Source organism: Medicago sativa, chromosome 7, assembly GCF_051527215.1.
Source record: "Medicago sativa cultivar Bolivia chromosome 7, Bolivia_mono, whole genome shotgun sequence".
Taxonomy (NCBI): domain Eukaryota; kingdom Viridiplantae; phylum Streptophyta; class Magnoliopsida; order Fabales; family Fabaceae; genus Medicago; species Medicago sativa.
Genome location: NC_140755.1, coordinates 91,889,658 through 91,948,457, shown reverse-complemented (window position 1 = coordinate 91,948,457; position 58,800 = coordinate 91,889,658). Strand labels below are relative to the sequence as shown.

At 35.8% G+C, this 58,800-nt stretch overlaps 4 protein-coding genes, 1 long non-coding RNA gene and 1 pseudogene across 8 annotated transcripts; 5 read left to right on the top strand and 1 right to left on the bottom strand.

Moving 5' to 3' along the window:
- The first annotated feature begins 920 nt into the window (after positions 1–920).
- LOC146910257 (protein NRT1/ PTR FAMILY 5.2-like) lies at positions 921–5,031 on the top strand. 3 transcript variants are annotated; one of them, XR_015017567.1, is made up of 5 exons: positions 921–1,307; positions 1,638–1,855; positions 2,563–3,131; positions 3,282–4,591; positions 4,700–5,031. XR_015017567.1 is itself a non-coding variant. In XM_085722831.1 (4 exons), exons 1-4 carry the CDS (start codon positions 1,175–1,177, stop codon positions 4,177–4,179), a joined length of 1,818 nt encoding a protein of 605 aa, XP_085578957.1. In that variant the 5' UTR covers positions 921–1,174; the 3' UTR covers positions 4,180–5,031. The 3 variants fall into 3 exon arrangements, 2 of the variants coding, with proteins under 2 accessions (XP_085578957.1, XP_085578958.1); XM_085722831.1 differs by having other exon boundaries at positions 3,282–5,031; XM_085722832.1 differs by having other exon boundaries at positions 1,191–1,307; positions 1,718–1,855; positions 3,282–5,031.
- Positions 5,032–10,206: 5,175 nt separating this feature from the next.
- On the top strand, positions 10,207–13,420 carry LOC146910256 (protein NRT1/ PTR FAMILY 5.3-like). The gene is made up of 4 exons (XM_085722833.1): positions 10,207–10,673; positions 10,955–11,172; positions 11,596–12,164; positions 12,275–13,420. The coding sequence occupies exons 1-4, from the start codon at positions 10,487–10,489 to the stop codon at positions 13,170–13,172; spliced, it is 1,872 nt and encodes a 623-aa protein (XP_085578959.1). The 5' UTR covers positions 10,207–10,486; the 3' UTR covers positions 13,173–13,420.
- Positions 13,421–15,977: 2,557 nt separating this feature from the next.
- Positions 15,978–18,996, top strand: LOC146910255 (protein NRT1/ PTR FAMILY 5.3-like). Its single transcript, XM_085722834.1, has 3 exons — positions 15,978–16,249; positions 16,527–16,744; positions 17,986–18,996. Exons 1-3 carry the CDS (start codon positions 16,117–16,119, stop codon positions 18,406–18,408), a joined length of 774 nt encoding a protein of 257 aa, XP_085578960.1. The 5' UTR covers positions 15,978–16,116; the 3' UTR covers positions 18,409–18,996.
- A 12,196-nt stretch (positions 18,997–31,192) lies between these two features.
- LOC146910254 (protein NRT1/ PTR FAMILY 5.3 pseudogene) lies at positions 31,193–32,775 on the top strand (annotated as a pseudogene). The gene is made up of 2 exons (XR_015017568.1): positions 31,193–31,340; positions 31,451–32,775. The product of XR_015017568.1 is annotated as a protein NRT1/ PTR FAMILY 5.3 pseudogene (transcript).
- A 1,680-nt stretch (positions 32,776–34,455) lies between these two features.
- Positions 34,456–39,294, bottom strand: LOC146910253 (subtilisin-like protease SBT5.4). Its single transcript, XM_085722830.1, has 11 exons — positions 39,204–39,294; positions 38,985–39,094; positions 38,786–38,883; positions 38,521–38,685; positions 37,314–37,419; positions 36,660–37,203; positions 36,451–36,545; positions 36,006–36,251; positions 35,765–35,879; positions 35,366–35,579; positions 34,456–35,146 (listed from the first exon to the last, which is right to left on the bottom strand). Exons 1-11 carry the CDS (start codon positions 39,282–39,284, stop codon positions 34,614–34,616), a joined length of 2,307 nt encoding a protein of 768 aa, XP_085578956.1. The 5' UTR covers positions 39,285–39,294; the 3' UTR covers positions 34,456–34,613.
- Positions 39,295–41,505: 2,211 nt separating this feature from the next.
- Positions 41,506–56,308, top strand: LOC146910252 (uncharacterized). Its single transcript, XR_015017566.1, has 3 exons — positions 41,506–41,892; positions 42,260–42,362; positions 56,239–56,308. It is a non-coding gene; the product is annotated as an uncharacterized LOC146910252 (long non-coding RNA).
- Positions 56,309–58,800: the final 2,492 nt, after the last annotated feature.

Genomic DNA, 58,800 nt, shown 5'->3' with positions numbered 1-58,800 from the left:
GCTTTCAACGTTAAAATCAAATTAAAAAGTTAAAACATAACATATTTTCAGTAATGTTTTAAATTTCATCCAACATTACACCATCCAACAATGTTCCCAACTACGTACACAAAAAGTAATCATATTTTGTAAGAAATACAAAAGACTAAAATTTTAATCATTCTCTAAGAGTTGAAATAGAACATAAATACCTTTTTAAAAGAAAAAGCAAAGAAGAAACTTAACAAGAGAGAAAAATACGTCATTTTATTAAAATTTCCATTGAATTTCTATGAGTATTGGTTTAGATGATATATATTTATTTAGTGTTCTTCTTATAAAGCGGTTTGGTTTGGTTTGGTTGGTAAAATCGAAACCGCAAACCGAACCAAACCATGCGGTTGAGTAAAAAAATGATTTGAATACATCTGAATCAAATGCGATTTTTTGCGGTTTCAATTTAGATTGGTTCGATTTACGATTTTTTTTTTGGATTGGTTCGGTTTAGAACACCCTAGTGTGTGTGTGTGTGTGTGTGTGTGTATATATATGATGGGTGATATGAAAGGATAGACTCTCAAATCATATTACAATTCTTGATAAAATTTATAATCGAGGGAAAAATATATAAAAGTGAAATGAAAATAATATGATTATGTGAAAATTGTTACACTAAGACTTATATAATCAACTAGATCACCCTTAAAAAAAAAAAGACAATTGGACCAACTAAATCATAATTAATCAAACAACTGGGGAAACTAACTTTTGCATATTTAATACAAGAAATATTTCTTTGTTTGAGGCCATTTGTACTGAATTTAAGAATGAACATAGGACAGAGACATGAACTTTGGGTCCTATAGTAGTGTCATGTCAAAATCAATATCATGTCATCTTCAAGATAAGTTAAATGTAAACACCAAGCGAAATCACAAAGAAAGAAGAGTAAAAAAAAAGTGAAAACACAAGAAGTGGAAAACAAAAATATGGCAGATTCCTTATTTGTTTTCTATTAGTTAGGTCATGCAAAATGGACAATACATAACTTTAGGTGGGTAGTAATAGACAAACTTCTAAAATCAAATTGCCCGTCCTTAAATAGACCAAAAAGCTCATAAGGAAAAGCTACCAACCTTGCATGATTCCAACATAAAAGCTTAACAACACAAGTATAGTTCTTCTTTCCAGCATCATGGAAATGGTTGAAGAAAAAGGCCATGCAAGTGGGAAAGAAGATTACACTCAAGATGGTACAGTAGACCTAAAAGGTAGACCTGTTTTAAGATCAAAGACTGGACGATGGAAAGCCTGCTCCTTCATAGTAGGTAAAGTGAAGCGTTTTTTGGCTTCGTGCATATTTGTATACACTATACACTATGAGATTGGTGGAATCACATTGCGCCTCTACAATTTTGGCGAATGAGATATACTTTAGAATTTTGACAAAAATTATAGTGCACTGTGGTTTGTATTAGAGATACATAGTTTAGTTACAAGGAGCACTAGTCAATTAGTATATATAGGTGTAACCCTAATATTTTCATTTTTTTTAGACACCCTAATATTTTTCTCTTTTTTCCATTTTATTGTTTTCATACATAGCAACATGAATGAATTATTATTATTATTATCATGCATTTTTGTGTAATTTATAGGGTATGAAGTGTTTGAGAGAATGGCTTACTACGGGATAGCATCAAACTTAGTGATTTATCTAACAAATAAGCTTCATCAGGGTACCGTGGAAGCTTCAAACAACGTTAGCAACTGGGCAGGTTCGGTGTGGATGATGCCACTTGTAGGAGCTTACATAGCCGATGCTTATTTTGGCCGCTATTGGACCTTTGTTATTGCATCATGCATTTATCTCTTGGTATGTAATGATATTTATTCTCATTATTCGAGTATATGCTACTTAGTAGCAGGTAAAATTATTGGATGAACATTATGATTGGGATGGGATGGGGAAGTCCATAAACAAGACCATATGTAATATTAAGACAAGCAACTAACATAAATTCACAGTAGTAAATTTTACACATATCATACCCAAAACTTGACAATGAGTATATCCTAGCTGAATCCAAACCATATAGGCTCACTTACATTTAGATTTTCTAACATGCTCTCACACAAGGAAAGGAATACAGTTCATGATCATGCAATCACTTGGGACTGTATGACTTGACTTGAATTAGGACTTTTCTAACCTAGTTTAAGCCTATTTGCTAAATAAGCTAGGCCTTTTGTTTCAAATAGAAGCTGCAATTACAGATGTGACTGTGGTTGCAGCCACTGCCACTGCAATTGCGAACATTGTGATTGTTGTGATGTGTATTGTGGAAATGTGGCATGAACTTATGCTGTTTATACATTGCGTATCTCACTGATTCACCTTCAAATAACCACACTATTGCTCACCCCTCCCACATCCCACAAATTCTTTATCTCCAACTCACTATTATCTTAAAATATCACCGCCCTTCGCATAAGAACTTCTGAATCTTAAAATATCTCCAACTCATTTAGTGTGTTATTTATATGATTAAAAACAGACTTACCATTCTTTTGTTTGGCCAGGGAATGTGTTTGTTGACTCTAGCTGTTTCAGTAACATCTTTGAGGCCATCAGAATGTGCACAAGGAGTTGCAGACCAAAATTGCCCGAGAGCGTCACCATTGCAAAGGGGCATTTTCTTCCTTGCCCTGTACATCATTGCTGTAGGAACAGGAGGAACTAAGCCTAACATTTCTACAATGGGAGCAGAACAATTTGACGAGTTCGAGCCCAAAGAGAGGACCTATAAACTATCCTTCTTCAATTGGTGGTTTTTCAGTATTTTTCTGGGTACCCTATTCTCCAACACTTTTGTAATCTACATACAAGACAGAGTGGGTTGGGCCGTAGGATATGGCCTTCCTACCGCTGGACTTGCGGTTTCAGTATTGGTGTTTCTGGTAGGAACTCCATTGTATAGGCATAAGTTGTCCTCAGGCAGCCCGATAACTAGAATGCTACAAGTCTTTGTGGCAGCTATGAGAAAGTGGATGACACGGGTCCCAGAAGATCCGAAAGAGCTACATGAGTTAAGCATAGAAGAGTATGGATGCAACGGGAGAAATAGAATTGATCGCAGCTCTTCCTTGAGGTTAGGTCTAATTGAGTTATATCCTTTCAAATTTCACCATCTTTTTTCCATGTAGCCGACCCCACTTAGTGGGATAACGCTTGGTTGTTGTTGTAAAGATTGGGTATTATATCATTTAATTTGCATGCATGACTTCTTATATGCTTGTAGTTTCCTTGACAAAGCGGCTACAAAGACAGGCCAAACTTCACCATGGATGCTTTGTACAGTGACACAAGTTGAGGAAACCAAACAAATGACAAAAATGATTCCGATTTTGATTACAACACTTATCCCTAGCACATTGATAGTTCAATCAACCACACTCTTCATTAAACAAGGAACCACGCTAGACAGAAGAATGGGACCGCATTTTGATTTCCCTCCAGCCTGCCTCACATCATTTAAAACTATCTTCATGCTCATAAGCATTGTAGTCTATGACCTTGCTTTTGTGCCAATAATCCGGCGATACACAAAGAACCCCAGAGGAATCACACTGTTGCAGAGATTAGGAATTGGCCTAGTGTTGCACATCGCTATAATGGTCACTGCATGCTTGGCTGAAAGGAAGAGACTCAGTGTTGCAAGAGAAAACAACCTCTTTGGCCGGCATGATACGATTCCCCTCACTATTTTTATTCTCCTTCCTCAGTTTGCCTTGGGAGGGATTGCTAATACCTTTGTGGAAATTGCCAAGTTAGAGTTCTTCTATGATCAAGCACCAGAAGGCATGAAAAGTCTCGGAACATCATATTTTACCACCAGCCTGGGTTTAGGAAGTTTTCTAAGTACTTTCCTTCTTTCAGTTGTTGCTAATATTACCCAGAGACATGGTCACAAAGGTTGGGTTTTGGATAACCTAAACATCTCCCGGTTAGATAATTATTATATGTTCATGGCAGTATTAAGCTTACTCAACTTCCTTGGCTTTCTAGTTGTTGCGAAGTTATTTGTATATAACGTTGATGTCAGACAAGACAAATCAAGTTTGGAGATGAACCCAACTTCATCTCAGAATAGTCCCAGAATAAGCAAAAGCACTCCACAACAAGATGCCAACTCGTGAAAAATACGACCATGACTCCTTCCTTCTATTCGCCTTTCAGAAAATAAATAGCTGCAGATTTGTCTTGCCGTGGTTCATCTCTAGCAATTCCCATTTTCACGATTAAATTTGAATGCAGCGGTCTTTCCTTGTTTAGAAACATTAACATGGTCATAGAGAGTTTCACATCAATGATAAAGAACCTCTACGGAGAAAAACTATGTATGTAATTCCTAGAAAACCTTCAGCCATTATATGCTAAAGAAACCACCATATGCTAGAATATCTTCCATGTATGATGTACGTAATTCGATAATTACAGCTAAAGAGGCAAAATATTTATTAAAAAAAAACAAATGCAGAATCAATTCTGATAACTCTTGAAGTTAGGCAGGGGAGAAAATAATAATTAAAGTTTATCAGATGCACTTGGGTAAGAGACTTCTTATGATCTAATCTCAGAATGTTTATGATCTAGTTAATTCAAAACATTAACAACCTAGATAACAACTGACAAGTATATTCCATGCCATGTCACTAGTACATGATGAAGTGGAAGCATACATGATGAAGCGACGAGTGAAAGTGCATGACTCAGGGGACGGCGTCTTGGCGTCTGACTAACCAGAAAATTCTGCTTTTTTGAAGTTTGTTTCGTCAAAAAATCTCGCCGTAAAATTTCCTAATTATGGTGGCAAACAATGTGGAGGCTAGAGATGAAAGACTGAAAACCAATAGTTGCAGCTGCCGGAAACTGAACTGTAGTGTAGAATATAGTTTACTTTAATTTTTTATTTTATTAAAACAATTACTAGTGACTTAGTTATTTTATTCTCACTTTTCTATATCAGATGTTAAAAAAGTTTCACTTTCCTTTTTTATCTAATTTTTCTATTAAATTCTTCCACGTTTAAAATTATGAAACAGTTGCAAGCAATCAAGCATATTCTGTAAATGTGTGCTTGCCGGCTGCACAGTGCATATGATATAATCTACATGATGTTGTTCCAATTAATAGTAACATCTGCATATGGATACTAGTACCTATCTATTTAGCATAAAAAATGCTTTCGGCAATTACAACTTTCATATTTTGGTTTCAAAGTCAAGTTGAAAATAAAGAGGTACTGGTGCTGAAAGTGAGAATGAACATGAAACAAAGATAGAGACATGAGAGAAGAGCCATAGAATTTGAGATGACCAGTGACTAGATAGGGATTGAAGCATATATACAAATATTTAAATATACTCAGTGAAAGGTCTGAAAGCAAATTTAACTGACAGTATAGTTTTTTCGTTCGTAAACACAAGACTTTTTCTGCCATGCTAATCTCAAGTCAGCTTCATAAAATCTAATAATAACTTGGTGAGTAAGTTAAATGTAAAACACCAAGCGAATCAGCAAAGAAAGGAAGCGGTTAAAAATGTGAATTCATAAGAACTACAAAACAAAAAATCCGGCCGATTCCTTTTTGTTTTTGACATTTTTTTCGTTTGTTAGCTTATGTAAAATGGACAATTTGAAAACTTAGGTAGTGAATGTCAACAGAATTAATGGCATATCAAACAGTATCAGATTGCACATTTATAGTCAAATAGTCATTCTCTTAATTAGCATAATTAGTTGTAAATGTACATATGACAGTTTAGCTAATTTAGTGGGTTGAAAGTTAACTTGACACCTTGTAATTACATTGTATTTAGGGAAAATTACATTGACCTCCCCTAAGGTTTCTTTAAACAACACAAATACCCCCTCTAGTTTTATAGTAGACACCATCCTCCCCTAAATTTGTTTAAAATAGATAAATACCTCCCTTTGAAGCTAACACCGTTTCCCATCAGTTAAAAGTTAAAACAAAAACCTTTTTTTTTTTTTTTTTTTGTATAAAGAAAAACATCTTTGTCTCCATTGATGATGACTATATCATTTGTTGATGGAATCTGGCTTCAAAGCTTCAAGATTAAAATATCAAGCCAATTTGTTTCCAATAATTTTTGTGCGATCTCCATCCCTCTCAGTTTCACGCCTAAATGTTGACGGTATGCAGTAGCTTCCACTCATAACGTTCTTCACCCATTTCATATTTGACCACTCAATCAGAGCATAGTTCACAACAAAAAACACAAAAACAAGTCACTTTTTCTCTTCTTTTTCTAAAGGTACAAACAATCTACCATAAATATCATCTAACGTTTGACGGTGCAATACAGATAATTATTCTTAATATTCTAGCACTTCCAATGTTAAGGTAAACCAATTTGTAAACATTGGAAGGTTCCTCCAATGTTTCATATTCAAATCCCAAAACATATCTTTCAAAAGTAAAAGCACTTCCAATGTTAAGGTAAACCAATTTGTAAACATTGGAAAGTTCCTCCAATGTTTCATATTCAAATCCCAAAACAACTAGGTTTTTATCCTTATGAGGCTAACAGCCCATCTGCCATAAGCATGTGAGTCTACCATAGATGAATTATTAGCTGGTGAATAATTTCTTAGCGGCAATGTGTGATGGAACGGAACAGAACCTTTTTTCTTTTTCTTTTTTTATTCTTTATTTAACAGAAATTTGACACTGTTAAAAAGGAGGGAAGGTAAGTGAGTTTTGAAAACTAGAGGGGATGTTTGTGTTATTTAAGTAAACCTGAAGGGAGGTCTCTATAATTTACCCTTGTATTTATATGAAAAATCATAATGGAGAGGAACACAATTTTGACCTTCATTTCTCTAAGCTTCTCCGAGTTTAACATGGTATCAGCCTAGGTTACAATCCAAGAACCTAGTCTGTTTTATTTTCTTTCTTTTCACGATCTTGTTTCACTTCTATACAAGTTCTCGTTTTCTCTCTTCGGTGTCCTGGTTATTTGTTTCCTAGTCCAATTAACCTCTCATTCTTGTTCAATACTAATTTCCATAGTCACATGTCTACCGAAAAGCATGAAATCTTGGTGGTTCGTCTTAATGGCAAAAACTACTCAACTTGGGCATTCCATTTCGAGATATTTGTCACAAGAAAAGATTTGTGGGGTCATGTTGATGGCAGCACTCCAGTTCCTGACAAAGAGAAAGATAAGGTTGCACATGCCAAATGGGTAGTCAAAGATGCTCAAGTCATGTACTGGGTCATAGGTTCTGTTGATCCAAACATTGTCCTGAATCTTCGACCTACAAAACAGCAGCCACAATATGGAATTAGTTGAAGAAAGTCTACAATCATAACAACGCCGCTCGAAGATTCCAGCTTGAACACGACATAGCTTTATTTAAACAGGATAGTCTCTCCATCTCTGAATTTTACTCTCAATTCATGAATCTTTGGGTTGAATATATTGAGATAGTTTATGGAGACTTGGCTTCTGAAGGTCTAAGTTTTGTACAATCTGTTCATGAAACTACTAAGCGAGATCAATTTCTTATGAAATTGAGATCTGAATTTGAAGGTATTCGGTCCAATCTCATGCATAGAAACCATGTACCATCATTGGATGGATGTTTCAATGATCTGTTACGTGAAGAACAACGTCTGCTGACATAGTTCATCATTAAAGATAAAAAATTGTCTACTGGTCCAGTGGCTTATGTGGCACGAGGAAAGTCAAGAAGTCGTGACATAAGTGCTGTTCAATGTTTCTGTTGCAAAAAATTGGGACATTATGTTTCAAACTGTCCAAACAAAGTCTACAACTACTGCAAAAATGACGGACATATTCTTAAGGAATGTCAATAAGGCCACCAAAGAGAAATGTCATAGCTTTTACAACCTCGGTTGATTCATCTATTCCTAGCAACTCAGTCAATCCAGCACCGGTTCAGCAAAATGCTACTACCACTTCAACAGTGACCCCTGAAATGGTTCAACAAATGATCATTTCTACCTTCTCTTCTCTAGGAATCTCTGGTAAAACCTCTTCCTCTTGGTACTTTGATTCGAGGGCTTCCAACCACATGACCAACAATGCCCAATTTCTTACTAATATAAAAAATTATTTTGGAAATCTCAAGATACATACTGGTGATGGAAATCACTTACCTATCACAACCACCGATGATATTTCTTCATCTCTAACAGATGTTTTTGTCTCTCCTGTCTCACTATTAATCTCATTTCGGTTGGTCAATTAGTTGAGAATGATTGTCAAGTACAATTCTCACAATCTGGTTGTCTTGTACATGATCAACAATCAGGGAAGATAATTGTGAAGGGGCCTAAAGTTGGACGTCTTTTCCCAATCCAGTTCTCATTGCCTCACAGTCTTTCCTTGCCTTTACTTTATTGTCATTCTGCTATTGTTGATTACCAAGTGTGGCATAAGTGTCTTGGACATCCAAACGCAAATGTACTTCTTGAGTTGCTAAAATATAATTTTCTTGGAAATAAACACACTCCATTACTTAATTCGGTTCATTTTGATTGTATTCCTTGTAAGCTTGGTAAAAGTAAAATTTTGCTATTTCCAACACATCAGTCTAATGTAACACAACCTTTTGATATAATCCATAGTGATGTTTGGGGCGTGGCACCAGTTATATTTCATGCTCATTACAAATATTTTGTAACTTTTATTAATGATTATAGTCGTTTCACATGGGTCTATTTTCTGCAATCAAAAGATGAAGTCTTTTCCACTTTCACATCTTTTCATGCTTATGTTCATACCCAATTTTCATCAAAAATAAAAATATTTTGCAGGAGGGAATACATGTCACACTCATTTCAGGAATTTTTGCAAACTAATGACATTATATCTCAAAGGTCATGCCGCTCAACTCCACTTTAGTTCAACAAGTGTGATTTAAAAAAAAAAAATATTTTCTCAATTTTTTCTATCATATTTTCTTATTTTTCACATCTCAACCCTTAAAATCACTTTTCTCCCCCTTTTTTTTTCCTTCAAATTTCAATGTTTATTTTTTCCTTTATATTTCAATGGTCTAGATTTCTACATTATTTCCTCAAGTATTTTTTTCTACATTATAATCCGTGACATTTCTACATTATTTCCTCAAGTATTTTTTTCTACATTATAATCCGTGACATAACCACAAGGCCTTTTTAGAGAAATCACATGGATATTATTATTTGTATATATATTTTTTTTAGAGGATTATATATGTATATATGTTTTTTTAGAGGATTATATGAGTGTGTGTGTGTATATAGAAAATGTATATATGGTGTACCTGCCCGTCTTGCCGGCTGCATACGATGTTGTCCTTCTATTTAATTAAGTCACAGGAAAGAAATTAAATTACCAATAAAAATGCAAATAAGCTTTCATATTTTTTTTAAGAGCTTTCATAAATTTTAATCAAGCTCTATCTTTTTTTAATCAATGTGGGATTTTGTTTTTTCAATACACTTTCTTATGTCCAACACTATTGGTCTCGTGCATGTATATATATGATGGGTGACCGAAAAGAATATACTCTGATATCATATTACAATTCTTGATAGAATTTATAACAGAGAAAAAAAAATATATAAAAGTGAAATGAAAATAATATGATCATGTGAAAATTGTTACACTAAGACTTATATAATCAAATTGTTCAAAAAAAAAAAGACTTATTTTTTTTTGACAAAAAAAAAGACTTCTATAATCAACTAGATCACGCTTAAAAAAAAATCAATTGGACCAACTAAATCATAATTAATCTAACAACTGGGGTAACTAACTTTTGCATTTTAATACAAGAAATATTTTGAGGCCATTTGTACACATGGAAACGGCAGATACTGAATTCAAAGTAAAGTTAGAATAAGAAGGGCCAATGTACTTAATTTAAGAATAAACATAGGACAGAGACATGAACGTTGGGTCCTATAGTAGTATTACATATGTCAATGAAAAAGGGAACATAGCGCACAACATTGTGTGCCAAGTCAAAATCATGTCATCTTCAAGATAAGTTAAACGGAAACACCAAGCGTCCCGCTTAACTCATTTGATAAGAGATAATGCATATTTTATGTAGGAGTCGGGTTCGAATCCCAAACACCCCACTTATTCACTTACAAAGTGAATTTCTCTAGCCGTTAAATTACTTAAAAAAAAAAGTAAACACCAAGCGAAATCACAAAGAAAGATGAAAAAAAAATGTGAAAGCACAAGAAGTGCAAAACAAAAATATGAAGGATTCCTTATTAGTTTTCGGCCTTAAGATTTACTCATCTATTAGTTAGGTCATGCTCATCTATTAGTTAGGTCATGCAAAATGGACAATACATAACTTTAGGTAGGTAGTAAAAGACAAACTTCTAAAATCTGCCCGTCCTTAAATATAACAAAAAGCTCATAAGAATATATAAGCTAACAGCCTTGCATGAGATTCCAACATAAAAGCTTAACAAAACAAGTAGCTCTTTTTTCCAGCATCATGGAAGTGGTTGAAGAAAAATGCCCTGCAAGTGGGAAAGAAGATTACACTCAAGATGGAACAGTAGACCTAAAAGGTAGACCTGTTTTAAGATCAAAGACTGGACGATGGAAAGCTTGCTCCTTCATAGTAGGTAAAGTGAAGCGTTTTTTGGCTTCGTGCATATTTGTATACACTCACTATGGGATCGATGGAATCAACATTGTACCTCTACAATTTTGGTGAATGACACATACTTTAGAATTTTGACAAAATTATAATGTCACTATGGTTTTGATAAACTCACCGTCAATCTAAACATACATAGTTTCATCTTTTTTTAGATATGCTAATATTGTTCTCTTTTTTCCATTTTATTGTTTTCATATATAGCAACGAATGAATTATTATTATGCATTTTTGTGTAATTTATAGGGTATGAGGTGTTTGAGAGGATGGCTTACTATGGGATAGCTTCAAACTTAGTGATATATCTAACAAACAAGCTTCATCAGGGTACTGTGGAAGCTTCAAACAACGTTAGCAACTGGGCAGGTTCAGTGTGGATGATGCCACTTGTAGGAGCTTACATAGCCGATGCTTATTTTGGCCGCTATTGGACCTTTGTAATTGCATCATGCATTTATCTCTTGGTATGTAATGATATTTATTTTCATCATTTGAGTATATGTTACTTAGTAGCAGGTAAAATTATGGGATGCATATTATGATTGGGATGTGGGAGTCCATAAACAAGACCATATGCAATATTAAGACAAGCAACTAACAGAAATTCACAGTAGTAAATTTGACACATATCATAACCCAAACCTTGACAATGAGTATATCTTAACTGAATCCAAACCATTTAAGCCTATTTGCTAAATCTTTCAAGTTTGTGTGACGATTGACAAACCACAACAACATACTTGACAATATATCCTGACCCAAAATCTTTCAAGTATCTATTCTTCTAGTATTTATTTTCCTATGCTATCCTCATTTAGTTCATTTCTGATACTGTCAAATTTTATTGTTCACACTTGGATTTCACATGAATTATTGTTTTGCCACAGGGAATGTGTTTGTTGACTCTAGCTGTCTCAGTAACATCTTTGAGGCCACCAGAATGTGCACGAGGAGTTGCAGACCAAAATTGCCCCAGGGCATCACCATTGCAAAGGGGTGTATTCTTCCTTGCCCTATACATCATTGCTGTAGGAACAGGAGGAACGAAGCCCAACATTTCAACAATGGGAGCAGACCAGTTTGACGAGTTTGAGCCCAAAGAGAAGACCTATAAACTTTCCTTCTTCAATTGGTGGTTTTTCAGTATTTTTCTGGGTACCCTATTCTCCAACACTTTTGTAATCTACATACAAGACAGAGTGGGTTGGGCCGTAGGATATGGCCTTCCTACCGCTGGACTTGCGTTTTCAGTATTGGTGTTTCTAGTAGGAACTCCATTGTATAGGCATAAATTGCCATCAGGCAGCCCTATAACTAGAATGCTCCAAGTCTTTGTGGCAGCTATGAGAAAGTGGATGACACGGGTCCCAGAAGATCCGAAAGAGCTACATGAGTTAAGCATAGAAGAGTATGCATCCAACGGGAGAAATAGAATTGATCGCAGCTCTTCCTTGAGGTTAAGTCTAATAGCGTTTTATCCTTTCAAATTTCAACATATTTTTTCATGTCACAAAGATTGGGTGTTAATAATTTAATTTGCATGCATCACTTCTTCTATGCTTGTAGTTTCCTTGACAAATCGGCTACAAAGACAGGCCAAACATCACCGTGGATGCTTTGTACAGTGACACAAGTTGAGGAAGCCAAACAAATGACAAAAATGATACCTATTTTGATTACAACACTCATCCCAAGCACATTGATAGTTCAATCGACCACACTCTTCGTTAAACAAGGCACCACGCTAGACAGAAGAATGGGACCACATTTTGATATCCCTCCGGCATGTCTCACAGCATTTACAACTATCTTCATGCTTATAAGCATTGTAGTCTATGACCTTGCTTTTGTGCCCTTAATCCGGCGATACACAAAGAACCCCAGAGGAATCACACTGTTGCAAAGACTTGGAATTGGCCTAGTGTTGCACATCGCTATAATGGTCACTGCATGCTTGGCTGAGAGGAAGAGACTCCGTGTTGCAAGAGAAAACAACCTCTTTGGTCGGCATGATACAATTCCCCTCACTATTTTTATTCTCCTCCCTCAGTTTGCATTGGCTGGGATTGCTGATAACTTTGTGGAAATTGCCAAGTTAGAGTTCTTCTATGATCAAGCACCAGAAGGCATGAAAAGTCTCGGAACATCATATTTTACAACCAGCTTGGGTTTAGGAAGTTTTCTAAGTACTTTCCTTCTTTCAATTGTTGCTAATATCACCCAGAGACATGGTCACAAAGGTTGGGTTTTGGATAACCTAAACATCTCCCGTTTAGATAACTATTACATGTTCATGGCAGTATTAAGCTTACTCAACTTCCTTTGCTTTGTGGTCGTTGCCAAGTTATTTGTATATAACGTTGATGACAGACAAGACAAATCAAGTTTGGAGATGAACCCAGCTTTATCTCAGAATAGTCCTAGAATAAGCAAAAGCACTCCACAACAAGATGCCAACTCGTAGGAAGACATGATCGTCGTTCCTTTCTTCTATTCGCCTTTCAGTAAATAAATAGCCTCAGATTTGTCTTACCGTGGTTCATCTCTTGCCATTCCCATTTTCGCGATTAAATTTGAATGCAGCGGTCTTTCCTTGTTTAGAAGCAAACACATTGGCATAAAGAGTTTTACATCAATGATAAAGAACCTCTGCTAAGAAAAACTATGTAAAGACATCTTTTATTGCACAGAATAATTAAGAACATTAATGCAGCCTATCCTTTGCATTTAAGTATTCCTAGAAAACCTTTGGGCTTCAGCCATTATATGTTAAAAAGATCACCATATGCTAGAATATCTTCCATGTATGTACTTCGACACTTACAGAAAAAGAGGCAAAATATGTATTTAAAAAAAAACCAAGAATGTAGAATCAATTCTGCTAACTCTTGAAGTTAGGAGAGGAGAAAATAATAATTAAATAGTTTATCAGATGCACTTGGGTAAGAGACTTCTTATGATCTAATCTCAAAATGTTTATGAGCTAGTTAATTCAAAAATTAACAATCTAGATAACAACTAACAAGTATATTCCATGCCATGTCACTAGTACATGATGAAATGAAAGCATGCATGATGAAGCAACGAGTGAAAGTGACTCAGGGGGCGGCAGCCTTGGCGTCTGACTGATCGAAAAATTCGGTTTTTTGAGGTTTGTTTTGTCAAAAAATCACACTGGAAACTTTCCTAATGGCAGAGGCAAACAATGTGGAGGCCAGAGATGAAAGACTGAAAAGTTATAATAGTAGCCGCCGGAAACTGAACTATAGAATATAGTTCACTTTAATTTTTATTTTATCAAAAAAATTACTAGTGACTTATTTATTTTATTCTCACTTTTCTGTATTAGATGTTAAAAAAGTATTACTTTCCTTTTTTAATCTAATTTTTCTATTAAATTTTTTCCACGTTTAAAATTGTGAAACAGTTACAAGCATATTCTGTAAATGTGTGCTTGCCGGCAGCATAGTGCATATGATATAATCTGACATGATGTTATTTTAATTAATTACTTATAATGAATAATTTATAGTAATGTGTGCATATGGATGCTAGTACCTATCTATTTAGCATAAAAAAATTACAACTTTCATATTTTGGTTTCAAAGTCAAGTTGAAAATAAAGAGGTATTGGTGCTGAAAGTGAAAATGAACATGAAACAAATATAGAGACAAGAGAGAAGAGCCAAAGAATTTGAGATGACCAGTGACTAGAAAGGGATTGAAGCATATATATATACTCAGTGAAAGGTCTGAAAGCAAATTTAACCAACAATATTGTTTTTTCCTTCGTAAGCACAAGACTTTTTCTTCTATGCTAATCTCAAGTCAGCGTCATAAGATCTAATAATAACTTGGTAGGTAAGTTAAATGTAAAACACCAACCGAATCGGCATAGAAAGGGGAAGAGGTTAAAAAAGTGAATTCATAAGAACTACAAAACAAAAAATCCGGCCGATTCCTTTTTGTTTTCGACAGTTGTTTGTTTGTTAGCTCATGTAAAATGGACAATTTGAATCACTTCTAAAATCCGTTTCCTTGTCCTTAAATACATCAAAAGCACATGAGAAAACCACTTCTTCAATGGTTGAAGAAAAAGGACAGTATTTTTCTTCAACCATTTGCTGAGCCTTTTTCTTCAACCACTTCTTCAGCACAGTATTTACCAAATCCTTTTTGATTGGTTTTGAGTTTTTTTGGTACATTGTTGAGTTGGTTTGTTTTGTCAAAGAAAGTGGTTTTATAATTTAGTGAATTAGATTTGGAGAAATAGGGAAAAGGATTATGTCATGTTACATGATAGTCTAGTGTAATCTAAGCCCTTGATTTGTTATTAAGCGAGAGAATTAAAAAAGACGGAGAATTTGAGAAGGAAAAAGAAAAGTGAAAATAAGTTTTTAGAATTTATGGTTAGCATAACACAACTCCACAAAATCCGAGTTGTAAGTTGGGGATTGCACCCACTTTTAAACACTTATGCCATACCACTCTTGCGCGCCTATCTTTTTGGTTATCTTTGATCCACCAAGATTTATCATGGCCTATGCCATTCTCTGCCATTTATGGAAGATTTCAAAAATGGAAAAATCAGATGTCATTGGATCCAGAAATTCCAATCAAGCAAGAATAAAACTCCAATAAACTAAAAAATCAAAAATAAAAAGGTGAGGTGAAAAAAAGAAAATGAAACTACGATAGACTCGTGTAAAACCACAAGTTACAACTAATGGACAATTTGAAAAATACTATGTTAGGAAATAAAATATGTAGTATGATTTGAAAATGAGCAATGCTATTTATCAAGAAAGATTTTATCAAGAATTCTTCAAGAATAAAGAATAGCCAATCACAATGCACTATTTGCCACAATTCAAGGAGGTGTGGCTGAAAAATAGGAAGTGGACAAATAAATCATCCAATTAAAATTTGCCAACTATTTCTTGAAAAATTCTTAAAGCTTTTTTTCTTGAGAAGTAGCATTTTCCTTTGAAAATATGTAGTATGATTTGTGACACAATGTTTGAAATTAATAATGAAAGAATAGGCATATTTAATAGAAGAAATATTTCTCTGTTTGAGGCCATTTGTACACATGGGAAACGGCAGATACTGAATTCAAAGTAAAGTTAGAATAAGAAGGGCCAATGTACTGAATTTAAGAATGAACATAGGACAGAGACATGAACGGCGGAATATTCCTTATTTTTTTCCGGCCTTAAATTTACTCATCCTTTAGTTAGGTCGTGCAAAATGGACAATGTATAACTTTAGTTAGGTAAAAGACAAACTTCTAAAATCAAATTGCCCGTCCTTAAATATAGCAAAAAGCTCATAAGAATAAGCTTGCAACCTTGCATAATTCAAACATAAGAGCTAATACAACACAAGTAGTTGTTCTTTCCAGCACCATGGAAGTGGTTGAAGAAAAAGGCTTAGCAAACGGGAAAGAAGATTACACTCAAGATGGAACAGTTGACCTAAAAGGTAGGCCTATTTTAAGATCGAAGACTGGACGATGGAAAGCTTGCTCCTTCATAGTAGGTAAAGTGAAGCGTTTTGTGGCTTTATGCATATTTGTATACACTATACACTATGAGATTGATGGAATCACATTGTGCCTCTACAATTTTGGCGAATGACGTATACTTTAGAATTTTGACAAAATTGCAGTGTCACTGTGGTTTTGATAAACTCACCGTGAATCTAAACATACATAGTTTCATCTTTTTTTAGATACCCTGATATTTTTCTCTTTTGTCCATTTTATTGTTTTCATATATAGCAACATGAATGAATCATTATGCATTTTTGTGTATAGGGTATGAAGTGTTTGAGAGGATGGCTTACTACGGGATAGCATCAAACTTAGTGATCTATCTAACAGACAAGCTCCATGAGGGAACTGTGAAATCTGCAAACAACGTTAGCAACTGGAAGGGTTTGGTGTGGATGATGCCACTTGTAGGAGCTTACATAGCCGATGCTTATTTCGGTCGCTATTGGACCTTTGTAATTGCATCATGCATTTATCTCTTGGTATGTAATGATATTTATTTTCATCATTTGAATATATGCTACTTAGAGGTAGATAAAATTATTGGATGAACATTATGACTAGGATGGGGGATATTAGGACAAAAAGTATATCCTAGCTGAAATATTAGGACAAGTAACTATTAGAAATTCACAATAGCAAAGTTGACACATATCATAACCCAAAACTTGACAATGAGTATATTCTAGCTGAATCCAAACCATATAGAGTCACATATATTTAGATTTTCTAGCATTTTCTCACACAAGGAAAGGAATAGTTCATGGTCATGCTATCACTTGAAGCTGTATCACTTGACTTGAATTAGGACTTTTCTAACATAGCTTAAGCCTATTTGATGAATAAGCTAAGATTTTGTTTCAAACAGAAGCGGCAATTACAGATGTGACTGTGGTTGCAGACATTGTGGCGGTTGTAATGTGTATTATGGAGCCGTGGCATGAACTTATGCAATTTATCCCGCTGATTCATCTTCAAATTGTTATGATTGTTGTTGTGTAGTATTGTGATGTGTATCATGGAGCTATGATGTGTATGAACTTATGGACATTGTGATTGCTGTGATGTGTATTATGGAGCCGTGATTGTGTTGTGACATGTATCCTGCTGATTCACCTTCAAATTGCCACACCTTTTCTCACCCGTCCCACATCCCACCAATTCTTTATCAGCAACTCACTATTATCCTAAAACATCACCACCCTTCGCATGAAAACTTCGAAATCTACTAAAGAAAGAAGAATGAAGAACAATTTGCTAGAGAACTTCAAGATCTGATGCAATATGATACAACCTGTTACCATGGTAAACGTATCTCGATATGTTGTGATGCAATTTGGCACACTACTGCAACAACTATAAAAGTGTGATTGCATTGTGATTTTTAATGAAAAGGACTCTTAGATTATTATCTTAAAAGCTAGTCATGGACTTCCAAATGTTTACCCCTAAAAAGATAAATAGGTCATACTCAAGCCTTAAACTTGGGAATATACCTGACCCGAAATCTTTGCAGTATCTATTGTAGTACATGCTTTCCTACGCTATCCTCATTTAGTTCATTTTTTACTACTATCAGAATTTATTGTTGACACTTGGATTTCACGTGCATTATTGTTTTTCTAGATATTATTGCTCGATGCATTCAGGCTTCAAAAAAGTTCATTTAGAATATTATTTATGTGATTAAAAACAGACATAAAGTTCTTTTGTTTGGCCACAGGGAATGTGTTTGTTGACTCTAGCTGTTTCAGTAACATCTTTGAGGCCACCAGAATGTGCACAAGGAGTTGCAGACCAAAACTGCCCGAGAGCGTCACCATTGCAAAGGGGTATTTTCTTCATTGCCCTGTACATCATTGCTGTAGGAACAGGAGGAACCAAGCCCAACATTTCTACAATGGGAGCAGACCACTTTTACGAGTTTGAGCCCAAAGAGAGCACCTATAAACTTTCCTTCTTCAATTGGTGGTATTTCAGTATTTTCCTGGGTACCCTTTTCTCCAACACTTTCGTAATCTACATACAAGACAGAGTGGGTTGGGCCGTAGGATATGGCCTTCCTACCATTGGACTTGCGGTTTCAGTATTGGTGTTTCTGGTAGGAACTCCATTGTATAGGCATAAATTGCCCTCAGGCAGCTGATAAGTGTTTAAAAGTGATATATTTCATATAGGAGTTTAGGCATTTTAGTGACTTGTTTTGCAAGATTCTCTATGGAAAACTCCAATTATTGTGTAAATATGTCATTTATGCTTTTGAGCCTTATTCTACCCTTTTTGTGCAGGAAAATACAAGCAAGGAGCAAGAAACGTCAAAGTTCAATGTCCTACGCTATTAGCGTGTCCTACGCTATTAGCGTGATGAAGAAATGGCCAAGGTCAGAGAGATACGCCATTAGCGTACCTGGGGCGTAGGTTTTGGAGAACTCTTGAAGAGTACGCTAATAGCGTATTCTGAGCTATTAGCGTACAAGCTCCAGAGAGCTACGCTATTGGCGCACCTGGAGCGTAGCTAGTCAAGAAGAACTACGCTATTGGCGTAATATACGCTATTAGCGTAAATACTCCAGAGAGCTACGCTATTGGCGTGGCTGGAGCGTAGCAGCAGGGCAAGGCCAACGTGGCACTCTCCTATTGGCCAGAAAATAGGCCGCCTTACCACGCTATTAGCGTGAGTTGCGCTATTAGCGCAGGTGTAAAAATGCAGGCCCATTTAAATAGCATTCTTCCCTTTCTCTATTTTTATTCACTATTCCATTGAAACATTTTATACATTTCTAGAGAGAGGTTAGAGCTATTTCATAGAGAGAAACACAAAGCAAGTGATTAAGGAGTAGATTCAACCCTAGATTCATTGAGACATCAAGGATCTTGGCATGGAATCTTCATCTTTCCTTCCTTCCTTGCATTAGTTTACATGTCTATATGTAACTATCACCTTCTTTGTAGTATTAAGGTAACTATCAAGCTATTATGTAATCTTTTGATCTTTTAATATATAAGGTTCTAGCTTAATGATTCAATATTGTTGTTATTCTTGCTTTTAATGCTTTCAAAGAGATTCAAGATGATTTGGACACAAACCCTTGAATCTAGAACTAGAATAACAATCTATCTTATGTTATATCATTCTTGACAAGTTTGTAAACCTTTGATAATTACTTTTAATCAAGCTTTTAATGCTTTCGGATACTTAATCAGGCTGGACACGGTCGATTAAGTCATCCGATCGACTTTGTTATCGTTTAAGGAATTTGGACACGAATGTTTAAACGCTAACTTGGAAATAACGATGTCGCTTTGGACACGAAGGATATTGTAGAAATGATTGTAATAATATTGGTTATAAAGCTAGAGTCTGTTAATCGATCGAGAGATTGCTGCTGTTATGCTTGCTCGTTATCTTATACCGCAAGCGAAATAGTTCGATCCCCTCTCGTTTTTACTTTAGTGTCAAATATGGATATAGTGTTACAAACAAACAAATTATATCCAAACCCTTAATGTGAACGATTGTGTAAATGCTTATGATTAAACGTAACTCCCTGTGGAAACGATCCTATATATACTCACGTGTACATAGTTATATGACGTGTAGGAAAAATCTTACATCAAAATGGCGCCGTTGCCGGGGAGTAGCGTATTTTTATATTATAAGTATGGAAACAATTTTGTCATGTTAAGTCAATTTTGCACAAAATTCTTTCATGCATATACACATACACATATATCATTCATTATTTTTTATGCTAACCACTTGGTATAGTCTTGGTGAACTTTGTTTATGCGAGGTACCGTTGCTCACGAAGACCTACAATTTGATCCAGAGATTGAGAAAACTGCTAGGTTACTTAGAAAGCAAGCAAAGGAAGCTAGGAGATTAGCCAGGCTGGCTCAGCCGGAATCTTTACTTTTTATTCCTTCTCCGTCAGGTTCGGTGCATACTATTTCACTTGGTGATTCTTCACATTCTTCACCACATTCATCTCCGAAGAGTGAACCAGAAGTAGTCATGGCTCAAGAAAATGATAATGATGCCCTACCTATGTGGATTAGTCCAAGGAGGCTAGCTAATCTTGGCAATCGTAATGCCAAATCAATTGAGCTGAAGTCGGGGTTGATAAACTTGATAACTCATAACCAGTTTACCGGTATGGATCATGAGGATCCATATAAACATCTTACCAACTTCTATGTTACCGCCGGTACACTTGGTATGAAGGAAGATGAGGAAGAGGGTGTGTTTGTGCAATTGTTTCCTCATTCTTTGATCGGGAAGGCTAAGGAGTGGTATCTTGATCAACCAACTTCTTTGATGGAAAATTGGGGTGAGCTAGAGAAAGCATTTCAAGAAAGGTTCTTTCCGGAGGATAGGCATCTTGAGGCTAAAACTTCAATTACAACTTTTGCTCAAGGCCAAAGTGAGACTCTTTGTGAAGCTTGGGAGCGCTATAAATCATTGCTAAGGAATTGTCCAAAGCATGGTTTTGATAGCCAAATGCAACTATATCTTTTTCGTCAAGGGTTACAAGACATGTCCAAGACGATGCTAGATGCAAGTGCTGGAGGTTCTATTGCTTTGAAAAACCCAGCTGAAGCTGTCAAAATCATTAATCAAATGGCTCTCAACACAAGAAAATCCTCTCACAACCGGAATCCTAATCAAAGGAAAGTCGGTATTCTGGAACTAGAAGCAAATGATGCGGTCTTAGCTCAAAATAAGCTCCTCACTCAACAAATAGAAGCTATGCAAAAGGAGATGAGAGCTATGCCTAAACAAATTCTTGAATCTCTCAAGCAAGAAGGAGGAACCGCTCAAGTCAATACTTGTGGACTTTGTACGGGGGATCATCCAACCGGCTATTGTCCCGAACCCGGTTCTTTTGAAGAGGAAGAGGTCAACTATGTGGGAAACCAACAAAGGCCTAACCAACCACAACAAGCCGGAACCTCACAACAAAATCCGGGTACTTCCAACTTCCAAGGAAGGTATCCGGCCAACCAAAACCAACAAAGACCTTGGAGAACACCGTACAACAATAACTACCAATATCCTCAATCAAATTTCTACCAACAACCTTTCCCCCAATTCCAACAACCCTTCAATAATCAATACCAATTTCCACCACCAAATAACCCCCAACAACCTAACAATTCCCAAAGCACCGAGGAGGTCTTGAAACAATTCATGCAAGTGTCCATGGCTAACCAGAAAAACACCGACGCGTCGATCAAAGGCCTTGAGACACAAGTTGGTCAGTTAGCACAACAAATGGCTCAAGGTCCTCCGCAATTGGGAGCTTTCACCGCTAACACTCAACCAAATCCTAAGGAGCACCACAAGGCATAGCAGTCAAAAGCTATAGCTACAAGGAGTGGGAGAGTAGTAGGTAAAGGGGTAGGTGATGATATTGTTGTTGAAGAGAAGGAAGATGAGGTTGTCAATGAGGAGGATAAAGAGAAGTTCGAGGAGGATAGTGTAGAGATAGAGGAGGAAGTGTATATAAAGAATAAAGAAGCATTAGTTGAAAAAGAAAAAAATCAAAAAAGAGATCTTGAGGTACAAGTGGAGATGGAGAGAAAGAATAAAGATGTGGGGGAAGATAAAGGGAAGAAACAAGTAGTTGAGAAGCAAGTGGTGGCTCAACGCTTACCATACCCACATGCTCCATCGAAGAAAGACAAAGAGCGGCAATACGCAAGGTTTCTTGAACTCTTCAAGAAGTTGCAAATTGATATACCATTCTCAGAAGCCTTGGAGCAAATGCCGGTCTATGCGAAGTTCATGAAAGATATCCTTTCCAAGAAAAGAAGAATCAACGATGAAGAGACGATCCAAATCGATGCCAATTGTAGTGCTATTATTCAAAGAACAATGCCAAAGAAAGAGCAAGATCCGGGAAGAGTCACTCTACCGGTAGCTATTGGCACAACACATGTAGGTAAAGCACTACTTGATCTTGGATCAAGCATCAATCTCATGCCTTTGTCCGTTGCCAAAAGAGTTGGTGACCTTTGTATAAAGCGGACTAGGATGATGTTGCAATTGGCCGACAAATCCTTTGCAAAACCATTAGGTATGGCCGAAGATGTTCTTGTAAAAGTGGACAAATTTATTTTTCCGGCTGATTTTGTGGTTATGGATGTCGAAGAAGATGAGGATGTGCCTATCTTAATGGGAAGGAATTTCATGCAAACGGCTCGGATGATGATTGATCTTGATGATAATATCATGAAGGTCAAGGTAAATGATGAAGAGGTTACCTTCAACATCCGAGAAGCTTTGAAGTACTCGAAAGACAAGGGTGCGTGTTTCAAAATGGATGCAACCGAAGAAGTCATCTTGACTACTCGGAAGCAAATGCACAATAGAACACCCCTTGAGAGTGCTTTGGTGGACGCACTCAATGCTATTGATGAAGACGAAGCAAGTGCCATTGAAGAGTGTTTGAAGGAGCTAGATTCCTTGAAGGAGGTTCTTCCTAATCAAGCCATACTTGAAGATTTGAAAGAAGAATCCAAGGAAGAAGCCAAAGTTGATGACACCAAGGTAGAATTAAATGTTTTGCCATCTAATTTGAAATATGTTTTTCTTGAGAAAGATGGTACAAAACCGGTGATCATTAGTAGCTCCTTGTCCATCGATGAAGAAACAAAGTTGGTAAAGGTTCTCAAGGCCAACAAAGAAGCAATAGGGTGGAAGTTATCCGACTTGAAAGGGATAAGTCCATCTTATTGTATGCACAAGATTATGATGGAAGAAAACTTCAAGCCGGTAGCACAACCGCAACGCCGCTTAAATCCAAATATGAAAGAGGTGGTGCGAAAGGAAGTAGTGAAGTTGCTTGAAGCCGGCATGATCTATCCTATCTCGGATAGTGCTTGGGTAAGCCCGGTTCAAGTAGTTCCCAAGAAAGGAGGAATGACGGTGATCACTAATGATAAAGATGAGTTGATCCCAACTAGAACCGTCACCGGATGGAGAATGTGTATAGATTATAGAAGACTCAATCAAGCAACAAGGAAGGATCACTTCCCCTTGCCCTTCATGGATCAAATGCTTGAAAGACTCTCCGGTCAATCCTTTTATTGCTTCCTAGATGGTTACTCCGGTTACAATCAAATCGCCATGAATCCAGATGATCACGAGAAGATGGCTTTCACTTGCCCCTTTGGTATTTTTGCTTATCGAAGAATGCCATTTGGCTTGTGTAATGCACCCGCAACTTTTCAACGGTGTGTTCAAGCAATCTTCTCCAAACTTATTGGAAAATGCATGGAGGTGTTCATGGATGATTTCTCGGTTTTCGGTTCGTCATTTGATACGTGTTTGAATAGCTTGGATACCGTGCTGAAGCGGTGTATTGAAACTAGCTTGGTGCTCAATTGGGAGAAATGTCACTTCATGGTTACCGAGGGTATTGTCCTTGGTCATAAGATTTCTGCTAAGGGTATTGAGGTAGACCAAGCAAAGGTCGATGTCATAGGAAAGCTTCCTCCACCGGTAAATGTCAAAGGTGTGCGGAGTTTTCTTGGTCATGCCGGTTTCTACCGGAGATTCATCAAAGACTTCTCAAAGATTGCAAAGCCTATGAGCAACTTGCTCAACAAAGATAAGTCTTTTGTTTTTGATAATGAATGTCTTGATGCATTTGAATCTTTAAAAGAAAAGTTGACCACCGCACCAATAATCATTGCTCCTAATTGGGATTTAAATTTTGAATTAATGTGTGATGCAAGTGATTATGCTGTTGGTGCGGTCTTGGGTCAACGTAAGGATAAAATTTTTCATGCTATTCACTATGCAAGTAAGGTTTTGAATGAGGCACAAATCAATTATGCCACAACTGAAAAAGAGTTACTTGCAATAGTTTATGCAATGGAGAAATTTCGTTCTTACTTTGTAGGTTCCAAAATTGTTGTTTACACTGACCATGCAGCTATCAAGTATCTCCTTACTAAGTCCGACTCAAAGCCAAGGCTCATCCGTTGGATGTTGTTGCTTCAAGAGTTTGACTTAGAGATCAAGGATAAGAAAGGCACGGAGAATCTTGTAGCTGATCACCTTTCAAGGTTGACAAACAATGAGGTAACCAAGAATGAACCGGAGGTTCGTGAAGAATTTCCAGATGAACGGTTGCTAGCAATCAATGTGAGACCGTGGTTTGCCGACATGGTGAACTACAAAGCAACCGGGTTCATTCCGGAAGATTTTGAATGGCAACAACGCAAGAAGTTCCTTCATGATGCTAACCACTTTGTGTGGGATGAGCCTTATTTGTTCAAAATTGGAGCGGACAATCTCTTGCGTAGGTGTGTGGATGATGAAGAGGCAAAGAAGATCCTATGGCAATGTCATAATTCGCCCTATGGAGGTCACTTCAACGGGGAGAGAACAGCCTCAAAGGTACTTCAATCCGGGTTCTATTGGCCAACTCTTTTCAAAGATGCCAATTTACATTGCAAGTATTGTGATGAATGCCAAAGAACCGGATCAATGTCAAAAAGAAATGAGATGCCTCTACAACTCATCCTTGAAGTGGAAGTGTTTGATTGTTGGGGTATAGATTTTGTTGGCCCTTTTCCTTCATCATATTCAAATGAGTACATCTTGGTAGCTGTTGATTATGTTTCAAAGTGGGTGGAAGCCGTAGCATCGCCTAAAGCCGATAGCAAGACGGTAGTGAAGTTCCTAAAAAAGAATATTTTCACCCAGTTTGGTACACCAAGAGTTCTCATTAGTGATGGAGGGTCACACTTTTGCAACACACAACTTGCCAAGGCCCTAGATCATTATGGAGTCAAGCACAAAGTAGCATCACCGTATCATTCGCAAACGAATGGACAAGCCGAAGTTTCTAACCGGGAGGTCAAACGCATACTTCAGAAGACGGTCTCTACATCTCGGAAGGATTGGTCGGCTAAACTTGATGAAGCTTTGTGGGCATATAGGACTGCATACAAGTCTCCTATAGGCCTTACTCCTTTCCAAATGGTCTATGGCAAATCTTGTCACTTACCGGTCGAGCTCGAACATAAAGCCTTTTGGGCGTTGAAGTTCCTAAACTTTGATCAAGAGAAGGCCGGTGAAAGAAGAAAAGTTCAAATGCATGAGCTTGAAGAATTGCGAAATCAAGCTTATGAATCTTCAAAGCTCTACAAAGAAAGGACCAAGAAGTATCATGACAAGAAGATCATTCTGAGACAATTCATGCCGGGACAAATGGTATTACTTTTCAATTCAAGACTGAGGTTGTTTTCGGGCAAATTGAAGTCTAAGTGGTCCGGACCTTTCATGGTTAAAGAGGTCAAACCGTATGGAGCTGTTGAACTTGAGGACCCAGTCACCAAAGCCAACTGGACTGTTAATGGGCAAAGGCTTAAGCCCTACTTCGGTGGTGAAATTGATCGGTGTTTGACGACGATTTCACTAATCGAGCCATGATTTCTTCAAAATGCGTCAAGCTAAGGACGTAAAACAAGCTCTTGCTGGGAGGCACACCCAGTTTTGTAAGTATTTTTATGTTTTTTGCATATAAGAGTAGTACATATACATTTACAAGCAGAAATGAAAGACTTTGAAAAACTGATCCTGAAGCCTCACGCCAATAGCGAAATTTGCGCTATTAGCGTGAGAGCTCCAGAGAGCCACGCTATTAGCGTGAGTTTGGCGTGGGAGAAAAATTTTTTGTGGGCCCAGGGGATTAACTCCCCATAACTTCCCACAACCCCTCTTTTTCCCCTTTTACGGTTTCACTCCTTCATTTTCTCACTCTCACACACAAAACAACTTCTCTCTCACATATAACCCTAATTCACAAACAAGGTTTCAATTGGTTTCAAGCATCCATTTTTGCATCTTTTCTTCTTGCATTTGTGTTGCTTCTCTCTGCATTAACAAGGTTTGATCTTCTCTTCCTCTCTTTATTCTTGAATTTAAAAAATCCATGTTTTTGACATGATTAGAGATGGTTAGGTTAGGGTTAGAGTTTTGATTTGTGAATAGAGATTGTTCTTCATTGATAATAGTTGGAAAAGGAACAATAATCATAACCCACATGCAACTAACATTCATCTTTTGATTTTGACCCATTTTGTAAATTTGAAAGATAAGGGTTTTGAATGATTTGTGTACCAATGTTGTGATTCTGATTCCTTTTCATGATTCTATTGTGTTTTAGAGACATAGGATGAAACCTAGGGTTGAAATTTGCTGGTTGGTGTTGTGAAATTGCAGGAATAAAGATTTTGAAAATTTGAAATTGCAGGTACGAAGAACTACGCTAATAGCGAAATATACGCTAATAGCGCAACTTTTCCAGAAAAATTTCGCTAATAGCGTACCCTACGCTAATAGCGAAAGTTTCCCAGAAAAATTTTGCTATTAGCGTGGCTGGCGCTAATAGCGTAGATCTTCTTACTTGCCCAGATTTTCAAAATTTTTGATGTTTTTAAATAACCAATTCTGTTTTGTGCTAATATTTTCTATGCAATATGTTGGTGTTTCCTGGTTTTGTTGCAGATGGCACCGAAAAATGTTGAAAAAACTACCGGGACCAAACGTCCAAGAGGCAAAGGTGCCTCTACCTCTGCTTCACCTGCAATCCCAAACTGTTTCCCCACCCCTGCCCACTCTGCCAGGTTTAAGAAGATGGCACAGTACAAAACCTGGCACGAGAAAACCTTTGACATTCACCCTAGTGGTGAGCATGCTGATATGCTCCACATTTTCACTGGTCGCAAATGGACCAAACTCCTTGTGCCCGCAACCGAGATTAACACCGACCTAATCAAGGAGTTCTATTGTAATGCTGTCCCTGATGCCTCACCCGCTACCTTTGCTGAGACTTTCTCTTGGACTTCTTATGTCCGAGGAAAGCAAATCCCATTTGATAGGGATGCAATCAATGATTTCCTTGAAAATGCCTTAAACCTTGAACCATCTGAGGACCCCACAATGCCCACCTTGTGTACCTATGCTAAGAGAAACGCTCAAGGCAATTGGAAATTTCAGCAAATTGAGCGTGATATCATGAACAAGGGTAGGTGCTTTGTAAAGAATGACAAGGGAGAGATTAGGCATGCACTTACCAAGGAGATGACTGCTACTGCCCGCTTAGTTTTCCAATTCCTTGTCCACAATGCCTTTCCTAGAGCCCATACATCAGATGCCCCAAAAGCCGTTCTACCACTCATCTGGTGCATATTGAAAGAAGTGCCTGTTGATATTGCTCGCATCATAGCCAATGAGATGAAGGCTGTGGCTTTGAAAGTTGCCACGGGTGCTAAGAAGGTGGCATTGTTCTACCCGGGTTTGATTATGGGATTGCTTAAGGCTTATGGAGTGCCTATTTCTGGACCCTATGATGAAGATATTGAAGGGGCCTTTACTGACACTCATATTCGCACCTGGGAGAAAACAGAGCAGAGGGCAGCCCAATACCATTTCTCTGATGATGAAGGTGGCCCATCTGAGGGTGCTGGTTCTTTTGACTTTTCAGGTTTGCAGACCTTTATGCTGGAGCAGCAGATGCATAACCAGTACGTGAGGGACCAGAACAGCTTCTTAATGGATCAGAATGAGGCAATTTGGAGGAGCAACATGGGCATACACCAGGACCTCTACAATGCTCACATGCATCCGGGAAATGCTGAGTACCCGGTTATGACTCCTGAGCAGTACCAGGCTTATGTTCATTGGCATGAGGGCAGGCCAAATCCTTATGTGGGGGTGGCTGATGCTGTTGATGATGAGGCGACACCTGATGATGCTGGAGTTGTGGGTGATGATGATGTGTACCAGGATCTTGATATGGATGATGCTGGAGAGGATGATCAGTGATCTGGGTTTTTAGTGATGTTTTTTTTCTTTATGCTTTCTAACTCTATGTTTTTATTTCATGTTGGAACAGTTGTTTAATTGGTTGTATTTTGTACTCTTCAAGCACTGTGGTTTTAGTGCTTGATTTGTTACTTTGTTACTTTATATTTAGTTTAATAACTTAGCTTTTTGGTTTAATAACTTATGCTTTGGATGAAATTTTTTGTTTACATCTTGCTTGTGTCTCTCAAAAGAAAATTGCTCATGAACAATAAATTTTAAAGTGCTCCATGGAGCCATGTTTGAGCAAAAGCAGGTGAGTGATAATGATATTACTTGTGAGAAAGCGTAAGGCCAAGGTATTGGTTTCCTGTTATTCTAGGTTTTTAATAAGAATTTGAAACTTGTACTTTGCACAAAATATATATCATGTAAGTCTTTTCATAAACATAAATATCTTTGAACCACTTAGTACTTAACCTAAATGTGAGGTAGCTTCAATCTGTTGTATATATGTTGGAGACCGATAATCATCGTCTAACTTGTTTTAGTTATGTTAAATCTGATAATTATTTTGAATTGTTTGAAAGCATGGAAAGGATCAAGGCACTTTTTGAATTGAGAGTAACCTACTTGACCACATAAAGCCTACCTGTGAGAAGAGCGAGTATCCGATACCCCAATCTGAGCCAAATGAATCAAGTCCTCAAACATGAACTGTCAATATTCATAAGCACAATGCTTGTTGAATTTGCCTGAAATTTTTCAAAAATCCAGTTCATGGTTGAATCTTATAGGACTTTGATAATTTTACTTTGTTGAACCCTTAACCTTTTTGTACTTTGTCCCTTGCCTTAGGATAGGGGAACATTCAATTAGAGTTTTGTTGTATTCAAGTTGGGGAGGAAAAGGAGGCATTATATGTTAAGTTATGGTGAAGTTGTAAAATAACCTGACAACATTGAATCAAAGAAAAAAAAAATTGTACATTTGAAAAAGAAAAGAAAAGAAAAAGAAAGAGAAAAATCAAAAATAGAATAAGTTGTCAAGGTTATAAGTTTGATTGTTAATCACCAAAGGTTTTAATTCTTGGTAGGGAAGTATATGGATTTCAAGTTGTGATACAAAAAATGTTCCTCTTTGATAGGATTTCTGATCAATTGCCCCACATATGACATTTCTTTTGTAGCCCGGCCAAGTTATAACCCTTGCAAGACCTTTTGATCCATGCTTTTATGCTTTTTGAGACGATATTTGGATGGACACCTAACTTAAATAGGATGTTAGCATGATTGTTGGATGTGTGTTCATTACCTCATTCATTGTTATCATTATATTGCATTTACTTTCAAAGAAGTGTGTTAGGTGTGGTTCATAGATAGATATGTTTATGTTTTGAAGTTTATGATGTATAGTTTGTGCTTAGGACATTTTTCGCATTCTTAGTTTGAACCTAGAGTAGCGGAGGACTTCATGCTTGTCCACGCGATCATATTTGAATCACCATTTGTTTATTTTTGTTTTGAATTGTTTGACACCATGTTGAAAACCTTGTCCAAAGCCTTGTTAGTTTCCTTTTCAATTGATTTGTTTGAGGACAAACAAAAAGCCAAGTTGGGGAGAGCTTGATAAGTGTTTAAAAGTGATATATTTCATATAGGAGTTTAGGCATTTTAGTGACTTGTTTTGCAAGATTCTCTATGGAAAACTCCAATTATTGTGTAAATATGTCATTTATGCTTTTGAGCCTTATTCTACCCTTTTTGTGCAGGAAAATACAAGCAAGGAGCAAGAAACGTCAAAGTTCAATGACCTACGCTATTAGCGTGTCCTACGCTATTAGCGTGATGAAGAAATGGCCAAGGTCAGAGAGATACGCCATTAGCGTACCTGGGGCGTAGGTTTTGGAGAACTCTTGAAGAGTACGCTAATAGCGTATTCTGAGCTATTAGCGTACAAGCTCCAGAGAGCTACGCTATTGGCGCACCTGGAGCGTAGCTAGTCAAGAAGAACTACGCTATTGGCGTAATATACGCTATTAGCGTAAATACTCCAGAGAGCTACGCTATTGGCGTGGCTGGAGCGTAGCAGCAGGGCAAGGCCAACGTGGCACTCTCCTATTGGCCAGAAAATAGGCCGCCTTACCACGCTATTAGCGTGAGTTGCGCTATTAGCGCAGGTGTAAAAATGCAGGCCCATTTAAATAGCATTCTTCCCTCTCTCTATTTTTATTCACTATTCCATTGAAACATTTTATACATTTCTAGAGAGAGGTTAGAGCTATTTCATAGAGAGAAACACAAAGCAAGTGATTAAGGAGTAGATTCAACCCTAGATTCATTGAGACATCAAGGATCTTGGCATGGAATCTTCATCTTTCCTTCCTTCCTTGCATTAGTTTACATGTCTATATGTAACTATCACCTTCTTTGTAGTATTAAGGTAACTATCAAGCTATTATGTAATCTTTTGATCTTTTAATATATAAGGTTCTAGCTTAATGATTCAATATTGTTGTTATTCTTGCTTTTAATGCTTTCAAAGAGATTCAAGATGATTTGGACACAAACCCTTGAATCTAGAACTAGAATAACAATCTATCTTATGTTATATCATTCTTGACAAGTTTGCAAACCTTTGATAATTACTTTTAATCAAGCTTTTAATGCTTTCGGATACTTAATCAGGCTGGACACGGTCGATTAAGTCATCCGATCGACTTTGTTATCGTTTAAGGAATTTGGACACGAATGTTTAAACGCTAACTTGGAAATAACGATGTCGCTTTGGACACGAAGGATATTGTAGAAATGATTGTAATAATATTGGTTATAAAGCTAGAGTCTGTTAATCGATCGAGAGATTGCTGCTGTTATGCTTGCTCGTTATCTTATACCGCAAGCGAAATAGTTCGATCCCCTCTCGTTTTTACTTTAGTGTCAAATATGGATATAGTGTTACAAACAAACAAATTATATCCAAACCCTTAATGTGAACGATTGTGTAAATGCTTATGATTAAACGTAACTCCCTGTGGAAACGATCCTATATATACTCACGTGTACATAGTTATATGACCTGTAGGAAAAATCTTACATCAGCAGCCCTATAACTAGAATGCTACAAGTCTTTGTGGCGGCTATGAGAAAGTGGATGACACGGGTCCCAGAAGATCCAAAAGAGCTACATGAGTTAAGCATAGAAAAGTATGCATGCAACGGGAGAAATAGAATTAATCGCAGCTCTTCCTTGAGGTTAGGTCTAATTGAGTTATATTCTTTCAAATTTCACCATCTTTTTTCATGTCACAAAGATTGGGCATTGATCATTTAATTTGCATGCATCACTTCTTCTATGCTTGTAGTTTCCTTGACAAAGCGGCAACAAAGACAGGCCAAACGTAACCATGGATGCTTTGTACAGTGACACAAGTTGAGGAAACCAAACAAATGACAAAAATGATTCCGATTTTGATTACAACACTTATCCCAAGCACATTGATAGTTCAATCCACTACACTCTTCATTAAACAAGGCACCACGCTAGACAGAAGAATGGGACCACATTTTGATATCCCTCCGGCATGTCTCACGGCATTTACAACTATCTTCATGCTTATAAGCATTGTAGTCTATGACCTTGCTTTTGTGCCAATGATCCGGCGATACACAAAGAACCCCAGAGGGATCACACTGTTGCAGAGACTAGGAATTGGCCTAGTGTTGCACATCGCTATAATGGTCACTGCATGCTTGGCTGAAAGGAAAAGACTCAGTGTTGCAAGAGAAAACAACCTCTTTGGCCGACATGATACAATTCCCCTCACTATTTTTATTCTCCTCCCTCAGTTTGCCTTGGCAGGGATTGCTGATAACTTTGTCGAAATTGCCAAGTTAGAGTTCTTCTATGATCAAGCACCAGAAGGCATGAAAAGTCTCGGAACATCATATTTTACAACCAGCTTGGGTTTAGGAAGTTTTCTAAGTACTTTCCTTCTTTCATTTGTTGCTAATATTACCCAGAGACATGGTCACAAAGGTTGGGTTTTGGATAACCTAAACATCTCCCGGTTAGATAATTATTATATGTTCATGGCAGTATTAAGCTTACTCAACTTCCTTTGCTTTCTGGTTGTTGCCAAGTTATTTGTATATAACGTTGATGTCAGACAAGACAAATCAAGTTTGGAGATGAACCCAACTTCATCTCAGAATAGTCCTAGAATAAGCAAAAGCATTCCACAACAAGATGCCAACTCGTAGGAAAACACGACCATCACTCCTTCCTTCTATCCGCCTTTCAGAAAATAAATAGCTTCAGTTTTGTCTTGCCATGGTTCATCTCTTTCAATTCCCATTTTCGCGATTAAATTTGAAAGCAGCGGTCTTTCCTTGTTTAGAAACATTAACATGGTCATAGAGTTTCACATCAATGATAAAGAACCTCTACGGAGAAAAACTATGTATGTAATTCCTAGAAAACCTTCAGCCATTATATGCTAGAATATCTTCCATGTATGTAATTCGATACTTACAGCAAAAGAGGCAAAATATTTATTAAAAAAAGAAAACAAGAATGTAGAATAAATTCTGATAACTCTTGAAGTTAGGCAGGGGAGAAAATAATAATTAAAGTTTATCAGATGCACTTGGGTAAGAGACTTCTTATGATCTAATCTCAGAATGTTTATGGTCTAGTTAATTCAAAACATTAACAACATTCAAAACATTAACAACCTAGATAACAACTAACAAGTATATTCAATGCCATGTCACTAGTACATGATGAAGTGAAAGCATACATGATGAAGCGATGAGTGAAAGTGCATGACTCGGGGGAGGGCGTCTGACTGACCAGAAAATTCTGCTTTTGAGGTTTGTTTCGTCAAAAAATCTCGCCGTAAAATTTCCTAATTATGGTGGCAAACAATGTGGAGGCTAAAGATTAAAGACGGAAAAGCAATAGTTGCAGCCGCTGGAAACTGAACTGTAGTGTAGAAAATAGTTCACTTTAATTTTTTATTTTATTAAAACAATTACTAGTGACTTAGTTATTTTATTCTCACTTTTCTATATCAGATGTTAAAAAAGTTTCACTTTCCTTTTTTATCTAATTTTTCTATTAAATTCTTCCACGTTTAAAATTATGAAACAGTTGCAAGCAATCAAGCATATTCTGTAAATGTGTGCTTGCCGGCTGCACAGTGCATATGATATAATCTACATGATGTTGTTCCAATTAATAGTAACATCTGCATATGGATACTAGTACCTATCTATTTAGCATAAAAAAATGCTTTCGGCAATTACAACTTTCATATTTTGGTTTCAAAGTCAAGTTGAAAATAAAGAGGTACTGGTGCTGAAAGTGAGAATGAACATGAAACAAAGATAGAGACATGAGAGAAGAGCCATAGAATTTGAGATGACCAGTGACTAGATAGAGATTGAAGCATATATATAGACTAACAGTATATATATTGTTTTTTCCTTTGTAAGCATTAGACTTTTTCTGCTATGCTAATCTCAAGTCAGGTTCATAAGATCTAATAACAAACCGAATCAGCATATGAAAGAAGAGATTAAAAATGTGAATTCATAACAACTACAAACAAAAAATCCAGCCGATTCCTTTTTGTTTTCGACATTTTTTTGTATTTAATTAATAGTTTTTCGCCTCAAATTATAAGTCTTTTTTACTATTTCGCATAAAAGTAATAGTTAACGATATTATAAGAAAAACAACATTAATATTTCATTGATATTGTAAAACGATTTAGTATAATTTAAGGCAAAAGTAGAATCAATCAAGAATAACGAGGAATGAATAATAATGTTGATTTCTTGCTGTAAAAATTGTCCTTATCTTAACACATCATCCCAATCTTCTTGTAAATAAATTTCATTTCGGAACCTTCAGAATACTCTGTCATTGGATTCGATACCATGTTTTTGAAAAAGAAAAATAAAAAACAACTATAACTGATAAATTGGAAATGTTAACTAGTGCCCCGAGCACTGGTTAAAGACTTAAAATGGTAAGTTTTTATGAAAGTTTGTGTGACAAAGAAAGTGCATTGGAAATTGAAAATTTTGAGATTTAAAGAAATATTACTTATTTTAGAAAGCTTAAAGAGTGTCACGGGGACACTCGTTAACAAGACCCTGATAAATTTATACTACCACTTTTTTAAAACTTAATTAAGAGTATATTTAATGATCTTTTAAGCACTTACAGTTATATATAAAACCTTCAATAGAAAGCAAGCACATATTTTGTTTTGTTTCTGAAATTAAAAAATTGCAATTGCTACCGAGAGGGAATGACTAGTAATAAATAGAAAATAGTAATAAAAATCAATAATTTCAAGCTACGAGTTTACTTTTTTTTTTCCCAATCTTCCAACAATAAGAAACCCAAAAAAAAAAAACTAAAAATTTCATCCTAATTCCTAAATTGTTATTAATTGATGCATACCTGAATCTAATAATAAAATTCTAATCTAACTTCCCTAAAAAATATCTAATCTAACCTTTAACTCCTCCAACTGTAATTGGACTCCTAACATAGTGTGTGCCATCTGACCAAGTTAGTCCTCCAAATACAGTAGCCCCACCTGATCTAGTAACTTCAATTGTCAAACTAAAACTCTTCTCTTCACCAATTTTGTCAAATTTCAACCTCTTAGGCTGCACTGATATCGAAAGTCCAGCAGGTACACGGAGGCTTGCGGTGTATGTGCCTGGTGGTCCAACATTTTTAAGCTTCCGACTCAAAGTAACTGACCCATAGAGTATAGGTATTGTTATTGTAGGATAGTTGAAATCCAGGATGTTTATACCATCACAATGATGATTAGTACCGGAGAACATGCTAATTTGTGTTTGGTTATAACCTAAGAAACAAAGAAAGTCTATGTAATCATTGATGTTTAACTCATAGACCAAACCAGGATCCATGGCACGATTTGGTCTTATGTGACCAGAACCGTAGTCAAATGGTGTTGCCTTGACATTAGTATCATCAACGATAGGTTTAACAGTGTTGTCCCTTGTCCTAGCTGAAAGAAAACACATCATATTATCAATAGATATTTTTTCCTCTCTTTATTCATAGAAGCAAAACTGAAAAGATATATCAATTGCAAGAAAATACAACAACTAACTAGGAAACATATATAAAAGATGTTGCAGCTAACAAACTATATTACATGAGATATATTAAATTGAGGTATCATATCATAATTTCATGAGTAATCTAATGATGTTACATTACTTACCAGTTGTCATGATTGCAGATTTAATAGCTGATGGACTCCAGTTGGGGTGGAGAGTCTTAAGAAGGCCAACGACTCCAGCCACATGAGGGCATGACATGGATGTTCCAGACATGGTTATGAAAGGAACCCTACGTTTATCAGAGTCCAATTTTGTGGGACTAACCGCTCCTGAGTAGGCAGCAATAATGTTCACACCAGGTGCGGTTACATCCGGCTAAAGAATCAAAAATAAAAAGGTGAGGTGAAAGAAAGAAAATGAAACTACGATAGACTCGTGTAAAACCACAAGTTACAACTAATGGACAATTTGGAAAATATTATGTTAGGAAATAAAATACGGAGTATGTAGTATGATTTGTGACACAATGTTTGAAATTAATAATGAAAGAATAGGCAAACCTTGAGGATCTCTGGTGTGATTGTGTTAGGCCCTCTAGAGGAGAAAGCCGCCATGCTTGGAGAAGGTTTTATGTTCAACTTTGTTGTGGGTGGATGAATATATCCTAGTGGATTTCTGTTATATGATAATAACGACAGTAATTAAAGGTGTTAAGAGAACAATGTTGAATTAATTGAATTATCTATGAAGATCAACTACACAAATGAAGGGATGACAAAAGGAGGGAGCAACAAAAGTTACTTGGTTGAATTGATGTAGGCAAAGACAGCAACACCATCTTCATAAGTAATATGTGCTGCAGGCAGCAAATGAGGATCAGCAGTAAGCTGTTTGCCATGAGACCGATCATTACAAAGAATCATTCCAACTGCTTCAGCCTCCAAAGCAACAATACTCTTTTCCACTTTCAAATTAATACCTCTAAGACAAACCAATATTCGGCCCCTTGCTTTCTCGGGGTCAATTGTTCCATTCATACATAGAGTACTACACAATGGCAACAAAACATGTTAATTACCATGTTTGTACTTTCAAAAGCACTAAACATGAACATCAGAATTTGAGAGATAAATGTCAGTTTGAATCCTCCATTGACATTACTAACAACCAATTATATTTACATTCACCATTCCAAAAATATGTTAAACAACAAACAAGACCGCAAATACAAGCAGTATATACTTACGCGTTTTCAACCGGTGCTTCTGCCAATTTTGCCTCAGCAGCAGTAATGAGTGGATAAAGCTTGTTTTCTGGCAAAGCTGTAGAAAGGCTAGCTCCCTGATAATCAATCAATAATGGAAATATTAGAGAAGAAAATGAAAGTGATGGAAAAAATGAAAAACTTGACTTAATTAATGGTATGTCACAAGATGAAGAAAAATTGGATAATACCTTAAAGTGTTGTCCATTATGGAGTTGAACAACAGTATCAAACTCTCTATCTAAGGTACTTGCAGCAACAGTTAATATCCAAGGTGCAACATTTGAAACAGTTCCAAATGTTGGTCCAGAATTTCCAGCTGAACACAACACAGTGATGCCTTTCTTAACAGCATGAAATGCAGCAATTGAAAGAGCATCATCAAAGTAATCAACAGCACGACTTCCAAGAGATATGGAAAGAACATCAACTCCATCATGAATAGCCATATCAAAGGCTGCCATGATATCAGCATCAAAGCATTCGTTGTCATCAATTGGTGGCCAACAGACTTTGTAAGCAGCAACTCTTGCTTTGGGAGAGCCACCTTTGGCAGTTCCGTTGCCTAAGCCAACAAAATTAGCTCCGGAAACAAAGTTTCCTCCTAATGTTGATAGTGTGTGAGATCCATGACCTGCATTGTCTCGTGGAGTATCAAGTGTGCCGTTTTGTAGCACCTCTGACCCTGCATAGGTAGCATAACCTTTATTGAAGTATCTTGCTCCTATAAGCTTCCTGCATGAAATATATATTAAAAGGTTAAATCATAACATTTGATGGCACATTTTAAAATTTTCAATATGTTCATTTCTTTTAAAGAGTGGAAGGAAATGAAGCTTAATAACCTGTTACAACGGAAGTCTGTGTGATCATTCTGACAAATTCCTTTCCACCTTGAGGGAATGGGCCCTATCCCTTCATCTCTAAAGCTTGGAGATTCTGGCCATACACCTATATGGATCACAAATTTAATTAAACTCCGACGAAAACAATAACACATGTTTGTTGCACATAATTATTGTGCAATGAAACTTCATAGTTGTGATGAAAAAGTAGAATGGATTTTTTTTAGATGCAAGGGAAATACTACTAACTATTATGAATATTGAATCCAATTGTTCATTAGGTAAAAAAATGGGTCCACGACAAAGTGATTGCAATTCTTTTTTATTAGTCAGCATGAAAGAAGGAATAGATAGGAAACAAGACATTTCAAAATTTTAGCTCTAGACTAGATAGTTGATACGTCAATAATGCTTACTTTTTGTTTGTGTGATACCATAAATCAAATATTATAATACAATTTGCCTAAACGATCATCTTCTACTAATGTTATTATTCATTTTAATCTAATCTAATAGTAATAATGAGAAATGTGATTATGATTCACAAACTTTGACATAAAATTGCACAATAAAATATAGGGTTAAATAAGTTTTTCGTTCCTATAAATATAATGAATTTTGATTTTAGTCCTTAAAAAATAAAATGAGATGTTTTCATCTCACAATTTTTTCAGTTTTATTTTTGGTCTCTAATGGATATAATTTTGAACCTTATTATAAATATATAAATGTAGAACATAATAAACGAACATAAAATGGATACATCTTGACCATAAGGAGTTATAATTTTGACATTTATATGAACATAAATTGGTCATTAAGGACCAAAAACAAGATAATTTTTTTTATAAGGATGAAAACATTCTATTTTATTTTTCAAGAGCTAAAATCAAAATTTGTTATATTTAACCCTAAAATATATGGTTAACAATGTTCAAATAAATATTTGGTTACAATTTATGAATAAGAAGCTGTAGCTATCTATTAATTAAGAACAAAAATTAAGAGGGCTTTTGAACTCATTAACCATGATTTTCATGTTTATTTACAATTATCACAATTCAATATAAATAAACACATTACTTTGAAGAATATTAATCATCTATTTTATTGTAGAAATTTGACGTGATATATGTGTGCAAGATAACAAACATAATATTAAAACTTTACAATGGTAGATACAAGAAAAAAAATCATAATTTTTTACCAGAATCAAGATTCCCAATAATAACATCTTCACCGTATCTTGCTTTTCTAAAGAGGGAATGAGAAGGAGCCACACCATTGTGTTCCATTGACATGAATTCCCACGAGTGTGTAGTGTGTAACTTTCTTCCTCGGTTTAACAACACTGACACAACGTTTGGATGCTCTACAATATCAAACACAAGATGGAAAGAAAAAACAAAACATTAAGTATAACATTGATATTCTAAAAAATTCCATTTATTATCGGTTATTTTGAAGGTTACCTGCAATGTCAGCAGCTTCTTTCTCTTCCAGTAAAGCAGCAAATCCATTGATATTCTTTGTGTATGAATATATTATTGCCTCTTTTGCTTTCTCATGGCTGAATTACAATAAGATATTAATTGGTTTTTCTAATAAACAAATTTGAACCAACAAAAGTGTAAGCAATTCAATTTTCTTTTTCTACTATTTCTAGAGTACCTTCCCACGTATGATTGAAGGAATTCATGATGAGTATCGATAACTCGGTCAAAATCGGCTTCAGTAACTCCTTCACCATGCTCGTGTGATCCCAAATATACTATGTAAGACTTTTATTAAACCAAAACAAACAAACAAAAAAAGTTAGGTTAAATTTGTAATCGCTGCACATAGCAAAAAAGAAAGATGTAAACTTTGATATAGTGACAAAAGTTTTACTTTTTTCACTGCAGATGATGATTGAAACAAAGTAGTAAAAAGTAAGAACAGGAACAAGAGAAGCTTTTTGGAAGACCACATTCTGCTTTGCTTTGAGAAGTAAGCTAACGATGATTATAAATAGTAGTAGAGTTGAAATTTGGAGTGATCGTGTTTTTCGAATTTTCAGTTACGATACAGAGTGTTTTTCGAATTTTCAGCTACGATACAGTTAAAGCGGTCGTGTTTTTCGAATTTTCAGTTACGATACAATTAAACAATGCAAGAGAAATATAAGGATTATTATTAATGAAATATCTGATCATTTCAAAACAAAACAATGCTGAGAAATTTGTGTGTTTGTTACAAAACAAAAGGGACCTTACGGTTACACTTATCAGTTTTTTTTTTTTTTTTCCAATTTAAATTTTAAACTTCAAAATGATGCACAAACCTAATTAAAGTGGTTTTCATTACTTTTTAAAAATAAAAATATTTTCACAAATAAACATATTTAATTCCTTAAAAAAATTGGACACATATTTAGTGGATACCCTTAAAAATTATTCATGACGCATAGTACATGATGAACTGAAAGCATACAAACCCAAGCCAGTTCATAACTACTTAATTTTACACAAATAGTTTAGAGAAACACTAACAATAATATAATCTAATACATTATTTCAGTCAAACTTGTGCGAGTTCCATTAATTAATTACTCATATCAAAACAAAAGTAAAACTCACGTAATCTAATAAATTCTACATAATTTTATTTAAATATTCTAAAAATATATTGAATGCCAGAACAAATGAATTCAGTTGAAATCCGGTCTAAGCACGCGGCAGAAATGTTGATTAAAAGGAAGGTGAGAGAAACTGACCTAAATCATATTATCACTGCTACGAGTATGGTATAATGGTATGGATCAGAAATTGTTATATGGGTGCTTACACAAGATACCTGAATTAACTAACTTTACTACTAACTGATTATCTATCTATCTATATATAAAAGTTAACTCTATATATAAAAGTTAACCCGTAAGCAAATGTTAGCCCTAAATTTAACCTAAAACTTAAACTAACTATTACTAAATTACCCCTGACCTATTTAATTAAGAGATACACATAAGAAAGAAAAACGCCCTGACCTGTTGTTGCTCGCAAAAACGCCCTCACCTGTTTTGTTGCTCGCAAAAACGACCTGACCTGTTTTCTTGCTCACACTTTATACGTATCACTCCTATTTTGTTTCCAACCCAAACATCCTTTCTCCTATTCTTGACCTATGGCTGGAAGAAACATGGAAACTCTCCTCTCCTATCACTGCCTAACTGGTAAACTCTTCAACACATATGTAATAGGTAAACTCTTCCGCAATTTTTCTTCCCTTCTTTTGTGTTTGTATAGAAGTTTTTTTTTTCTTTGTTTATAAAATTGCCTCACTTTCTCTGATGGTTCCCACTATGTCGTTGGATTTATCACCAAGAAGATGGAAGGGTTGGTTCTATCCAGAAAGTTGCAGATAGGCTTCGTTGTTACACTTGGTCACGACTTCTTCATCTCGATGCGAAAATTATTAGCTTATCTTACACTTCCCAATATGTGTGTTGATCGAGATTGCTGAAGAAAAAAAAAGGCTTGCTTCAGCTTTAGAAATACAAATTGCGGAAGGCCTTAATAATTATTGTCCTAAATTATTAATCCTTTTCTAGAGATTTTAGGATGCTCTAAGGAGGATTGGATACTTGGTTAGTTACTCTTCTCTTTTGAATAGTTTATTTTCATGAGTTGTTAGTTCATTTCTCACATATACTTGGAAAAAAAATTCATATTTTTAGATGTTACTGGTTATGTTGAGAAAGACACTGTCACGGAAACTGAAAAAAATGAAAAAAAAACAGCAAGGCTATGGATGCGACGCTAGAAGATTTAGAGTAAGTCTTAATCTATTAACATTACTCAATGCAGAATAATTGCTGATAATTACGTGCTTTTTATTTGATTAATTTACACTTCGTAGGAGGGAATAGAATTCATTGCACATTATTGGATGACTATGCCGTGAAAATGCAAAAGTTTTTGGATAATCATGATTATCACTTCCTGTGATTGTTTTGTAAAACTTCAGGTAAAGTTCCTAAATCTTTAGTCTTAAAACTTTTATGTCAACTATAGTGTTTTTATATAAAATTCATCATATATTGATTTCAACCTCTGAAGTATCATGAACTCGATTCGAGATGGGACTATTTTTAGTAGTGAAATTGAGATTCACGTTTCTACTACTTTGTTATTTCTTATATTTCTTTCTTTATTTCCTCTATGTTTCATGCTTATGATTATGTGTCAATATAATTTTGTTGAATAATGTATTAGCCTTTGTTACCATAACTCCAAAATATATGCTTTGCAATGTTTTTCTTTTTTATATTCATATTCAATGTTTGTGCTTAACTATTTGGAGCTGGTTTAAGGTAATTTTCTGAATAATTCGGAGCAAGTTCCTGGTGGTTTTCTGCATAATTCAGAGCTGGTTTTCAGTTAGTGGACTGATATTGTGCAACAGAGGTGTTTCGGTACTACAGTTTTTTTTTTTGAGAGATGTTTCGGTGCTACAGTTGTTTCTTCCGCCCCTTGACACCCTCTACCCATAAAGTATTTAAAAGCAGCAATGTCCTTCTTCTTTGGTACTACCCATGGAGGTATCCATTATTCATGTTTCTTGCTTAATTTTTCTGCCGAGGCTTATCGTTCCTTAATTTTTCTTCATATATGTTTCTTGCTCATGATAAAGATTCAAATAAGTCATTAGCGAGAAAATTGTGCACACTCTTACAATTAAAATAGAAAATATATTTTTATGAATTAGCTCATTTAACTACTTTGGACATAATTTTATGATGGGCTGGAAACTCAGGTTTTGTTCTAATGCAAGCCACTCTATTGGGTGTATATATTTTGTTTCCTTCATTCATTATATATAAAAAAAAAAAACTATATTATCACCTTACGAAGTCTAAGATGAACTTAATTTGTTGTTTTGGATAATGATATGTTGTTTGCTTATAGTATACAAATTTGTAAGGGTACTTCCTCACTCCCTCTGGATAGTTACAAGTTAACCAATGTGTGATTGTTGGATAAGCGCAAGATCAAGTACTATATCAGTGAGGTACGTGTTTTAAGATGGCTATTTTGGTTTGTAATGCCTGAACTTTGATTTTGCTATTAATGGTCATAGCATGTTCGACTGGTTTTGTGTTGCTATCTTTGGAATGTAAATCAATTTTGCATGAATGTATCCAAAGACAAATCACTTATAGTGAAAATCACTTTTAACCAAAATTAATTCTTCCCACCGTACAACCAAACACGCACGCAAATAGGTTCTGGTACTGTTAGCCAATATATTTTACTAGCTGTAATAAATGTGGTCAAAGTATAGTTGACCTAGATTTAAAGAAGATTCGAACAGAGTGTTGTGTTGAAAGCAAATATGGGTTCGAAGATGGTAGAAAACTTCGATAAGGCAGTTTTCGAAGGTGGTTATCAGCAGTTATTCTTTAAGTCAGTTTTTATTTTAAGTTTGTTTTCAAATAAGTAAAACTGTCGACTTGTGGCAGTTGTAGTTTGAATTTCAAAGAAGTGTAGTTATTTCTAGACTTAGTATAAATAGTAGTTTTTCATAGGAAAAACGGGTCACAATTCCGTCATACAAACTTACACTCAAAGTATCCGTATGGAAGTGAGAAACGAGTCACAAGTTGCAATGTATGAATCTGTGTACCAACCTTTGTTTAATCAATGCAATTTACCCTTTGTTCTTTAAGTGTTCTTGCACTTTACTTTATTAAGTTCGATTGAGTTCAAGTGGATTGAATTCGATTGTTTTTATCATATTTCTTATATTTTTGACATCAAAAACGCAGAATTTCTAACAACAAGAACAAACACAATATGTCCTAAGATTTACTGGTTGATCTTGCAAGTTACCATTTGTAAACCAGCGGTTGTTTACGAAAATCCAACGTAAACAAATTGGCACGCCCAGTGGGACCGTTTGTGTTTTTTGTTTATAGTTTTTGTTAGAATTTCTTTTAATTCTGGTTTGTTTTGTTGTGTATGCAATTAAGAAACAAGAAATTGCTTCTTAATATGACACGCGCTAACAACCAAAAGAAAACAAATCCAACATCTTCAAATGAAGATGTGGATCAAGTGACGGTTGAAGATGATGTTTCATCCCCAGGGAATGTTAGAACATCACAGGCTGTTCCAACCAGTAATACAGTCACTCAAACATCGTCTCAGGCCATGCCTTCGATGGCCACAGTAATTTCTCAAGCCATGCCTTCGATGGTTACCCAAACTTCCCATGATTATCCAAATAATACTTCTATTCAAGGAGTTTGGGATCATAGATCAATGCCATATGGTAGGCCATCATCATTGATGCAAGGCTTACAAACTAGTGGTAATATGTTTTCAGAGAATTTAAATGTTTCATTACCACAACTTTTTGGTCCTGGGGTATCTACAACATATAGAAGTCCCCAACAAAATTAACCAACGCTTCTATGGCTGCCATTAGGCAAACTATGGAAGAAACTAATCATGATATGGTTAATATGATGACCCAACAAATTGGTACTGTCATAAATCCTTTAATTCGAGACACCAACACTAGTTATCAACGGTTGTCTGATCAAATGGAAAGAATTGCCAATTTCTTTGGCGCTCCACCAATCCAAAATAACCCATTGCCTCAAAATCGAAATGTGAGGGCAATTGAAATAATTGCTGATGAACCAGTGGTTCGAAATCATGAAAATATTGTCCAACCACAAGTAGTACAACCACAAATTCAGGCAGAACCTGAAAGACAACCCATTTTGGTTAACAGAAACCAAGATGCCGATCAAGTGGTTTTACAAGCCCGTCGGAACAATTTCGATGATCAGAATAATATAGCAGGTATTGTCGAGGCTTTGTTAGCCCAAAATGGTTTTAATATGGGTTTACATAGACCAAATTTTGTGTCTCCTTTGTCTGAGTATGTTTTAGATGCTGAATTGCCTAGAAATTGGAAAATTCCAAAGTTTACCAAATTTGCTGGAGAAACTGATGAATCTACTGTCGAACACATTGCTAGGTTTCTCATGGAAGCAGGAAATATTGCAGAAAATGAAAATTTGAGAATGAAATATTTCCCAAGTTCTTTGACAAAAAATGCTTTTACTTGGTTTACAACTTTACCTCCTCATTCAATTTATAGTTGGAATCAATTAGAAAAAGCTTTTCATGAACAATTTTACATGGGTCAATCTAAGATTAGTTTGAAAGAATTGGCCAGTGTTCGACGTAAAAGTCATGAGTCAATCGATGATTATCTCAATAGGTTTCGTCTCCTTAAGGCTAGATGTTTTACTTCTGTTCCAGAATATGAATTAGTCGAAATGGCTGCTGGTGGCCTCGATTATTCTGTTCGAAAGAAATTAGATACCCAGTACTTGAGAGACATGGCCCAATTGGCAGACAGAGTTCGACAAGTTGAAAGACTTAAAGCTGAAAAAACTAGAACTCATAACAAATTTTCTAAAAAAGAAAAAATTGCCTATATAGAAACAGGAGATAGTGAACCCGAATTCGATTGGGGTTTAGATATCGTTGAAGACAATGATATAAACCTGGCAGAATTAAAAGACGGACCTCCATATGCTTGTAAAATGTTGAGGCCATCCAATGGAAAAAATCCTGAAGATCCCAAGAGTGACAAATATCATTCTAAAACTTATACTTTTGATATTACTAAAAGTGAAGAAATTTTTGATCTATTAGTTAATGATGGCATAATATTGGTGCCACCTAATATGAAGTTACCTCCTTTGGAACAAAGGAAGAAAAGAGGATTTTGTAAATTCCATGGTTTTTTAGGTCATAACCTATCTCGATGTACTCGTTTCAGGGATTCTGTACAAAAAGCTCTTGATGAAGGGAGGCTAAAATTCGGAGAAAAACCAAAACAACAAGTGGATGGAGATCCTATGAAAAAGGCAGAGTCCATGTTTGCTGATGTGTCTACCAATGTGGTAGAATCCATGTTTGCTGGTATTTCTATCAATATGGTGGAAATTTCAGATAATATTGATGTAGAAATGGTTACTGAGGACCATCGAATTGAAGAGCCAGTGGTTACTGAAGATCAATTGGCCAAGGAAATGGAGAAAGCATATCCAAAGGCTGAAGAAGATTTGGTTGATTTTTTAAACCGATGTAAAATATCTAACACCCATGCTATGCTTTGTCCTCGATGCAGTGCAGTGTTCGATAAAGAAGCTGCGAAATCAGTTGAAGGATATCAACCTCAAACAAAACGTAAAGGAGGGTGGTTCGAGAACCGTTCTAAGTTTGGCTTTAACAAAAGAGGTGTTCCTTACAAGATGAAAACTTCAGAGAAGTATCAAGTGAAGAACCATAAGAAGACGTTCGTTCCTTCATCGAAGTCTCCTATTGATACTTGGGTTTTCTCTGGAGGCAAGAAAACTGGTCATTCTGCGCCTCCAGCACCACCAACAAAATGGGTAAAAAGAGCTGTCAAAGTTCCAGACCAACCAGAGAGTTCTAATCCTAACAAGTATGCTTACAAAAATAATTATAAAGGTAAGAATCCTATGACTAGAACTCAATGGCGTCGTTTTCAACGCCAGAAAATGGAAGGAGTTTTAAAAGATGTCACTAATGGTGACAAAAGTAAGGGAAAACAACCAATAGTTTTCGAAATGGTTAAAAAACCAGCTACTGAAAGAATTTTCCCTCCATTATCTTCTGCTTTAAACATCCCTAAAGGGGATGATGATATTCTAACTTCTACTTTTTCAGATTCTGAACCAAGTCTTGACATTATATGTGTGGTTTCTGTACTACCAATTGAATATGCACATGATGTATCTTCGAAGGCCAATCATGATGATGAATGTGATTTCACTGAGGAAATGGCTCGTCATAGGCCTCTATGTTATTATGTTATGAATAATGGCTGCATCGAAGATCAACATGCAGTGTTCGAGAAACCTGATGATAGCATGAAGCTTCATTTAAAGCCTTTGTTTATTCAAGCTAAATTAAATGGTGTTGGAATTAACAAAGTGTTGGTAGATGGTGGTGCTACTGTTAATCTCTTACCACAATCTTTTCTAAGGAAACTTGGTATTTCTGAATGTGATTTGAAACCACATAATGTAGTGCTCACTAATTATGAGGGATCTACTGGACAATCTCTTGGTGCTATCGAACTAGAATTGGTAGTAGGAAGCATAACCAGAGCAACTGTGTTTTTGGTAGTTCCTTCTAAAGCCAATTTCAATGCATTATTAGGAAGGGAATGGATCCATGTTGTAGGTGCAGTTCCTTCTACAATGCATCAAAGGATTGTGATTTGGAGGAAAGATGGTTTGGTAGAGAATATTGAGGCTGATCAGAGTTATTATTTTAAAGCTGAAGTTGATAATCAAGATATCAACAAAAAGAACTTTGACAAACAGCTTCAATTTATTGCACCATTTATGGAAAATGATGCATCAAGTTCTATGACTAAAGAAGAAAAATTCTTTGTAAAACTTGCACCAGAATGGGGTTTTCGTTGGAAAACTGCATTCGACGATGACTTCGTAGTGGTGAACAACGAAGATTGCCATGAGAAGATACCTGTAAAGGAAAAAGATTTGCTGAAGACAAGAAGTACTTCGTACAAGAGGGTCACTGATGACCAAGGATGTTCAGCAAATGGAATCTCACCAACTAGGTGGGATATCAATAAGTGATCAATGGTTGAGCCCAGCATATGGGAAAAGATTACGGCTTATGTAGCCGAGAAAAACTTCGATTTGGCTGAAACAGCCAAAGAAGAAGAGGTCTTCGATGCTTCAGTGGAAAATAATTCTGATGACATCATTGATGATAAAAAATTAGATTGTATTTATGATGATGAACCTTTGGGTTTTGAAGAAGATCCAATGGGATCTACAATAAAAATGAAGGCCCAAGATCCTCTTGAAGAAGTGGATATAGGAGATGGTTCTGTAAAAAGACCAACATACATAAGTTCAAAGATTCCTAAGAGCTTCAAAGATCGAATTGTGGTGCTTTTGAAAAATTACAAGGATTGCTTTGCTTGGGATTATCATGAAATGCCTGGTTTGAGTAGAAAGGTAGTAGAGTTGCAATTGCCAATCAGGACAGACAAGAAACCAGTGAAGCAAATTCCAAGAAGGTTTGCACCAGAGATTCTACCAAAAATAAAAGAAGAGATCGAAAGACTCCTCAAATGTGGCTTCATCAGACCTGCAAGGTATGTTGATTGGTTAGCTAATGTAGTTCCTGTTAAAAAGAAAAATGGTAGTATAAGAGTTTGTATTGATTTTAGAGATTTAAATCTCGCTACTCCCAAAGATGAATATCCTATGCCAGTAGCAGAAATGTTGGTAGATTCTGCAGCAGGTTTCGAATATTTGAGTATGCTTGATGGTTATTCAGGTTATAATCAAATATTTATTGCTGAAGAAGATGTTTCTAAAACAGCATTTCGATGCCCAGGGGCATTAGGATGTTATGAGTGGATAGTAATGCCATTTGGTCTTAAAAATGCTGGTGCTATATATCAAAGAGCAATGAATTCAATGTTTCATGATTTTATTGAAGATTTTATGCAAATTTACATTGATGATATTGTTGTGAAATCATCTTCTGAAAACAAACACTTAGAACATTTACGGTTATCATTCGAAAGGATGAGACAATATGGATTAAAAATGAATCCATTAAAATGTGCGTTTGGTGTTTGTGCAGGTGATTTTTTAGGATTTGTTGTCCATAAAAAGGGCATCGAAATCAATCAAAATAAGACTAAAGCTATAATGGAGGCTAAAGCACCCTCTACCAAAAAAGAGTTGCAGTCTTTATTAGGCAAAATAAATTTCCTCAGAAGATTTATCTCTAATCTCAGTGGCAGAGCGCAAGCATTCTCGTCATTACTTCGATTAAAGAAAGAGGAAACTTTTAGATGGGAGCCTGAACATCAAAAGGCATTTGAAGACATAAAGTCATATTTATCTAATCCTCCTATTCTTTCACCTTTGTTAAAAAACAAAAAGATGAAGTTATATATAGCATCATCTGAAAGAACTATAGGGAGTATGTTAGCACAAGAGGATGAAAATGGTATAGAAAGAGCCATTTATTATCTTAGTAGAGTTTTAAGTGATGTTGAAACAAGATATCATCCTAGTGAGAAACTATGTCTTTGTTTATATTTCTCATGTATGAAACTTAAACATTATATAAAGCCTTTTGATGTTTATGTTTATTCCCATTTCGATATTATTAAGCACATGTTATCTAAACCTATTCTGCATAGTAGAGTTGGTAAATGGGCTTTGGCACTCACAGAATATTCTTTAACTTATCAATCTTTGAAAACTGTGAAAGGCCAAATAGTGGCTGATTTTATTGCTGATCATTCCATTGAAGAACCTGTGACTGGGGGCATCGAAACATTTCCATGGACATTGTATTTCGATGGGTCTAGTCATAAAAATGGTTCTGGAATAGGTATAGTTATTGTTTCACCAACAAATGAGGTAACCAAATATAAATTTCGAATTAGCCAATATTGTTCGAATAATGAGGCAGAATATGAAGCCTTAATAAATGGTTTAGAGATTTTGCTCGGACTGGGGGCAAAATGTTTAATTATTAGAGGTGATTCTGAATTAGTAATAAAGCAAATAACAAAAGAGTATAAATGCCTCAAAGAAACTTTGATAATGTATTACACTATAGTTAATGCATTACTTAAACATTTTGTTCAAATTGAAGTTCAACATGTTCCTAGAGCAGAAAATCAAGAAGCTAATGATTTAGCTCAATTGGCTTCTGGGTACAAACTTTCGAAGGAACAAGAGCAAGAGGTTATTGAAATTAAAACAAAGCGTAATTCGATAGACATTGTGCCTAACAAATTGTTAAGACCAAAACTTGGGGGCATGGAAGCATCTCAAGGATACCTTCAGAGTGCAAAATTTTCTGAAATTTTGGTCATTAACAATTTGGATGATGATGATTGGCGAAAACCCATAGTCAATTTTTTGGAAAATCCAGATGGCACAACTTGTAGAAAAGTCAAATATAGAGCCTTGAGTTATGTGATAATAGGCAATGAATTATTTAAAAAGACTCCAGAAGGAGTTTTACTTAAATGCCTTAGTGAAGCAGAAGCATATTTGGCTGTATCGAATACTCATAGTGGTGCTTGTGGTACACATCAAGCAGGCCATAAAATAAAATGGCTTTTGTTTCGACAAGGTGTTTATTGGCCAACCATGTTAAAAGATTGCATAAACTTTGCTAAAGGTTGTAAAGAATGTCAAGAACATGCTGGAATTCAAAAAGTACCAGCTAGTGAATTACATTCAATAGTAAAACCTTGGCCATTCAGAGGATGGGCTTTAGATGTAATTGGGGAAATTAAACCTAAGTCATCCAAAGGCTATAAATATATTTTGGTTGGAATAGATTATTTCACTAAATGGATAGAAGCTGTTCCACTAAAAGATGTTACTCAAGATGAAGTTATAAACTTCATTCAAAAATTTATTGTTTATAGATTTGGCATACCAGAAACTATTACTACAGATCAAGGATCTGTATTCACTGGTCGAAAGATGGTAAAATTTGCTGAAGAAATGGGATATAAATTGTTGACTTCAACACCATATTATGCTCAGGCAAATGGTCAGGTAGAAGCAGCAAATAAGAATTTGATTACTATAATCAAAAGAAAAGCTAGCCAAAAGAAAAAACCCAAAGAATGGCATGAGTTTCTTTATGAAGCTTTATGGGCAGTTCGAACTTCTCCTAAAGAATCTATAAATACTACTCCTTTTCGATTAACATATGGCCATGATGCTGTATTGCCAACAGAAATCTTACTTCAATCTACTCGAATTCAAAGACAAATCGAAATTCCAACAAATCAATATTTGGATATGATGTTGGATGAATTAGTAGATATTGATGAAGAAAGATTGATGGCTTTAGAAGTGCTTACAAAGCAAAAAGAAAGAATAGCAAAAGCCTATAACAGAAGAGTTAAATCGAAATTATTCCTGCAAGGAGACTTAGTTTGGAAAGTCATTTTGCCTATGGATAAAAAGGATCGATGTTTAGGAAAATGGTCTCCTAGTTGGGAAGGACCATGGAAAATTCTAAGAGTTTTTTCGAATAATGCGTATGAGATCGAGGAACTACAAGAAGATCAGAGAATTCTACGCATAAACGGTAAATATTTGAAAAAATATAAACCGATGTTACAAGAAATTAAAATTACACAAGAGTAATTTGATTCGAAATAAAACTTGGCATTAATTTAAAAATGCCAACTGATGGGCAGGTTACATCGAAATGCTTAAAACGGAAAAACCATTACAAAAGAAAACACAAAGTACTTAAAGACAAAAAAGCATTTAGAAATGGTTTTCACCATTCAGTTACAATCCCAAAGCGATCGAGAAACCAGCGAATTTCTGTATCGAGACGACACCTGAAGCAAGCATTGACCAGGTAGTAGTCATGATCTGGCCCAGGTAGAAGTGAATACCAGCCTCCAATTCTCCCATCTCCTGCACAGTTGTGGTAGTTGTTGCAAAAACGACGCCTAGTAAGCCAAATAGGCATGGGCCTATTCCACCAAGGACAGCGAAATCGATAACTCGAAGTTCCTCCCAAAATGTCGCTTCGAAATTCTGCCAATCGATGTGTCCATGCAAGATCTTTGAAGTCTTCGAGGATGTTTTCTGGCATAGGCATGGAGAGCGCATTGATGAGAAGAAGGTAGTTCCTTGCAATCAGAGAGCCAGTGGCATTGATAGCAGTAGTAAGGAGGCGTTTCATTTCTTCAACGTTTGGATTAGCATCCAACATGTGTTGAGTGCTTCGAAGAATATAGAACATGGCGTTGCCATGATTCCAGAGTCTAAGTTTAAAAGCAAACTTAGAATGAGCCACCATAGCATTGTTGTACCATTCATTGGGGTCGTAGAGGAAGTAGAGGACATCATTTCCAAAAGCCCTAGAAACTTCAGAATCCTCACTGATGCGCCAATGCCTGCTATTGGTATGGCGAAAGGCGAAAAGATCTTTCCTGCTTTGAGCAGCAATCTTTGCAGCAATCTTGACTAAAAGATCATCACTCAGATTATCAATGGTGGTCATGATGATTTAAGAAAGAAAAGCTTTGAGTAAGAAGGATTTTTTTCAGACGAAGACGAAACAAAGAAAAAGAGTGATTTTTATAAAAGGGAAAATCATATTTGTAATGGAGGGAAGTTGAAAGAAGTGGCTCAATCAAACGGTTCTTCTTGCTTTGAAGATGATGACACGTGGGAACGGTTATTCCGATGGCCAATGGTTACTTAACTTTGTAATCTGAGGGAAGTTTAAAGGTTTTATTTTAAAAGGATTAATTTGTGTTAAAAGGTCATTTATTTGTTTTATTTCTTTTCAACTTCCTAGGCAAGTTTAACTTGTTGGGTTAAACAAAAAAGTTACTTTTTTGTTTCCTCATCATTAAAATGTCTTGGAAATTGTTCCAATCTTATTTGGATTTAAATAAAATTTAAATTCGATACAAGAAAATAAGAAAGGAATTTCGATGATTGAAAAGAAATTGTCGTTCGAAATAGAAAATGGTCCACAGATTGTTATAAAGACATTACAGACCAAGATATTCGATAAGGCTGAAATAAAATAAAAGTCTTAGAGAATAAAATAGAAACAGAACTAAATCTCAAACGATGAGATGAGTTTCTCAATTTGGCTTTTGTATTCAGCCAGTTGGGTATCGAGAGCATGGTTGTCATTTGCAAGTTGAGCAATGGTAGACTCTAGTTCCTTGGAGAGCTTGAATTTGTTAACAGCTTCATTGGCTTCTCGATTTCTGGCTTCATCCTTAGCCAAAATTTCAGCTTTCTGAGCTTCCAGTTCTTTAATCTTGGCATCGATGTCAACCACTTGCTGCTTCGCATTGTTTCTTTCTTGCTGAAGAGTTTTAAATTTCTCTTGGAAGGATGACAGTTCGATCACAATTTGATCATGATGCGCTTTCTTCTCTGCCATCTGAGCTTGACCAGTTTTCCTCTTCTGGAAATTTTGATTAGCACTCTCCAACATTGGTTCAAGATAATTAAACAGGTTTCGAAACTTCCAACCAGTTGGGAGAGCACCAAGTTTTTCAAATAAACTCTTGATTTCAGCAAGAGCTCCAGCATCCTTTTCAATCAACTCTAGCAAGTTGGCTTCGATGATCTTCTTTTGAAATTCTGCTAGCAGGTTGTTCTTTGAAGTCTCAGAGGGATTTCCCTTGGATGAATCAGAAGTTTGGCCAGTGCTAGTTGAGAAAAGAGTATTACTCTTAGCTATCAAGGCAAAGGCATTGAAAGGATCATCTTTGGCCAATCGATCGATTTCTTCCAGATCGATCATAGGGGCATCTTGTTGAGCAATCATCTCTGCATCACCAGGAGCATCTTGTTGAGTAGTTATGTTTGTATCTTCAGTAGCAAAGTTCGATACATTAACTCCAAGGGTGGGTGCAGAATGAGATTGGTCATTGTTGAGTGATTCATCATTTACCAAGTCATCAGTGGGTGTTTCTGCCTGTTGTTGTTGAGGAGGATCCACTTTAAGACCTTCTGGACTGCTAGCATCATCATGCTCATCCTCTTTGTCTTCAGCAATTGGTGAAGTGGTCTTCGAAGAAGGAAGAACTTGCCCATGTTGTGATGGATTAGTTTGTTCTTGTTCGATACCCTAAAAAGAATAAGATAGATGCTTAAAAAACAAGACATTTAGAGATATTTCGTATAAAATATGGTTTCGATAAAATACCTTCGAACCATTATCACCAACATGTGAATGAGCACTAGAATGAGAAGTCTTTCGACGACGTTTGAATGGTTTAGATGGTGAGATGGGGGGAGAACTTTCAGAAGCTTCCACTTCGACTTCCTTTTCTTGGACAAGTGATATTTGTTCTTGTTTTCTTTTTCTTCTTCCTTCGGTATGGACTTTGGGAAGTGTTACTTTGGAAGCTTCGATCTGTTCTTTAGTTATCTCCACCTCACTATCATCATCAGAGAGATCGACAGTTGCTTGTTCTTTCTTGCTCTTCGATCTAGAATGTCCTTTTGATGAAGTTGTTTTCACTTTGGGTTCCTTTGACTTAGGAGGTTCCTTCGATGCAGCCTCAGATTTCTTCGATTCAACTTCTTTAGTTTGGGAAGCTTTCTTTTTCTTCTTGTCAGACTTGCTTTTCGAAGTGTTCTGGGTGCTGGCATCATCGAGCTTTGCTTCTCCTGGAGTTAAAGGCAAAGCTGAAATATGTGATTATACAGATAAGTACTATTTCTTTTAACAATAGTATTAATGTGTTTTAGCGAAAGAAAAATCATACCCATGATACTGGGAGTTTCGATTCGAACTTGGGATAATTCATAGCCAAGTTCACCATTATATTGGTATAAATTGCATTTAGCATAGGTTACTAAATTATTTTGTGGGAATTTGAAATTATAAAGTAACCATTTTGGGTATGGTGGCCTGAAGGCCAAAGCAAGATTACAAGATGGAAGTCTTGCTAGTCTCATTTTCTTTTCTAAAACATAAAGATATTTATTGGGTGTTCCAGGGGGAAAAATTGTTTCTGAAATTTTCTCTCGAACTTTATCTCTCAGAGTTTGAGCAGCATAATATACTGTCCTCTTTGGATGTAAAGGGTCATATGTTGTTTGATAATATCTTTGAAATTGCTGAATTTCTTTAATGTGCGTACCTCTAGTCTTCTTGTCTTTGTTCTGCAAAGTGTGAAAAGTACTGGTCAGTTGAGGCAGCAATTCATCGGGATTCCCTCGATTGGATTGGCGTATGTAATAATTTCGCCACCATCGAAAGAATGCTTCAGAGCATGCAAATGATGTTGAGAAATATGTAGGCTCGAACACAGTTGTTCTCTTGGCTTGAATTATGGATTTCCACACAGGTTCGATCAGAGGAATTTTCCATTCACTTATACTTTTGAACAAGGAGCTGGGTTTTGATTGAACCATACCAAACTGTCTAGCTACATGGTTAGGTTGATAACCATATACTCCATAAGGGCTACCAGGTGTAAGTCTGCTAGATAGATAGGTAGGGGTCAAATAAGCTTCCCATATAGCATTGATTTCTGTTTTATTGGCTTTTTTCGAAGTAGTGGGAAAGTCCTCTTTGAACCAGTTAGGTCCATATTTCCTAGTGGTAAATGGTGCCATCATAGGGGTGAAAATGGGACAATCAAGCAGGAGCAGCACTGGCGATTTCTTTAGTAAAATCAATGGGTTCTTCGCGATTCACATGAGAAGTTCCTGCTGCGTTCGTCATTGTTTAAGTATTTTTGTGAGAATTTGATGAATAGTTCGTGTGTAAAGATAGGAGTTGCAGAAAATTTAAAGTTTTTTCTTCGAGAGAACTTTTGGCGGAGAAGAGGAACAGTGAAAGTGAAAATGAAATGGTGAAAAGTGAAAAGAGTAAAGGTGAGTTTGCTTTTATATGGACTTTTGATCATGACACATGTCAAGATCTTATTTTGACAGTTTTACCATTAAAGTGTTGTCTTTTCCAATGTTAGAGAACGTGGCCCACTAACTAAGATTGTGGGGTCAGTATTTAAAGGAAATTTGAATTAGTTTTGAATTAAATACTGACATCATTCATTTCGATGGAGAATGTTAGTTTTTTTTCAAAAACGTCTTTTTCTTCTTCGATGAAATCGAAAATGGCGTTTCTGGGGGGCAATTTGTTAGCCAATATATTTTACTAGCTGTAATAAATGTGGTCAAAGTATAGTTGACCTAGATTTAAAGAAGATTCGAACAGAGTGTTGTGTTGAAAGCAAATATGGGTTCGAAGATGGTAGAAAACTTCGATAAGGCAGTTTTCGAAGGTGGTTATCAGCAGTTATTCTTTAAGTCAGTTTTTATTTTAAGTTTGTTTTCAAATAAGTAAAACTGTCGACTTGTGGCAGTTGTAGTTTGAATTTCAAAGAAGTGTAGTTATTTCTAGACTTAGTATAAATAGTAGTTTTTCATAGGAAAAACGGGTCACAATTCCGTCATACAAACTTACACTCAAAGTATCCGTATGGAAGTGAGAAACGAGTCACAAGTTGCAATGTATGAATCTGTGTACCAACCTTTGTTTAATCAATGCAATTTACCCTTTGTTCTTTAAGTGTTCTTGCACTTTACTTTATTAAGTTCGATTGAGTTCAAGTGGATTGAATTCGATTGTTTTTATCATATTTCTTATATTTTTGACATCAAAAACGCAGAATTTCTAACAACAAGAACAAACACAATATGTCCTAAGATTTACTGGTTGATCTTGCAAGTTACCATTTGTAAACCAGCGGTTGTTTACGAAAATCCAACGTAAACAGGTACATTGACTGTGATATTACTTTTATTGAGATCATAAAAGAAAGTCCAGATCAGAAAGCTACAACAATGCTATATCCCCATGCAAGTCTCAACTGATCTTGGAAAAAAAATCAATTTTACCTTTCTATGATCACTTTTACTTCACAAAAGTCAAACATGTTTGGTTGTGAATTGTGATTATTTCAGTCCCCCAAAGTTAAGATTATTTTATTATTTATTCCTCTTAGATATTCACATTAACAACTGATGTTATTATAATCGTAACAAGATTTGTTTTATGTGTTCCCAGGTAATTAAGGAGAAACAAAATATCTGATCTTGAAGTTGTTTGCATTCATCTTTTGTTGTAATCTCTCTCATCAGTTTAGATAGTCTGCATGGTTAATATTTGATTAAAGGTACAATTTCTATAGTTAGTATTACTTATATGTATTAGCTAATTGGTTTAGCAAATTTATATCGTAGCGCTTCTAATATTTTTCTCATCTGAAATTCTGATTTTAATTTTCATTCTAACAGCAGCAATTTATGATACTGATTATGAGTACAAGAAGTCTATGAGCCAGCCGTGTTGAAGATGCGAACTTATGAGCTTGAACTTGATGTTTCCAAAATGCACACTATTGTATTGCTATTTTTGCATGTACACTTTTTTGTTAAAAATCTGAGTTTTTTTTGTTTGTTTGTAATAATCTGAGTTTTTTATGATAAATTCATTATTAGCCGAGAGGGAGGTTGCCTAGCCTTTTTTATAAATTCCAAAATAGCAGCACTTTCATTGATAGCTCATGTTTTGAGCCTTTCAAACTGTACAAAATGGTTGCTAATAATGTTGACATTACTCTTGAATAAGTAAAAAATGTCCCTAATAATCATTGTCACTATCTCTTCCAAAGGTATGCTCATAACTTAAATATTTTGGGAGTACTTTATAACCCCTGCAACTAATACTAATGTTGGGTTGAAGACTATGATTATTTAATAAGGATTGGCCCAATGCTTCATGTGATATTCTATTGGCTGAATAAGGATCTATCTAAGCATATGATTGTGTCTTCAAAATATGCTTAACTTACCATTAACTATAAGCATGACCATTGCAAAACATTAATTGTAAATCATATACCTTACGTACATAATATAGCTATATATTTCATGTTATTTTAATTTACCGTTTTTATGTAATGTTGAACTCCTAAATTACTAATATATTGTGCTCATCGCATGGGTTAGCAAATTATGAGGGTGTCTATCTACCGTCATAACAAGAGTCGGGGTCAGTCTATGAAAAATGTTGGTGTCTATCTACCGTCTCATGTTTTTTCAAATGGACAATTGTACGTCGCAGTATCGAGGGTTACTTCGAGGGATGGTTTAAAGATATTGATCAATGATGAGGACGGCCAAGATACTGATGTGACATCAAATGTGATCTACAGAAAAGTTTTCCGTAATGTGTAGCACATTGTTTTGTAGTATTGTTGTTATTGCATATCGGTACTATTTTTATGTCGACAGACATTGGATTTCCTTTTCTTCAATAAACTATGTCATTAATTTTATATGTTCTCTTGCTGTAACAGGGTCGATGTCATGTAAATTGTTTAATGTCGTACATTAAAAACGTTTGTGGCAATTTATTTTATGAGTTGAATTATACTATTTTTCGATTCAAGTAAAGTATTTATTCTCATATTTGCGCTATATTTTTTTTATTTGTGTGACCCGTGCGGTAGCACGGGTCGATGGTCTAGTAGTTACAAATACATAACTGGTTAGGTTTTTGAGCTGAGTCATTTTCCTGCCTTAAACTTTTAAGATATATTAGAGAGAAAATGAAAGTAATATAAATTCAGCAGTGAGCACTTGTTCCTGATCACTAACCTAAAGCAGCAAAATATGAGAATTTTGATAGTAAGTTACCTATTTGAGCATACTTACTCTTAATGTTACACATTCAGAGACACCCGTTGTACCATCCACCATGTACGAGCTGCCACGGAAAATACCAATCAATAATCCCTTTTTGAAACAATGTCATCAAAGAAGAGACTTGTGTAATCCCGATTACCTGCAGTTATAATACTATAAGTCTACAACATATAGAATAACTAGGAAAGAACTTGCAGATGGTCGCATTAGAAACACGACCTCATGAAAAAGTTCAAGCTGCAAGGTCCAGCAATACTAGAATAAAAAAGATCAAATTAGCCCCTCAAAATGAGTTTTTATTAAGGATTAAGCTTTAAGATTGTTACAAATATACCCTTTAAAAGAGAAAACGTAACAATCAGCCAAGTCAACAATCTGAGGTACATTGTTCGCTCTAAAAGAATCAATAACCCTAATTTGGAAAAATCGTTGAATGTCAGAATAGACAAAAGCTTAACATTAAGCAAAAGCAACTACTCAAAGCATAACCACTTAACATAAGCAACCAGTAACTAAAAACAAAACAAGTGTTCGGCTAGTTCTCACTCAGGCGCCTAAAACTCTAATTGAAATGGATTATGGTGGCAACAAAATCAATGTAAATAGAATATGCAGCACTTCTTACGAAAGGCAGCATATACTTGAGGCACGCAAACCAGCCCAAACTGACCAAAGATGCTTACAAACGATGGGAAATGTTGAAACAGCCCAAATACACAAACAACAAGCAAAACACAAGACGGCTAGTCACCAAACCAAATAGTGCAGCAGAAAATATAGATGTATAACCCAACCTGTGCCAAAACGGAAAGAGGAGACGCCGACGATCACAATGGGAAAACCAACATTTCAATATTCGGTCAGCAAGGCAGCATGTACCTCACGCACCAGTGAAGATGTGCAGCTGTGACGACGTGTGAAAGTGCATGACTCAGGGGACGGCGCCTTGGCGTCTAACTGACTGGAAGATTCTGCTTCTTTTGAGGTTGGTTTCATCAAAAAAACCTCGCCGGAAATTTTACTAATGGCGGCAGTTATTAGCTGCAAACAATGGTAGAGGCCAGAGATGAAAGACAGAAAAGCTATAGTAGCAGCGCCGGAAACTGAACTGTAGAAATATGTAGTTCACTTTAATTTTTATTTTATTGA

Excerpts from the sequence above, each read along its gene's own strand:
- LOC146910256 (XM_085722833.1), top strand. The coding sequence starts at position 10,487 with ATGAGATTCCAACATAAAAGCTTAACAAAACAAGTAGCTCTTTTTTCC. Across the intron at positions 10,674-10,954 it reads AGCTTGCTCCTTCATAGTAG|GGTATGAGGTGTTTGAGAGG; the intron begins GTAAAGTGAAGC and ends TGTAATTTATAG. Across the intron at positions 11,173-11,595 it reads CATCATGCATTTATCTCTTG|GGAATGTGTTTGTTGACTCT; the intron begins GTATGTAATGAT and ends GTTTTGCCACAG.
- LOC146910257 (XM_085722831.1), top strand. The coding sequence starts at position 1,175 with ATGGAAATGGTTGAAGAAAAAGGCCATGCAAGTGGGAAAGAAGATTAC. Across the intron at positions 1,308-1,637 it reads AGCCTGCTCCTTCATAGTAG|GGTATGAAGTGTTTGAGAGA; the intron begins GTAAAGTGAAGC and ends TGTAATTTATAG. Across the intron at positions 3,132-3,281 it reads GATCGCAGCTCTTCCTTGAG|TTTCCTTGACAAAGCGGCTA; the intron begins GTTAGGTCTAAT and ends ATATGCTTGTAG.
- LOC146910255 (XM_085722834.1), top strand. The coding sequence starts at position 16,117 with ATGGAAGTGGTTGAAGAAAAAGGCTTAGCAAACGGGAAAGAAGATTAC. Across the intron at positions 16,250-16,526 it reads AGCTTGCTCCTTCATAGTAG|GGTATGAAGTGTTTGAGAGG; the intron begins GTAAAGTGAAGC and ends TTTTGTGTATAG. Across the intron at positions 16,745-17,985 it reads CATCATGCATTTATCTCTTG|GGAATGTGTTTGTTGACTCT; the intron begins GTATGTAATGAT and ends GTTTGGCCACAG.
- LOC146910253 (XM_085722830.1), bottom strand. The coding sequence starts at position 39,284 with ATGTGGTCTTCCAAAAAGCTTCTCTTGTTCCTGTTCTTACTTTTTACT. Across the intron at positions 37,420-38,520 it reads TATTGGGAATCTTGATTCTG|GTGTATGGCCAGAATCTCCA; the intron begins GTAAAAAATTAT and ends TGATCCATATAG. Across the intron at positions 37,204-37,313 it reads ACAGACTTCCGTTGTAACAG|GAAGCTTATAGGAGCAAGAT; the intron begins GTTATTAAGCTT and ends TATTTCATGCAG.